Source organism: Lithobates pipiens, unplaced genomic scaffold, assembly GCF_037356315.1.
Source record: "Lithobates pipiens isolate NorthernLeopardFrog02 unplaced genomic scaffold, aLitPip1_a1.2 Scaffold_101, whole genome shotgun sequence".
NCBI classification, from domain to species: Eukaryota; Metazoa; Chordata; class Amphibia; order Anura; family Ranidae; genus Lithobates; species Lithobates pipiens.
This window is the reverse complement of record NW_027507688.1, coordinates 261,514-326,860: the sequence shown is the minus strand read 5'-3', so window position 1 is coordinate 326,860 and position 65,347 is coordinate 261,514. Positions and strand designations below refer to the sequence as shown.

The 65,347-nt window shown below is 48.2% G+C and overlaps 1 protein-coding gene and 1 non-coding gene across 2 annotated transcripts; both read left to right on the top strand.

The window, feature by feature from the left end:
• Positions 1-22,954: 22,954 nt before the first annotated feature.
• LOC143958036 (TOG array regulator of axonemal microtubules protein 2-like) lies at positions 22,955-49,211 on the top strand. Its single transcript, XM_077467485.1, has 11 exons — positions 22,955-23,017; positions 24,358-24,486; positions 25,907-26,016; positions 26,190-26,429; positions 35,760-35,918; positions 36,656-36,773; positions 37,120-37,226; positions 39,312-39,522; positions 41,456-41,672; positions 44,547-44,633; positions 48,611-49,211. The coding sequence occupies exons 1-11, from the start codon at positions 22,955-22,957 to the stop codon at positions 48,862-48,864; spliced, it is 1,695 nt and encodes a 564-aa protein (XP_077323611.1). The 3' UTR covers positions 48,865-49,211.
• TRNAG-UCC (transfer RNA glycine (anticodon UCC)) lies at positions 29,299-29,370 on the top strand. The gene has a single exon. It is a non-coding gene; the product is annotated as a tRNA-Gly (tRNA).
• Positions 49,212-65,347: the final 16,136 nt, after the last annotated feature.

Here is a 65,347-nt window from a genome sequence, read left to right as displayed (position 1 = left end):
CTATATTCATCATTCCTGGCGTTATAGCCGGTAACCTTTATTGGGGTTTTTTTCCTTTTCTTGCAAACACTCCTCTCACATTTTTTGGGATGAATAAATTCTCATTGACTTCAATGGAGTAGAGTATGTAGCAACCTCATGACCTCCAAGGGCATATGAGGAACCTCAGGCCAACATTTCACCTCTGCATTTAGTTCTCAATGGAGTAATATATGTTGCAACGCCATGACCCCCAAAGACATATAAGGACCCTCAGGCTAGCATTTCACCTCCTAGGTTTAGTCTTCAGTGGAGTAGTGTATGTTGCAGCACCATAACCCCCAAGGACATACGATGAACCTCAAATGCGGGGCAGGCCAGTATTTCACCCCCAGACCTAGTCCTCAATGGAGTAGTGTATGTAGCAATTCCATGACCCCCAAAGATATGTGAAGAACCTCAGACCAGCTTTTTACCCCCAGGTCTAGTCCTCAATGGAGTAGTGTGTGTGTGTTGCCACCCCATGACCCCCAAATACTTATGAGGAACCTCAAATGCTGGTCAGGCCAGCATTTCAACCCCAGATCTAGTTTTCAATGGAGTAGTGTATGTAGCAATTCCATGACCTCCAAAGATATGTGAAGAACCTCAGACCAGCTTTTTACCCCCAGGTCTAGTCCTCAATGGAGTAGTGTGTGTGTTGCCACCCCATAACCCCCAAATACATATGAGGAACCTCAAATGCAGGTCAGGCCAGCATTTCAACCCTAGGTCTAGTACTCAATGGAGTAGTGTATGTTGCTACCCCATGAACTCCAAAGACATATGAAGAACCTCAGACCAGCATTTCACCCCCAGGACTAGTCCTTAATGGAGTAGTGTATGTTGCTACCCCATGACCCCCAAAGGTATATTACGAACCTCAGGTGCGGGGCAGGTTAGCATTCACGCCAAGGTCTAGTCCTCAGCAGGAGTGAAGCGGTGTGAACAGACGGTCAGTTTTTAGACCAAATAAAGAGTTCATTAGGTTTCACCCAATACTCCCGAAGGAGAGGGCTGGGGCATAGGACACCCATGGACTTGGCATTTCACCTCTACATTTAGTTCTCAATATAGTATTATATGTTGCAACGCCATGACCCCCAAAGACATATAAGGAACCTCAGGCTAGCATTTCACCTCCTAGGTTTAGTCTTCAGTGGAGTAGTGTATGTTGCAGCACCATAACCCCCAAAGACATACGAGGAACCTCAAATGCAGGTCAGGCCAGTATTTCACCCCCAGGCCTAGTCCTCAATGAAGTAGTGTATGTAGCAATTCCATGACCTCCAAAGATAAGTGAAGAACATCAGACCAGCTTTTTACCCCCAGGTCTAGTCCTCAATGGAGTAGTGTGTGTGTTGCCACCCCATGACCCCAAAGACATATGAGGAACCTCAAATGCAGGTCAGGCCAGTATTTCACCCCCAGACCTAGTTCTCAATGGAGTAGTGTATGTAGCAATTCCATGACCTCCAAAGATAAGTGAAGAACATCAGACCAGCTTTTCACCCCCAGGACTAGTCCTTAATGGAGTAGTGTATGTTGCTACCCCATGACCCCCAAAGTTATATTAGGAACCTCAGGTGCGGGGCAGGTTAGCATTCACGCCAAGATCTAGTCCTCAGTAGGAGTGAAGCGGTGTGAACAGATGGTCAGTTTTTAGACCAAATAAGGAGTTTATTAGATTTCACCCAACACTCCCGAAGGAGAGGGCTGGGGCATAGGACACCCATGGACTTAACTGTCACCAGGAGAGTGGCAAAAAGTACTTACAGCCTTCACAGATTGAGAACCTTTAAGTCAACCCAACATTCTGTGAAATTAGATACTAAATAGTTCAGTGACCGCCTCCTAGGGGAGAGACCACCACACTGCAGTCAGGGGCAAAGCGTCTGTCCAGTTTCTCAGATACCCGGATTGAAGTTGAGTTCTTCCATGGTGCTTTTACCCCTCACTTACCTCACCAAGTCCCAATCCTTGGCCTCTATCCAAACAAATGGTCACTCTACCCAGGCAGCGGGCCTAAGAGGTCCAGTCAGCCATCTACATCCTCCCACCCTCCATGATTAGTGCAGCCCCCCACACCATTCTCGGGGGCACTACCCAGCAGCAGGCAGAAGCAAACGAATACCAGAGAGTTCCAAGAACGACGAACTATCAATCTAGCTCTGGCTGACTACAGCCTAGTAACTCTAATTCTAAATCGATGTTCCTGCTCAGGGCGGGGGGCTGCATTTAGATGACAGTTCAGAGGCTGCGTTTGGATTTTGCGTTGCATTTCTTTGCATGCAGTGGGTCCAATTGAGGGGAATTTGGATTGCAGGCAAAGCAAGTCCAACAAAGCCTTTCCTTGCTGACCACTGCGGCCTGCATTGGGACGCATGCATTTGTGCAGCTCTGCGTTAGAATGGAGAAGGTTGCGTTTGACTTGAACTCTTCTTCTGCTGTCAGACAGCGTGATGTAGTCGGGGGCGGGGAGAGACGCATTTTTTGGAATGTCGGTCACATGACTGCAGATTAGCGGCAAAGAATGGAGAGAAAAGCGTGAACTCTCAGCTTTCCCTACAAACAGGAAATCTTTATTGACCATCATTTTTACATTACAGACAATCTGTGGCTTCTGCAACCATTCGCCAGCCGCATCCGCTTCCTCAGCGGCCGCGCCATGAGTGACGTGACCGAACGATTGTCAGGTAACTCACCTCAACGCAGGAAGTAGATTGACTGGAAGGCTTAAAGGGGAACCAATGAGGATGGAGACATGGGAGATGCCGTGGCTTTAGAGTTCCATGTTCCATCATTTTATAGCAAGAAAGGGAAAAGTAAGAACCTTTGTCAGAGTTTTGGTTGTCCGTCTCTGTCAGGGCGACTTCCAGAGACGTGAAGATCGCTGCGTTCCGAATCGGAAACGTTTTTCATTATTTCATGAACCCGAATTTCCAAATTACAAGAGAAACAAATTTAAACTGATCCAAAATAATGAAACAAAATTCAGCCGAAATTCAAATAGAAAATGAATTAAAATTTTTATTTGAAAAAAAGAAAGAATAAAATAGAGAAAAAAAAGAATAGAACAGATTAGAAAAGAATAGAATAGAAAAAGCAATAGAATAGCATCAGAATAATAGAATAAAAAAAAAAATAGATAGACTATAATCACCTTCCGAAATTTGAATTTTGAATAGAAAAGAATATAATAGAATAAAATAGAAAGAAAGATAATACAGTCTTTCAAATTTAGAATAGAATAAATTCGAATGCCGATTCAAATTTTCCAAATTCGATCAAACTGAATTCAATTCAACAGAATTCGGAAAATTTAAATCGAAAAGTGAATAAACTAAACAAATTCCAAAAATGAGTGAAGCAAATTTATCAAATTTAACTAGATTCAATTATTTAACAAAACAAAACAAAACAATTTTTTTCATTCTGCACATGTCTATTGATTTCTCCTCACTTCCTGTGACGCCTCTAATCAGGACAGGAAGTGAAGAGAAACCTCTGCAATGGAGACACAGCCAACAATAAAAACCTGCCAGAGGTTCCAACTTTTCTCCACTCTATCCAGATCTTCTCCAGCACCGCGCAGTATTCCAAAGAATTCTCACACAGTCATTTATGGATCGCATGTTTTCATTTTAATGCCTAACAAACATACAACACCATCATACAATACAAACACACAACACCATCATACAATACAAACACACAACACCATCATACAATACAAACACACAACACCATCATACAATACAATGGAGCCCCCTTCTACTCCATAGCTCTGGGAGGCACTGCTTAGCATCAGCAGGGGTGTAACCACAAATTATGGAGCCTCTTTCTACTCCAGGGCTTTGGGGGCACTGCTTAGCATCAGCAGGGGTGTAACCACAAATTATGGAGCCTCCTTCTACTCCATGGCTCTGGGGGGGACTGCTTAGCATCAGCAGGGGTGTAACCACAAATTATGGAGCCTCCTTCTACTCCAGGGCTTTGGGGGCACTGCTTAGCATCAGCAGGGGTATAACCACAAATTAGGGAGCCTCCTTCTTCTCCATGGCTCTGGGGGACACTGCTTAGCATCAGCAGGGGTGGGGCCAGGGGATGTAATTACAAATAATGGGACTCTCTCCTACTCCAAGGATCTAGGGGCACTGCTTAACATCAGCGGGGGTGGAGCCAAGGGTATATAACTATGAAGTATGGGGCCTCGCCTAATCCCGGGCTCTGGTAGGACTGCTCAGCATCAGCAGGGGTTTAACTAGAAATTATGAAGGCCCCTTCTACTTCAGGGATCTTTGAGACACTGCTTAACATCAGCAGGGGTGGGGCCTGCGGTGTGTAACTATGAATTATGAGGCCCCTTCTACTCCTGGTCCAGGGCTCTGAGGGCACTGCTTAGCATCAGCAGGAGAGTGACTAGGGGCATAACTACAAATTACCGGGCCCCCTTTTACCCCAGGTGCCACTTGGGCCACTCTGGCTGTTGGTTATGCCACTGGGTGGAGCTTAATCTCTTCCTGGGCAGAATTCTTCATCTAGAATTCAGGGGGTTCAGCGTGGGATGGGACTGATTTGAAGACTAACACTGGTACTTTCATGGTCTACAAGGTGAGGCACATAGTGCTGTTGCTCTAACAAAAATTTTAGGCCACGTCTGATGGCATTTGCAAGAAGCCCCTGAAGGTAAATACTGTATTATGTGGCGGGTTCTCACCGCATTATTATTATTATTTCTATAATGAACCCCTCAACATTTCTCCATTGCCCCCCCCCAGGTCTGGTATCCTCTGTCTACCCCCGGAAGCCGCAGGCCGTGGAGCGTCACGTTTTGCCCGTTTTGTGGTTCTTCCTGAGTAATATAACCGGAAACGGAGTGCTGCCCGGCCGAAACGGCAACTTCAAGGACGTCATCACCAAACTTACCAATAACTTACACCGAGTGATGGGGCGGAGCCTGGAGGAGTACGCCTCTGGACAGTCCCAACACACCACCAAAATGCTGGCCGACATTCTGGGGACCAATAAATAAATACCGACCCCCGATCCACGGTGCCGGGCCCGGCACTTACAGCAGAGGAGGCGGAGCACGGTGATGTCATGGGGGCGGAGCCTGCATTCTCTGTATTTAGTGTAAATTCTGTATTTAAGATTAAAAACTATTATAATAGAAGAAGAAGAAGAACTGATTCTTTCTATAGATTGGGAATTTATTAATATGGGATGTGATGCATCTCCGATATATAACTGAATGGTAGCAAAACGCTTGCCCCGACTTAGTTGGGGTAGGCGGAACACTTTGGTGGGGGTGGGTCAGCCAGAACTCTTGACCTTTGACCTCTGGGGGACACCTGCTGACCTTTGGGGGAGGTCCCTATTCCAATCCCTGACTCCTAACCTTGTTCTTCTAGGGGAAACCCTAACCCCCCAACCCTAAGTCCTAACCCTAACCCCAACTAACCTTTGACATATGAACTTTAACCCTAACTCTAAGTGTATCTCCACTTTATGACTCCCCCACCCTAAAACCCCTACCTTTCCCAGATCCCGTTCGGTTTCACTATCCTAGTGACAGGACTGCTGTTAGAAATCACGGGGGCCCCATACAGCCTACCTGACAGGGCCCCCTCCCCGCGGCCGGAAGCGACTGAGGACAGTGATTTATCAGCCTCTTTCTCTGGAGCCTCAGCTGCACAGGTGAATGAAGAGGAAGCACTCTGAGGCTTCCTGCTCATTCACAAACTGAAGCATAGTAAACAGTTTACTATAATTTAGTGATGAATGGAGTGCAGCCAGAGGGAGGGAGAGGAGGAGAAGCCGGAGGCACTGCGGGGGAAAGCGGCACACAGGGGGTGCCGGACAGCAGATGGAAGGGGCTCATGTGCAAGAACCAATCCCTCTGGAGTGCAACTGGAGGGAGCGAGAAGAGGAGAAGGCAGCAGCGCTGCGGGGGTAAGGGGCACAAAGGGGGGGCCGAACTGCAGATAGAAGGGGTGCATGTGCAAGAACCAATCCCCCTGGAGTGCAGCCAGAGAGAGGGAGAAGAGGAGAAGCTGGCAGCACTGCAGCGGTAAGGGGCACAAAAGGGGGGGCCGGACTGCAGATGGAAGGGGTGCATGTGCTAGAACCAATCCCCCTGGAGTGCAGCCGGAGGGAGCGAGAAAAGGAGGAGCCAGCAGCGCTGCGGGGGTAAGGGGCACAAACGGGGGGCATACTGCCAATGGAAGGGGGGCATGTGCAAGAACCAATCCCCCTGGAGTGCAGCCGGAGGGAGCAAGAAGAGGAGGAGCCAGCAGCACTGCAGGGGTAAGGGGCACAGAGGGGGGGGGCGTACTGCCAATGGAAGGGGGGCATGTGCAAGAACCAATCCCCCTGGAGTGCAGCCGGAGGGAGCGAGAAGAGGAGGAGCCAATTTAAGATATTATTCAATGATCTGACACCATTGTAGAGTCTGTCCACATAGCAGCCCATCCTGATGGTAGGTATATATACTGTATATATTGATATGGATATTATATTTTACTATATACTGTAGTTATTAATACAACATGTGAAGTTCTGAAATGAAGACAATCCTATTCCTGAGCTTTCTGTATATTAATTTATAGTCAATATCTGAACAATATGCTGGAATACCCCCATTAAACCCTGATGGAGCTCATGTATGTATATACTGTATTATTGGAATTAGCATTAAATTGTATTTTTATATGTTGTTCTTGTCTTTTTTTTTTTTTTTTTTTTATAATTCCAAACAATTTGAACTAATTATAAAAAGGTTGAGTTAATCAGATGAGTCAGAGGAATGACTGATCTCCCCCCTTCTCCTTCCCTCCCTGCCCGCTCTCTTCATAGAGGTTTAGGGAGTTTCAATTAGAGAGAGAGAGTCTGAAGGCAAACAGCTTCTGGTTGTTCTTTATAAATGCTCTGTGACACCACTATTGTGTGTGCGTTGGCTATTAATTGCTTACTTGTAAAATGAAGAATATGGTAAGTAAATTAAGATATATATATTTTTTTTTTTTACCATTAGCAAATCAGTATAAAGACGTATAATTCATACAGAAGTAATACAAAGCAGTGTGCAAGAAAAAAAAAATCATACATATGAAATAAAACCATTACAGTGAGGTACTAAAGTGAGATATAATCACATTACATCGCATATACAAAAAACAAGTGTTGCGCTAAACATACATTTTGCTCATAAAGTGTTAGAAAAAGTACAATTGTGAAAAAACTCAAAAGACACAAATCCGTGAAATTGCAGATGAATCCAGAAGAGCCCCACCTCGTGCAGATACCTCCCCCACAAGCAGCATAGCCTCTTACCAGAGGGCCTGGACCCTTTATTACAGAGGCTTGATGTAATGGTCTTTGTCGGGGTAGTCAGCTGGAGATGTGTCCTCAGATCAAAGTAAGAATTTTCATTGGATAATCGTGGGGCTCCATTCACCCCATGACCTCAATGACGGGTTCCATGGCTTGAATCCAGAACTGCTCAGCTCTTGGCTGGATTGAGGCTTTTCAAGGTCTGAGCAGCAGTAGGGATTGGCGGAGCCGGAAGAGTCTTGTAGAGGGGAGAATTATCGTTTTATCTCTGGAGTTGATCCCTTTTTAATGCCAATATTCTGTTTGCTTTGTTAGCAGCAGCTTGGCATTGCTGAGCATATCGTCTACTAGGACCCCCAGGTCCTTCTCTATCCTAGATCCCCCCAGAGGTTCCCCTCCCCCCAGTCTATAGATTGCATTCAGATTTTTGCCGCCCAAATGCATTATTTTATATTTTTCTACATTGAACCTCATTTGCCATGTAGTTGCCCCTCCCCCCATTCATTTGTTCAGATCTTCTTGCAAGGTTTCCACTTCCTGCAGAGAAGTTATTGCCCTGCTTAGCTTAGTATTGTCCGCAAATAGAGAGATTGAACTGTTTCCCCCATACCCATCCTCCAGGTCATTTATGTACAAATTAAATAGGATTGGTCCCAGCACAGAACCCTGGGGGACCCCACTACCCACCCCCGACCATTCCTAGTACACCCCATTTATCACCACCCTCTGAACTCGCCCTTGTAGCCAGCTTTCAATCCATGTACTCACCCTTTGGGAGTTATCCAGCCAGGCTTCAGGGGGACAGGAAAGGCCGACAGATCTGACATTTGTAATAAAGAATATTTCTACAAATGGCGCCCTCAATGTGACACTTCAGGGGCCACTTTAATGTAATCGGTGAGCTTAGCCCATGGGCGTCCGCAGCAGGGGGCAAGGGGGGTCAAGTGCCCCCCCCCGGAATCCCCAAGGTGTTGCAGCAGCGTCTGCCGTAGCCACCGCCATGCTGCCTTTTTTTCACTGAGTCCGGTGGCAGCTGCATCCTCCGCCCTCTCCTATGGATCACAGCGCTGGCTGGCTCTGTGTTCGGCGGCCGCGCTGTAACATGCCCCCCCCCAAGACCAGCTCGTGTGATAGTAGAGAGAATCAACGTTCCACCTATCACATGAGCCGGTCTGAGGGGGCGGGGCCATGTTACAGAGCGGCCGCCAAACACAGAGCCAGCCAGTGCTGTGATCCATAGGAGGAGATGCTGCAGGTACAGCCCGCCCTGTGTGCCACAGTGCCTGGATAGGAGGATCGAAGGGGTGGGGGGGGCTGCAGGGCCCCCCCTGCTGATTCTCCTATCCAACTTATTTTACTGTCTCCAGTTCACCTTGTGCTCCCTGCCCCCCCCCCGCCCCAGTGCTCTTCTCCACCACCACACTCTCCTTCTCCCCCCCCAGTGCTCTTCTCCACCACCACACTCTCCTGCCCCCTCCTGCTCTCCTCCACCACCACACTCTCCTCCCCCCCGACAGTTCTCTCCTCCCCTGTTATTGCTGCCCCCCTGCTCTCCAGCTCTCCCCATCCTTCTCTAGCCACCATCCCAGTGCTCCACCCCAGTGCTCTCCCCCGTGTTCCCCCCAGTCCTCTCTCCTCCGTGCTCTGCCCCCGTTCTCCCCCCCGTGCTCTCCCCCCAGTGCTCTCCACTCCCCCCAATGCTCTCCCCCCTGCCCCCCCGTTGCCCTCCACTCCCCCTGTTCTTTCTCCCCCCTTTTCTTTCTCCCCCCTTTTCTTTCTCCCCCCTTTTCTTTCTCCCCCCTTTTCTTTCTCCCCCCGTGCTCTCCGCTCTCCCTCCTGTTCTTCCCCGCCACCAGTGCTCTTCAGCTCTCCCCATCACTCTCCAGCCTCCACCGCAGTGCTCTCCAGCCCCCTATTCTCCCCACCCCTGTTCTTTCTGCCCCCCCCCTGGTGCTCTCCACCCCCCTAGTGCTCTCTACCCTCCGTGCTCTCCACCCCTGTTCTTTTTGGCTCCCCCCAGCACTCTCCACTCCCCACCCCTGTACTCTCCAGTCCCCCTGCATTTTGCCCCCACCCATGTGCTCTCCAACCCTACGACGAGAACAGACCCTGCCTGCTGCTGGCCATCATGGATATCCTGCTGGCATGCAAGGTACCGTACCGAGCATCAACACACCTTCCCATAGACAGGGACTTCAGACTGGGACATGGGGCACAGGAGGGGCTGCAATGATGGGCACAGTGAGACTGCATTCACGGCACAGTAAAGCTGCATTTGATGGACACAGTGATGCTGCATTTTTGGGCACAGTGAGGCTGCATTGTTGGGCACAGTGAGGCTGCATTGGTGGGCACAGTGAGGCTGCATTGGTGGGCACAGTGAGGCTGCATTGTTGGGCACAGTGAGGCTGCATTGTTGGGCACAGTGAGGCTGCATTGTTGGGCACAGTGAGGCTGCATGTAAGGGGGGAGTGAATACGATAATGTAAGGGACACTGATATAAAGGGTTTCCTCCTTATATATATATTTTTTTCACGGTGAATAAAGTTCGCTTTATTGATACTTGACACACAGGTTACAATCCAGAAAAAACAGCGTTAAAACATACAGCAAGAAAAGGAATAGGAATACAGTATATTCCACGTGGAAAACAAGATGTTTTGTACAAACTTCTCCGACATTAACCAGGTGAGGCCAGTGGACACCCAGATACCGCAGAACAGTCAATGTAACAAGGTAGCCACGGTACCCCCATCAGACCCTGCAAGGGGGGAATGGGGGGGAGAAGGAAGGGGGGGGGCAGGTAGGAAAGGGGAAGGCAAAGGGAGAAGGGGAACAAGAGTAGGAGCATGACAAGGGAAAGAGAAGGGGGAAGGAAGGGGGGAAGGGAGGGAGACCATCCCCTATGGACCCAGCAGTAGCAGTAGCAGTTCTGATTTCTATATACCCTCTCTATCTCCTCCCTTCCAGGGCAAACATATCAAATTTCTTAGGACACTTCCTGCTTATATATGTCATTATGTATAACTGTAGGGCCTTATTAATGATGTCATCCCACAAAGCCACCGACGGGGGGGAAGCAGAAGTCCAGCGAAGGAGAATGGCCTTCTTGGCATAATAAAGCAAAAACGCTACCAGGAGTCTGAAGTAGTGAGACGGCTGGTCCTCCTCCTGAATGCCAAGAAGAGCCAGCTCCGGGGACCGGGGGAAGGACAAGCCAAGACGCTCATGAATGATGTCAAACACGTCAGTCCAGAAGCCGGCCACAGCCGGGCAGCTCCAGAACATATGGAAGAACGTTCCCATATCCGTTTTGCACCTGGTACAGGCAGGGTCTCTTTGCTGGTACAGTCTGTGCAGCCGCTGTGGGGTATAATAAACTCTATGTAGAAACTTGGTCTGAATTACTTTATCCCTAGATGAAATCACCAGGCCTAGGCTATCCTCAAAGCAGTCATTCCAATCCTCTCTCGCCAGGGTAGGAATATCCCTCTTCCAGGCCTCCCACAATTTCTCCATCTTAGGAGAGTCCACACAAATTAGCGAGATGTATAAGGACGAGAGAGGCTTGGAGAGCTGGTCCTGGGTCAATAGCTCCTCCATGGGGTCCATAGAGGGGCACGTGACTTCTGGCAGCTGCGCCCTGGCTGCATGTCACAGTTGGTGGTAGCGGAAGTACATCCACCCGGGCAATTTAAATTTGGTGGCGAGTTCCCCATACGACCCCAATCTTCCATCTATGATAATGTCTCCTACCGTCTTCACCCCGTAGCGCACCCACACTATCGGGTCAGGTACAGTCCGAAAATACGGGAACACAGGGTTCTCCCACAGCGGCTGCCGGGGAGACCAGACCCCTGGCCTAATAAACCGTCTCCTAGCCAACCCCCACACCCTAAGTGTCGTCCTAGTCGGCAGTGGAAGCCCAGGGCGTGCGCCAGGCCCTCTGTACACTAAATCGCCAAGGTTGTCCAAAGAACCCACTCCAGCTGCCTCAATGCAGACCGCAGCGTTTGTCCTAGAACGGGCAAACCACCAACGGACCGACACGAGGATCGCTGCCCAGTAATAGACCCTAAAGTTGGGTAGGGCCAGCCCTCCACAACGCACGGGTAGACACAGAGTGGATCGTGCAAGTCTAGGGGTGAAGCCCACCCAAATAAATGACCCAACACAACTATCTAGATCAGCAAAAAATACACCCGGGATCAAAACGGGGGAGTTCCTGAATAGATAGATGAATTTGGGGAGGAACACCATTTTCAACAGGTTGATGCGACCCAACAAATTCAGGGGAAGCTTCCCCCAGGAGGCACATCTAGCCTTCACCTGAAGGAGGGCAGGCTTCAAGTTAAGGTCGTAATTGGTCGACCGGTCACTGCCCACCACCACTCCGAGATACTTAAATTCATTGACCCACTGGAGTTGGGTATCCACTGTAGCCGCTCTCGACCCCGGGTCCAGAGGAAACAGGACACATTTGGTCCAGTTTATTCTGACCCCAGAAAAACGACCAAACTCGTTAAAAATTTCCAGAGCCGCTCGTAATTAGGAGTCCGCGTCCTTCAAGTAGAGCAGGGCATCATCGGCGTAGAGCGACACCTTCTCCTCAAGGGAGCCAATTCTCAACCCCTCCACCCTCGAGGACGCTCACAGGGCTACCGCCAGAGGCTCCAGCGCCAGCGCAAATAACGAGGGAGAAAGGGGGCAGCCCTGACGGGGACCCCTCTCCAACTGAAACCCCTCCGATAGCCTACCATTAATCCGCAACCGAGCTCTGGGTCGCCTATAAAGCAGCTGCAGCCAACTCAGGTAATGGGAACCATACCCATATCTGTGCAATACCGCCATAGGTATCCCCATTCCACTAAGTCAAATGCCTTTTCGGCATCCAGTGAGGCAATGACCCTGGTCCCAGCATTATCATGGGGGATAGACAAATTAAGAAACAGATGCCGTACATTAATGTCGGTGCCCTTACCAGGCATAAACCCCGTCTGGTCAACATGGACAAGCTCCTCCAGGACCTGCGCCAGCCGATTCGCCAACACCTTTGCCAGCAATTTGGCGTTGACATTAATCAAGGTTATTGGACGGTAGGACGCACAGTCCTCGAGATCCTTACCTGGCTTGGGCACCAACACAATAATCGCCTCTGACATGGAATAGGGGAGCAACCCCCTCTCCAGAGACTGGGCAAAGATACTAGCTTAGGGGCGACCATCTCCTGATAAATGGAATAAAATTCCACGGTAATACCATCCGCCCCCCGGGGACTTCCTTGCATGCATTTGGGCCATTGCCACCTGAACCTCCTCCAACGATATGTCCCGCTCCAGGTGGTCCACTGCCCCCCGGGACAGGGTAAGAAGTTCCACCCCATCCAGGAAGGCCAGCAGCGCCGAGTCATTGTAGTCTACCCTAGTGGAATATAAGGCGCTATAATAGCACACAAACCTAGACAGGATCTCTTCCAGGTCCGGGATAGGGGTCCCCCCCTTGTCTCTGACCCTGCCAATATGGGCGCTGGTAGAATGTCCCCGGGCTAACCACGAGAGCAGCCTCCCATTTTTATCCCTATACTCAAAGATTTTCTGAGCAGTGCCCAGCATAGAATTCTTAGTCATGTCTACCCTGTGCAGCTCGACCGCCCTAAGTGCCATCTGCCATTCCTGATAGCTAGGGGGGGTGGGGTCCGCCACGTGTCTACTCTCCTTTTCTCTCAACGACCCCTCTAATTCCTCCAGCAACTGCACAGACCGTTTGCGACACCTGACAATTCGGGAAATGTATTCACCCCTCAGCCAGCCCTTGAACGCATCCCAGACCACCAGGGGTTTGGTAGAGTCCGCATTATCCAACCAGTAGTGACACAGGGCCTCCGGCATATCCTCCTGAACCCCAATGTCCGCTATCCAATACCCCGACAGCCTCCACAGTCCCCTCCACAAGGGGAGCCCAAGGGACACCCCAAGGAGGAGGGGAGCGTGATTAGACACCCCCCTAGGCAGAATCCGCACGTTCGCCACTCGCTGCAGCATACCCTGCGAAACATCCCCCAGGTCTATACAGGAGAAGGTGTAAAACGTGGAGGAATGGCAAGTAAACTCTCTGCCCGAGGGGTGAAAGTGGCACCAGACATCCATCAACCCAAAAGTATCGGCCCAACGTGTCAGACCCGGCGCCTCACGGGAGGACCGGTGGAGCCTATCCAGCTCTGAGCACGGGGCCATGTTATAATCCCCTATCAACAGAACATTCTCTACGCCATACCTTATAACTAAGTTCATAATGACAAACAAAAGGTCAGTATCCGCAGGGGGAGGCAGGTATATACCCACCAGGACATAGTCCACATTTGCGATGGTAGCATGCAGAACAACAAACCTACCCAGGGCCGTCTTTAATGTTGATTGGGCCCTGGGCAAACATTTTCTTGGGGCCCCCAACTGCTATTAGACATATAACAAATAGCAGCAAGACCCAAATCAGTTTACTGCAGCAGATCAGGCAGCAATTGCAATTGGTTGCCAGAGGATACAGCATATTAATACCGATCACTGACTGGTTGCTAGAGGTTACAACACATAATTTCTGCTTCCACATTCATTGCTAGAGGTTACTGCACATCATTACTGCTCACTGAGAAACGTAAGACAGGAGATGACCAGAGACTGCGGATCTAATACAGGAGATGACCAGAGACCGCGGATCTAATACAGGAGATGACCAGAGACTACAGATCTAATACAGGAGATGACCAGAGACTGCGGATCTAATACAGGAGATGACCAGAGACTGCGGATCTAATACAGGAGATGACCAGAGACTGCGGATCTAATACAGGAGATGACCAGACACTGCGGATCTAATACAGGAGATGACCAGAGACTGCGGATCTAATACAGGAGATGACCAGAGACTGCGGATCTAATACAGGAGATGACCAGAGACTGCGGATCTAATACAAGAGATGACCAGAGAGTGAAAATCTAATACAGGAGATGACCAGACACTGCAGATCTAATACAGGAGATGACCAGAGACTGCGGATCTAATACAGGAGATGACCAGAGACTGCGGATCTAATACAGGAGATGACCAGAGACTGCGGATCTAATTCAGGAGATGACCAGAGACTGCGGATCTAATACAGGAGATGACCAGAGACTGCGGATCTAATACAGGAAATGATCAGAGACTGCGGATCTAATACAGGAGATGACCAGAGACTGCGGATCTAATTCAGGAGATGACCAGAGACTGCGGATCTAATACAGGAGATGACCAGAGACTGCGGATCTAATACAGGAGATGACCAGAGACTGCGGATCTAATACAGGAGATGACCAGAGACTGCGGATCTAATACAAGAGATGACCAGAGACTGAAAATCGAATACAGGAGATGATCAGAGACTGCGGATCTAATACAGGAGATGACCAGAGACTGCGGATCTAATACAGGAGATGACCAGAGACTGCAGATCTAATACAGGAGATGACCAGAGACTGCCGATCTAATACAGGAGATGACCAGAGACTGCCGATCTAATACAGGAGATGACCAGAGACTGCCGATCTAATACAGGAGATGACCAGAGACTGCCGATCTAATAGAGGAGATGACCAGAGACTGCGGATCTAATAGAGGAGATGATCAGAGACTGCGGATCTAATATAGGAGATGACCAGAGACTGCGGATCTAATGCAAGAGATGACCAGAGACTGCGGATCTAATACAGGAGATGACCAGAGACTGCTGATCTAATACAGGAGATGACCAGAGACTGCGGATCTAATACAGGAGATGACCAGAGACTGCTGATCTAATACAGGAGATGACCAGAGACTGCCGATCTAATACAGGAGATGACCAGAGACTGCGGATCTAATACAGGAGATGACCAGAGACTGCGGATCTAATACAGGAGATGACCAGAGACTGCGGATCTAATACAGGAGATGACCAGAGACTGCAGATCTAATACAGGAGATGACCAGAGACTGCCGATCTAATACAGGAGATGACCAGAGACTGCCGATCTAATACAGGAGATGACCAGAGACTGCCGATCTAATAGAGGAGATGACCAGAGACTGCGGATCTAATAGAGGAGATGATCAGAGACTGCGGATCTAATATAGGAGATGACCAGAGACTGCGGATCTAATGCAAGAGATGACCAGAGACTGCGGATCTAATACAGGAGATGACCAGAGACTGCTGATCTAATACAGGAGATGACCAGAGACTGCGGATCTAATACAGGAGATGACCAGAGACTGCTGATCTAATACAGGAGATGACCAGAGACTGCGGATCTAATACAGGAGATGACCAGAGACTGCGGATCTAATAGAGGAGATGATCAGAGACTGCGGATCTAATATAGGAGATGACCAGAGACTGCGGATCTAATACAGGAGATGACCAGAGACTGCGGATCTAATAGAGGAGATGATCAGAGACTACGGATCTAATACAGGAGATGACCAGAGACTGCAGATCTAATACAGGAGATGACCAGAGACTGCGGATCTAATACAGGAGATGACCAGAGACTGCGGATCTAATACAGGAGATGATCAGAGACTGCAGATCTAATACAGGAGATGACCAGAGACTGCGGATCTAATACAGGAGATGACCAGAGACTGCAGATCTAATACAGGAGATGACCAGAGACTGCGGATCTAATACAGGAGATGACCAGAGACTGCGGATCTAATACAGGAGATGACCAGAGACTGCGGATCTAATACAAAAAACATCCCTTGTGACAGTAATAGGTGGTGACAGGTACTCTTTATGGAGGGACCCCTCCTTTACACTTCAAAGTATTCAGATCGCCAAAAACGGCGATTCTGAATACCGTATATATTTTTAAAACTGGCGCCATTGGCAGCCGAGTAAAAGGGAAGGATATAGTCTCACAGCCCCCTCCCCCTTGATGAAAACAGCCAATAGAGTGACAGTATGAGATGAATATATGACCACAACAGATGTATTGCAATGTAAAGAGATGTAGATTCTCTAGGCTATATGGGCCTGGAACACGGCCGCCAGAGTCACTCCCAATACAAAGTGAAGATGAATTATCTCTTATATAACACAAATGTATTACCAGTGGAAAGATTTTCATGAGATTGTTGAAAAGGGGCGGAGCATGAGCGGCCATTAAATGATGCCCCCCCTTGGAAAAAGTTCTGCGGACGCCCATGACTTAGCCCATAATAAGGCTGGAGCGGTCACTGTAACCATGGAAACCAAATGTAAGCTGTGGTGAAAAACTGGGATTTCCTATGGCTGCATTCTGTAAACACTTTTCTCTAAAACTGAATCTAGAAATCTCTGATCTAGAACTGGAATTTCTATTCTGGGCGGAGCCGGCGAGATTTCTGCATTAAAAGCCCTCTACAGCTCCGGCCCTCGAGGGCCGCCTATGGACAAGGTGTTGGAGGGGGCAGAATGATCCCATCATACCTCCATGGCTGCCGTCCTCCACCTAGAGGAATCCTATGGGAGTGGGCGGAGCTTGGCCCCCACGGACTGGAGTTCTGCACATCTCATTATGGAGAGTCCATCCGGATTGGATGTAGGCGCCATAACTGGGAGGAGTTATAATCAGCAGCCGTCCTCTCCCCTCCTCCACCTAATGACAGCTAATAGATGATCAATAAAGTCCCAGTACACAGATGGTGACCATAGCAACAGTCCCCGCCCACCCCCTGTGTCTGCAGAGCTCTCATTGGCTGCTGCAGATTACAGTTTTTTTTATAATAAATCCTGAGAGCTAACAGTTTAGACTGACCTTATTAGCATAATAACAGCCCCCCGCTAACAGTTTTACCGTATTTACCATAATATACCGACCTTGTTTTACCTCCCAAAGTGATGTCACAAGATATAAACCACTTGTCTTGGTAAACATGTCCCGCCTATTAGGGTGAATACAACTAACGGCTAACGGCTGACGGTCATATAAAAGGGCTGCAGCAGAGGGCTGGGCATCATTTGTACCGGAGCAATCCTGAAGGTAAGTTCACCTTTTCTCCTCTCCTGAGACCCGGGACAGATTTCCACCCAACATACCCAGAATGACCCCACATCACAAATTTCCCACAATCCCCCGCTTCTCATGTATTCAATGTATTCATCCATTTACAAAATATATCAAAATATTTTTTTTTTTTTAAATAAATTTGATAAGAAAAAAAATCCCTCCAGATCTCATTATTGATCATCGTTATTGGAGCTCATTGATATTACAGAGAGGATTTTATATGTTAAATATCAGATTGATCAGAGTTTCCATAACATGATTGATATTTATAAAAATTATATATTATATATATATATATATATATATATATATAAAATAAAAAAAAAAAATATATATATATATATATATATATATATAAATAATAAAAAAAATATATATATATATATATATATATATATATATATATATATCCCTGCTTCTCATTTATTCATCCATTTACAAAAATATATCAAAATAATTTTTTTTTTTTATAAATTTGATAAGAAAAAAAATCCCTCCAGATCTCATTATTGATCATCGTTATTGGAGTATTGGAGCTCATTGATATTACAGACAGGATTTTATATGTTAAATATCAGATTGATCAGAGTCACCATAACATGATTGATATTTATAAAAGTTATATTTATATATATATATATATATATATATATATATATATATATATATATATATCCCTGCTTCTCATTTATTCATCCATTTACAAAAATATATCAAAATATTTTTTTTTTTTTTTTTTAATAAATTTGATAAGAAAAAAAATCCCTCCAGATCTCATTATTGATCATCGTTATTGGAGCTTGTTGATATTACAGAGAGGATTTTATATGTTAAATATCAGATTGATCAGAGTCTCCATAACATGATTGATATTTATAAAAATTATATATATATTAAAATATATATATATATATATATATATATATATATATTTCCCACAATTCCCTGATTCTCATGTATTCATACATTTACAAAAATATATCAAAATAATATATATATATTTTTTTATAAATTTGATAAGAAAAAAAATCCTTCCAGATCTTTCATTATTGATCATGGTTTTTGGAGCTCATTGATATTACAGAGAGGATTTTATATGTTAAATATCAGATTGATCAGAGTTTCCATAACATGATTGATATTTATAAAAATTATATATATATATATATATATATATATATATATATATATATATATATATAAAATATATATATATATATATATATATATATATATATATATATATATTTCCCACAATTCCCTGCTTCTCATTTATTCATCCATTTACAAAAATATATCAAAATAATTAAAAAAAATAACTGATGGGAAATAAAATCCCTCCAGACTTATGATTATTGATCATTTTTATTGGAGCTCATTGATATTACAGAGATTGATAAGTCTCCATAACATGATAGATATTATATATATATACATATGTATATTTATTAAAAAATGTTCTATCTAATATTTCATACATAGATGTAATAGATTGATTATGTATATATTATATACAGTCACAGGTCACAAAGCTCCCACACAATGGGGGGGTGGGGTGATCTTTGTTATCAGTCATGTGATTTCAGTTACAAACCCCCCTGAATGGGGTCTGTCAGTGGCAGTTTATTTTTAGCTGATCCCAATGATATTTGAAAATGGCAGCCAGCCAGGCCCGGATTGGCCATAGGGCACACCGGACAATTGCCCGGTGGGCCGGGGCCGCCGGGCTGCAAGTCCATGGAGGGCACAAGGCTCTTTGAGCCCGCGCCCCTCATGCAGTCTCTCCGTGGTAGCTCGGCTCAGCCCATCGGTGGCGGGGGACGTACACAAAGGGGGGGTGGAGCTAGATGAGAAGCCTTCGGCCTCTCCGCGGCTGCTCGCATAGGTCAGCCATCCGTACCAGGGGGCGTGACTGCAAAGGGGGAGGAGCCAGAGCAGACGCCTGCCGCTGAGTCCTGAAAACTTGAAGCCAGATAACAGTAAATGTGAGTTCCGCCCGTGCTCTGCGCTCACCCCCCTGTAACCAGGATAGGAGGAGCGGTGGGGGGTGGCTGCATATAGAACAATCATTCTCTCCATCTTCCTCCTGCAGTATCGGAATGCCTGCGAGAGGGAGAGGAGAAGCAGGAGACTGCAGGAGGAAGATGGAGAGAATGATTGTTCTATATGCAGCCGCCCCCCACCGCTCCTCCTATCCTGGTTATTTCTGCTGCCCCCCCGGGCTCCCCACACCACCCATGCTCTTTGCCTCCTCATGCTCTCTGCCACCCCCAGTGCTTTCCACCTCCCCCTGCTCTCTGCCGCCCTCCCTGTGCTCTCCGCCACCCCCCTACTCTCCGCCACCCCCCATGCTCTTTGCCCCCCCACGTGCTCTTTGCCACCCCCCATGCTCTTTGCCACTCCCTGTGCTCTCTGCCACCCCCCCCGTGCTCTCTGCCACCCCCCCATGCTCTCCGCCACCCACCTCATGCTCTCCACCAACCCCCATGCTCTTTTCCACTCCCCGTGCTCTTTTCCACTCCCCGTGCTCTTTGCCACTCCCCGTGCTCTTTGCCACTCCCCGTGCTCTCTGCCACCCCCCTTCTTCTCTCCGCCACCCCCGTGCTCTCTGCCGCCCTCCCTGTGCTCTCTGCCGCCCTCCCTGTGCTCTCTGCCGCCCTCCATGCTCTCCGCCACCCCCCATGCTCTCCACAACCCCCCATAATCTCTGCCGCCCTCCCTGTGCTCTCTGCCACCCCAGCATGCTCTCCACCACCCCCGCATGCTCTCCACCACCCCCACATGCTCTCTGCCACCCCCCATGCTCTCCGCCACCCTCCATGCTCTGCGCTCACCCCCCTGTGCTGTTCATATCCCCCCATGCTCTCCGCTTCCCCCTCATGCTGTTTGCTTTCCCCTGTGCTCTCCACCTTCCCCAGGTGCTCTTCACATCCCCCCATGCTCTCCACCTTCCCTTCGTGCTCTCCCATGCCCTCCCTGTGCTCGCCACCCCCATATGTTCTTCAAATGCCCCATGCTCCCCGCCGCCCTCCCTGTGCTCTCCACTTCCCCCATGCTCTCCGCCGCCCTCCCTGTGCTCTCCACCAGCCCCCCTGTGCTCTCCACCTCCCCCATGCTCTCCACCACCCTCCCTGTGCTCTCCACCTCCCCCCATGCTCTCCACCACCCTTCCTGTGCTCTCCACCTCCCCCCATGCTCTCCACCACCCTCCCTGTGCTCTCCACCTCCCCCATGCTCTCCACCACCCTCCCTGTGCTCTCCACCTCCCCCCATGCTCCCCACCACCCTCCCTGTGCTCTCCACCTCCCCCCATGCTCTCCACCACCCTCCCTGTGCTCTCAACCTCCCCCCATGCTCCCCACCACCCTCCCTGTGCTCTCCACCTCCCCCCATGCTCCCCACCACCCTCCCTGTGCTCTCCACCTCCCCCCATGCTCTCTGCTGCCTCTTGTGTTCTTCTCTTCCTCCCTATGCTCTCGTCCCACCCCATGTTCTCAAGGTTCTTCCCTGTGTTCTCCATCCCCCCATGCTCTTTCCTGGTCTCACCTCACTTCACCCCCCCCCCACACACACACCTCTGCTGGGTTCCCCTCTCACAGGGGATCTGTCAGGGTGAAGAGTGGGGAAGGGGTCGGTTAACATGTCATGGGCTGCTCAATCCAAAATGCCTGGGCCTATTTTTTGTCCCAGTCTGGGCCTGCAGCCAGCTGTGTAATATGAAGGTCCTCAGCCTTGTGTTAGAGCTTTGTGAATGAAGCCTCTCTGGTTCAGTTGCCCCGGGGGATGTGTACATCCGATTTGTACCCGTCTGCACTGACTTAGAGGATCCCATTATTTCCGGTTATACGTCCGCCCCGTTACATAAGCCCATTTCCAGCTGAACTCTCACCCGGCAGTTTCCCTTGACAACGACATCACCCACAATTCTCTATAGGGGGCACTCTGAGAGCCTTTACATTCCATCAGTTTAGAGTTATCTGTGAATGGCGGCCCCAGAACGATCAATGTCATTGGGGTGAGTGCGCCCCATCCCTAATATGTGCACCCCACACCCGCGCTTAAATTGTAGCCCCACCCCCTATTAGTCTCACTGTTATTTAGCACCTTCAAAATGTTCCTCATTGAAATAATCCGCAACTCTTTATAAGAATTTCGGGGGGGGGGGGGGGGGTGTTGATGGAACCTCAGTTGGTGATAATTACTGCCATCTGTGATTTGGTTGGTAGACTTTCCCTCACTTCTTTTCCTTCTGAGAGGACAGGAAGTGCAGGAAACTTTCCCAGGCAGGTCACAGAAAACAAGGAAAACCTCAGAAAAGTTTGAGCCCCGCCCCCAACTCCATCCAAATCTAAAAGAAAATGTTTTGGAGTGAAGTTTTGCTTTACATTCTGAACGTCTACTTACCCTTTCTTTTTTATTTTTATAGGTTCAAAGTGATTTAGTGATGTATTACAAAACTAAAAATATGACGTCGGAATTAGACGAATGGAGAAGAGTGGAGGAGGATTGGGAATTTATAAGGGAGACAGAAAGACAACTGAAGGAGAGGCGAGAGTTCCTGAACAGAGCTAAAGACATGGTGGCGGAAATTAAGAGAATGGCGGAGGATGAATGGAAGAAATTCCGCGCTCTGAAGGCACTCTCCAGAGGAGAAGCCGAGATGGAGGAGAAGAAATATGAGGAGAGTAAGGTGGAGGAGCAGACAGGCGGGGAGCTGAAGAAAGCAGAGGAGAGAAGACTTTTCCAGAAAGCCTATACACTGAAGGCATACTGGGAGAAGGAAAGAAAGATGCTTACAGCAGAAAGAAAAGGAGAGCTTCTGCAGAAAGTTCGGGCAAGAAAAGCCCAGATAGAGGAGAGTAAGGTGGAGGAGCAGACAGACCTGCAGCTGAAGAAAGAGGAGAGAAGACTTTTCCAGAAAGCCTATACACTGAAGGCATACTGGGAGAAAGAAGGAAAGCAGCTGACAACAGAAAGAAAACGAGAGCTTCTGCAGAAAGTTCGGGCAAGAAAAGTCCAGATGGAGGAGAGTAAGGTGGAGGAGCAGACAGACCTGCAGCTGAAGAAAGAGGAGAGAAGACTTTTCCAGAAAGCCTATACACTGAAGGCATACTGGGAGAAAGAAGGAAAGCAGCTGACAACAGAAAGAAAACGAGAGCTTCTGCAGAAAGTTCGGGCAAGAAAAGCCCAGATGGAGGAGAGTAAGGTGGAGGAGCAGACAGACCTGCAGCTGAAGAAAGAGGAGAGAAGACTTTTCCAGAAAGCCTATACACTGAAGGCATACTGGGAGAAGGAAGGAAAGCAGCTGACAACAGAAAGAAAACGAGAGCTTCTGCAGAAAGTTCGGGCAAGAAAAGCCCAGATGGAGGAGGGTAAGGTGGAGGAGCAGACAGACCTGCAGCTGAAGAAAGAGGAGAGAAGACTTTTCCAGAAAGCCCATGCACTGAAGGCATACTGGGAGAAAGAAGGAAAGCAGCTGACAACAGGAAGGAAAAGAGAACTCCTAGAGAAAGTGTGGGCAAGAAAAGCCGCGATGGACAATCAAAGATACGGGGATCAATGGGAAGTCGGCCCTGATGAAGGCAGAGACAGACAGGTAAGTACATGTTCTTGCATATAGAATATATAAAGTGAAGGGGGGACATTGCCTTCATGGAGGATTACACATCAGTAGGAGGATATTATGCTGGTTGGGTATAAAATATCCGTATGTTATAGACACGCCCAGATATAGGCAACAGAGATTGTTGGGGGACCTTCTCATGTCCCTCATATGGAAATCCATAGAAGTGATCAGTAGGCAGAGCTCCTCCAATGATCAGATAGATTAGATCTAGAGCAGATATAACCATACAGGAAGGCAATGAATGGACTATATAGAAGGTGATCCTTCCTTCATTGTTGGATAGTGGAGGAATGAGCGGCAGGAAGGCTCCGTACCTAAAGACAATATATCCGAGTGAAATATAGGAAAGTTATCGCGTCTGCAAAATAGGGAATAGATTTATAGCATTTTTATTATTGTTTTTTTTTTTTTTTACCGGTTATGGCGGCGATCTGCCATTTTTATCGGGACTGCGACATTACGACACATCGAACACTTTTGACACATTTTTTAAACCATTGACAATTATACAGCGATCAGTGCTATAAAAACGCACTGATTACTGTGTAAATGTCACTGGCAGTGAAGGGGTTAACACTAGGGGGCAATCAAGGGGTTAACTGTGTTCCCTACTGTGTGTTCTAACTGTGGGGGGAGGGGACTGACTATAGTAGATGACAGATCGTGGTTCCAAGCTATTAGGACTCATGATCTGCCTCTCCTCTCCTCACAGAACAGGGATTTGTGTGTTTTACCCGTTTGGACGCTATTTATGTCGTTCCATGGTGTGCTGGCAAATATCTTCCCTTTACACACAGACATCCCTGTTCTGCCTCTCGTGCCAACGATCTTGTGCGGTCATCGCGTCTGCCGGTCTTGAGCATTGGCACCCCCGTGCAATGCAGCGGGCACACGCATGCCTGCTATCCCGTTTAAAGGAGGCGATGTACAGTGACGACGGCTCGCGGGATCGTGCCGACCTGCCGCAGTATAATGACGGTGGCTGGTTGGCAAGTGGACCAAAATCAGTAACAGTTTGTTCCAGAGGAAGGCAAAAAAAAACTGCGGTCAGGGATGGGGGGGCAGTTTTGTCTCATAAAGATAGATTCCTTGGTGACCTCACACAGGCAGTTGTCGCAATTCCCTGGATCAAACTATTTCCTCTTCAGCTTAATCAGTCAAGCAATGGGAGAAATGCAGAAACTTCTACCAACCAATCAGAAATCATCTATTGCTTCACCTGCTTTGAACTGAAGGATGTTATATGATAGATCTGTTTTATGTCATCCTGGAGCTTCTATGATAATCAATATGACTTTTTTTTACTTTAGTTTTGGATTGAGTCTGAGATGCCCGCTGTCCTACCATCAGAACCCGCCGACATAATATTAGACCTCGAAGATGCCTTTAATGTTGAATCTGGTCTGAGCAGAAGCAGGAATCGTCCCCGCCTGGATGAAGTAAGTATCCTCTATCCTTCTTACATGGCTGAAAAGACTCACCTCTGTCTGGTTCAGTGTTTAACCACTTCAGCCCTGGAAAATTTGGCTGCTCAATGACCAGGCCATTTTTTGCGATTCGGCACTGCGTTGCTTTAACTGACAACTGCGTGCTCGTGCGACGTTGCACCCAAACAAAATTGACATTCTTTTTTCCCCACAAATAGAGCTTTGTTTTGGTGGTATTTGACCACGCCTGCGGTTTTTATTTTTTGCGCTATAAGCAAAAAAAGAAAGACAATTTTGAAAAAAAAAAAAACAATATTTTGTACTTTTTGCTATAATAAATATTCCCCATTTTTGGTAAGAAAAGCAAATTTTTCCTCAGTTTAGGCCGATATGAATTCTTCTACATATTTTTGGTATTAAAAATCGCAATAAGCGTATATTGATTGGTTTGCGCAAAAGTTATCGCGTCTGCAAAATAGGGGATAGATTTATAGCATTTTTATTATTGTTGTTTTTTTTTGACCGATAATGGCAACGATCTGGGATTTTTATCGGGACTGCGACATTACGACGGACACATCGGACACTTTTGACACATTTTTGAAACCATTGACAATTATACAGCGATCAGTGCTATAAAAATGCACTGATTACTGTGTAAATGTCACTGGCAGGGAAGGGGTTAACACTAGGGGGCAATCAAGGGGTTAACTGTGTTCCCTAGTGTGTGTTCTAACTGTGGGGGGAGGGGACTGACTATAGTAGATGACAGATCGTGGTTCCAAGCTATTAGGGACTCACGATCTGCCTCTCCTCTCCTCACAAAACAGGGATTTGAGTGTTTTACCCGTTTGGACGCTATTTATGTCGTTCCATGGTGTGCTGGCAAATATCTTCCCTTAATACACACAGACACATCCCTGTTCTGCCTCTCGTGCCCACGATCTTGTGCGGTCATCGCGTCTGTCGGCCACGAGCATTGCCACCCCCCTGCAATGCAGCAGGCACGCGCATGCCTGATATCCAGTTTAAAGGAGCCGACGTACAGTGACGACGGCTCGCGGGATCGTGCCGGCCTGCCGCAGTATAATGACGGCGGCTGGTTGGCAAGTGGACCAAAAACAGTAACAGTTTGTTTCAGAGGAAGGCAAAAAAAAAACTGCGGTCAGGGATCGGGGGGCAGTTTTGTCTCATAAAGACAGACAGATTCCTCGGTGACCTCACACAGGCAGTTGTCGCAATTCCCTGGATCAAACTATTTCCTCTTCAGCTTAATCAGTCAAGCAATGGGAGAAATGCAGAAACTTCTACCAACCAATCAGAAATCATCTATTGCTTTACCTGCTTTGAACTGAAGGATGTTATATGATAGATCTGTTTTATGTCATCCTGGAGCTTCTATGATAATGAATATGACTTTTTTTTACTTTAGTTTTGGATTGAGTCTGAGATCCCCGCTGTCCTACCATCAGAACCCGCCGACATAATGATACACCTCGATGATGAGGAATTCCATACAAGCAGCAGATCTACAATCAACACGTAAGTTTCTTCATTGGAATTTCCTTTGTACAATGTGACATCACCAATGATGGGGCACTGATCTTTAGATCTGGAGGATAATCTGTAGTGATAGTAAAATTGGAAAAACAGGGTCATGGGAGGGATTTTTGCTACTCTTAATGGAAAGGTTATATTGTATTCTTTGCACAAAGCTCATCTAAGATTCCCCTAATGGTAAATGAATTATGTAAAGTGTTGGTGTCCATGGTAACCAAACTGCAATTATCATTCAGTTGGTTTCCCGATTTCTCTAAACTGATTTGGGATCCAGATGATCATTTGATGTTCTGGATTATTGGACGAGGCCAATCACTAATGACTGGAGATGACAAGTCCCATGAGCCCATGATACGAATTCCAGTCACTGGAAGAGAAATGTCTGGTGGGGAAAAGTGAGAAGAGCCTCTTGGTTAGATGATGATGATTAGTGGTGAAATATGTAACTACCAGCAGCTCACTTTATGAAGAAATAACAAGAGAGCCAGGTCTGCCACCTATGCAGTAGGACCATATAATGTCCTTCCATCCAGCCATTAATGGCATTGCAGATTATGCTGAAGATCCAGATACTAATGTATTCCCCTAGGTGTATATTTGGGTGTGGGGTTAGGAGTGCCGAGTACAAACAGTGTTATTATGTCCTGGGGATTCATTGTACATGTTTTTTAGTTAAGTTGTATACGGCCAAGAAGCCTAGTTTAAGGATAAAATGGCTACATTGTCATGTTCCTTCTAGCCGTATGAGGAGCTATCTCTTTTTCCCTGGAAACACAGACTAGACCCCCGCATGGGCAATATTCAGCCATGTCCATGGAGGGTTCCTTATTTTCTGGCCAGAAGGTGGCAGAGGAAAGGGGGAGGCAAGACTCCAATACACCACCAAGGCAGCGGCCATGCTTGCTTCCTTCTTGGCCCGGCACATCAGTCCAGGCTCACAAATGATCTCTCCCAGTCCTTCTAATGACATTTTACAACATCTCATAACTTTAGTAGCAAATGATTTACCTTCCAATTTCTCTTACAGGAGTGAAGAACAAGCTATGGTCACTGAGGATGCATACCCAACTTCATCCCGGCCTGACACAACCACACAACAGACTCACAATGCTGGACTATTCATAAACTTTCTGAGATCCATCCCGATTATCGGGAATATGGCCGGACCATAATAGTAAGTATCCTTTCCTGTAGTTACATAGTTATCTAGGATAAAGTCCCCTGTCTATGAAGTATGATCTCCCATACACGGGGGCAGTTGTGGATTAGAGGAGGGAGAACAAAACCTTTTGGTATCTGGAGGACATTTTAGAGGGGACCAAATCTCAGTTCATATGGAATTTTCCAAAGTTGCAGATCTTTGATGAATGTTCCTTTCCTAGTGTTATGAGGAAGGTGGGGGAGGGGGGGGGGTGCTTTTTCCAGGGGGAAGAATAGTGATTAGGAAAGGTTTTCCGGCTTGCTTGGCAGTGGTTGGTCAGCCCAGTTGGGACATCCCATTAAGTGTTCCTCTAACTTCCCTCAGGGATCCCAGTAAAGTAATGTTCTCCTCTATGGCATTTGTTCTCCTCCAGTACCTAAGATGACTTGGCTCATGGCACTAGCTAAACATATAGAGAGGGTTCCTCTACCCAACACCAAAACCTCCGCCAAGTATCTGGCCAGCTGCTTCTGTGGAGAAGACCACCTTATATAAATGGACATTTGGGGAATTGGCATAAACTGATCAGTACTAGAAAACTGAGGGACGTCTTTAATGTAGATGGAAGGCCATAGTCGTATGTAACATTCTGTAATATCTCTTCTTTTTCTCTTTCCACAGAGCTAGTCCAGTCAAGTGGCCCATTGAACCACCGAATCAGCTCACTGAGGGCTCCATTCAAAGCAGAAGAACCAAAATGCAATGCAGGCCCATTAGGGGCACCAGGGCGCCGCCCCCTCTCTCCTCTCCACCCCCTATATGTATCGTGCTGCAATTCACCTGCTGCCTGACCCACCACTAAGATGGGGTAAGTGGCAGGCATGCAGCGGGCGGGTGTCCTCCCAGATCAGTCCGCACCACTGACCGGGGGGTCTAGGAGGTGGCTGTGTGTCTGTGCTGCTGGCCGTGCATGCCGGAGGGGGTGATTGGTTGGGAAAGTGCACTGGTGGGGGGGAGGGTGTTAGATAAGTCTGCTGGTGGGGGGGAGGGTGTTAGATAAGTCCGCTGGTGGGGGGGAGGGTGTTAGATCAGTCCGCTGGTGGGGGGGAGGGTGTTAGATAAGTCCGCTGGTGGGGGGGAAGGTGTTATATAAGTCCGCTGGTGGGGAGGAGGGTGTTAGATCAGTCCGCTGGTGGGGGGGAGGGTGTTAGATAAGTCCGCTGGTGGGGGGGAGGGTGTTAGATAAGTAGGCTGGTGGGGGGAGGGTGTTAGATAAGTCCGCTGGTGGGGGGGAGGGTGTTAGATAAGTCCGCTGGTGGGGGGAGGGTGTTAGATAAGCCCGCTGGAGGGGGGGAGGGAGTTAGATAACTTCGCTGGTGGGGGGGGGGGGGTGTTAGATAAGTAGGCTGGTGGGGGGGAGGGAGTTAGATAAGTCCGCTGGTGGGGGGGAGGGTATTAGATAAGCCCGCTGGAGGGGGGGAGGGAGTTAGATAACTTCGCTGGTGGGGGGGTGTTAGATAAGTAGGCTGGTGGGGGGGAGGGTGTTAGATAAGTCCGCTGGTGGGGGGGGGTGCCCTGCCCCCCGGCCCAGCCCGCCCCTGTTGGGGGAGGTGCATGCTCACCCCCTCTTTCCTGGCCTGCCAGGCTGGGTGCACGGATGGGGGTCTGGTATAGATTTTGGAGGTCATTTTGTTTGCATGGAGTTCCCCCTTTACAGGTGAGTAGAAATTTTTCGAATGTTGTTGAAGTTGTGCTGTGTGAACGGGAAGACACAACAAATATAAAGCAGTATTGTCAGTGGACTGTCTCCACCATCTATTAGGAGCAAGCCTTCCATTCCCAGGTGAGGTGTCCTGTCCCCGCCCCTTCAGGGTTCAGGTTGAAGATGCGGAGGAGGAGCGAGGGAGGAGGAGGAGGAGGGGAACTTCCCTTTTTAGGTGAAGTTCCACATTAAGATGGGGCAGCACAGAGGCTTAGCGGTGAGCCTTGCAGCACTGGGGTCCTCGGTTCAAGACCTGACCAGGACACCATCTGCCTGGAGTTTGCATGTTCTCCCTGTGCTTGCGTGGGTTTTCCCCGGGTACTCCGGTTTCCCCCCACACAACAAAAACATGCAACTTTTTGTGTTGGTGGTGCAGTGGTGAGCACAGCTGCTTTCCAAGCAGACGACCCGGGTTCGATTCCCGGCCAACATAATCGCCAAGATTCTCCCCAGAGACTGGAATTATATGTGGAGTGCAGATTAGCGATGGGATAAAATGTAAAGGAATGAAGTGAATGTCGTGGGTTTGTATGGATTTTATTACACACCTTAGAATAGATTTCTTGCAGGTAGGTGTGATTGTTCTGTATTCTCAGTGTCAGCCAGTAGGTGGAGCACTCGGCTACCTTTCAGGTATTTTCTAGGCTCTTCTTCACAACTTTGCTGAAGAAAGGCCGGCTATGTAATATATACAGTGGGGGAAAAAACACCTACCAACCAACAATACCCCTCCCCCCACAGACTGGCTCCACTAGGTGCTCATGTGGTACACAGATTAGTCCTGTCAATGTAAGAAGGTTCTCCTAACGACAACTCGTTATGTGTATAGAAGACGCCTGTCCACAGAATCCCTTCCCTCCAATCCTCACCATCATGGGGAAGAGCAAAGATCTGTCAGAGGACGTCGGGGAGAAGATTGGAGACCTGCACAAGGCTGGAATGGGCTACAAGACCATCAGCAAGAAGCTTGGTGAGAGGAGACGAGTGCTGGAGAGATTATTCACAAATGGAAGAAATACAAAATAACCATCAATCGCCCTCAATCTGGAGCTCCATGGAAGATTTCACCTTCATGGGGTAAGGATGGTCATGAGAAAAGTGAGGGATCCGCCCAGAACTACACAGGGGGGAGCTTGTGAATAGGGATGAGCCGAACACCCCCCTGTTCGGTTCGCACCAGAACCTGTGAACAGACCTAAACTTCGTGTGAACTTTAGAACCCTATTAAAGTCTATGGGACTCCAACGTTCACAATCTAAAGTGCTAATTTTAAAAGCTAATATGCAGGTTACTGTCCTAAAAAGTGTTTGGGGACCCGGGTCCTGCCCCAGGGGACATGGATCAATGCAAAAAAAGTTTTAAAAACGGCCGTTTTTTCAGGAGCAATGATTTTAATAATGATTAAAGTGAAACAATAAAAGTGTAATATTCCTTTAAATTTCGTACCTGGGGGGTGTCTATAGTATGCCTGTGAAGGGGCGCATGTTTCCCGTGCTTAGAACTGTCCCTGCACAAAGTGTCATTTCTGCAGGAAAAAAAATCTTTTAAAATCACTTGCGGCTATATTGTCGGCTCCTGTAATACAGAGAACATTCAATGAGTGTTCTCTGTATTAGCCGACAATTCATTCATTCATTGATAAAAAAAAAAAAAAGCGCGGGGGTTCCCCTAAATTCAATTACCAGGCCCTTCAGGTCTGACATGGATATTAAGGGGAACCCCGTGTCAAATTTAAAAAAAAATTGACGTGGGGGTCCCCCTAAATATCCATACCAGACCCTTTGGTTCCAGTGACCCCAATTTTGGAGTTATAATTGCTGAGAGTGACCCCAATGTTGGGGGTTATAATTGTTACCAGTGCCCCCAATGTTGGAGTTTTAATTGCTGCCAGTGACCCCAATGTTGTTGGTAATTATTGGTGCCAGTGACCCGAATGTTGGGGGTTATAATTACTACCAGGGACCCCAATGTTGGGGGTTATAATTACTACCAGGGACCCAAATGTTGGGGGTTATAATTGCTGCCAGTGGCCTCAATGTTGTTGGTAATTATTGGTGCCAGTGACCCCAATGTTGGGGGTTATAATTACTACCAGGGACCCCAATGTTGGGGGTTATAATTACTACCAGGGACCCAAATGTTGGGGGTTATAATTGCTGCCAGTGACCCCAATGTTGTTGGTAATTATTGGTGCCAGTGACCCGAATGTTGGGGGTTATAATTACTACCAGGGACCCCAATGTTGGGGGTTATAATTACTACCAGGGACCCAAATGTTGGGGGTTATAATTGCTGCCAGTGGCCTCAATGTTGTGAGATAAAATTGCTACCACTGACCCCACTGTTGGGGATTATAATTTCTTCCAGAGACCCCAATGTTGGGGGTTATAATTGCTGCCAGTGATCCCAATGTTGGGGGTTATAATTGCCACTAGTGACCCCAATGTTGGGGGTTAAAATTGCTGCCAGTGACCCCAATGTTGGAGGTTACAATTGCTGTCAGTGACCCCAATGTTGGGGGTTATTATTGCTGACAGTGACCCCAATGTTGGGGGTTATTATTGCTGACAGTGACCCCAATGTTGGGGGTTGTAATTGCTGCCAGTGAACCCAATTTTGGGGGTTATAATTGCTGCCAGTGACCCCAATGTTGGGGGTTATAATTGCTACCAGTGACCCCAATGTTGTTGGTAATTATTGGTGCCAGTGACCCGAATGTTGGGGGTTATAATTGCTACCAGTGACCCCAAAATTGGTGGTTATAATTACTTTGTGACCCCAATGTTGAGGGTTGTAATTGCTGCCAGTGACCCCAATGTTGGGGGTTATAATTTCTACCAGTAACCTCAATGTTGGGGGTTGTAATTGCTGTCAGTGACCCCAATATTGGGGGTTATAATTACTGTCATGGGGGGTCCAATCCGGTGGGTGTACAGTAGCTGAAAAAAGTAAGTACACCCCTCAGTAATGTAATTATCACCGGGGGGGGGGGGTATTTTTAACCACTTGAGACCCGTGCTATAGCCGAATGACGGCTACAGCGCGGATCTCCTTTGCCAGGTCTACGTCTATTGACGTCGTCCCGTGCACGAGGGGCGCGCGCGGCACGCTCTGTGATCGGCGAGTCTATGAGACTCGCCTGATCACTGATCCGAGCAAGGGGTCGATCCCGACCCCTTATCACGTGATCAGCTGTCAGCCAATGACAGCTGATCATGTGATATAACGGAGACGGTAATCGGCTATTATTCCTGCGAGGAGAAAAAAAAAGAGCCGATCACCGGCGGCCGTGATCGGGACAGTGCCCACCTGCCCCCTCATCACTGAACATAATAAAAAAATAAGTGCCCCCCCGTCAGTGCCACCCTGCAGTGCCCACAGTGCCACCCAGCAGTGCCCACAACCTGCCTCAACAAAGGTGCTGCACCCCAGTGCCACATATCCGTGCCCATCAGTGTCATCTACCAGTGCCCATCAGTGCTCAGCAGGGCCGCCCATCAGTCTCATCTATCAGTGGTACCTATCAGTGCCCCTTAGTGCCACCCATCCGTGCCATCTTATCTGTGCCCATCTGTGCCGCCTTATCTGTGCCCATCGGTGCCGCCTTAACTATGCCTATCAGTGCCCACTAGTGCCGCCTCATCAGCGCACTTCAATGAATGAGAAAAATTACCTGTTTGCAAAATTTTATAACAAACTATTAAACATGATGTATTTTTTTTTTTTTGCATTTTTTTTGTTTGTTTAGCAAAAAATAAATCTCCCAGCTGTAATTAAATACCACCAAAAGAAAGCTCTATTTGTGGGAAAAAAAATGATAAAAATTTCATTTGGGTACAGTGTTGTATGACCGCGTAATTGTCATTCAAAGTGCATCAGCGCTGAAAGCTGAAAATTGGTCTGGGCAGGAGGGGGGTTTAAGTGCCCAGTAAGCAAGTGGTTAAGTAAATAACAAGGTAGATTGATTTCCAATATTTCATCATAGAATTTGATCAGTGATTGTTTATCATCGTCATGGTGATGGGAATAATTGGTGTCAGTCCCCCCATGATGTGTGGGGTTCCGTGCTCCGGATTTCTGTGGGGGGGGTATTGGTTGGTGACCTGAGTGGGGGGTCCTAGCAATACAGACATCCATCTGTGGACTTATAACCCCCAACATTGAGGTCACGGGTGAAAATTGCTACCAATAGGGAATCTAATAAAGGGGGTCCGACCTGCTACTAGCAAGGAGGAAATAATAAAGTGGCCGGTGAGTGTACAGTATATGCAGTATGTGACAAAAGTAAGTACACCCCCTCAGTGACATTTCTTCTCTCTTTTCATGTGACAACACTGAAGAAATGACACTTGTCTACAATGTAAAGTAGTGAGTGTACAGCTTGTATAACAGTGTAAATTTCCTGTCCCCTCAAAATAACTCAACACACAGCCATTCATGTCTAAACTGCTGGCAACAAAAATCAGTACACCCTTAAGTGAAAATCTCCAGATTAGGCCCAAAGTGTCAATAGACGGCACACACATCCAGTGGCGGCAAATGTAAACAGTGTGACGTCCATCACAGGAGGTGGGACTTCGTTACTGCGGCCTCCCGGCCCGAGAAATTCAAATCCAGCTCCATGACACAGCGGGAAATCGCCGCTCTAAACGACCCAGACACTGGTAGGCTGCCTCTGATGGGCGCTGATATTTAAGTAAGGCTGCAGACACGATGCAAGAGAAGGTCAATAGACTGAGGACACGATGCAAGAGACGGTCAGAGACTGAGGACACGATGCAAGAGACGGTCAGAGACTGAGGACACGATGCATGAGACGGTCAGAGACTGAGGACATGATGCAAGAGACGGTCAGAGACTGAGGACACGATGCAAGAGACAGAGACTGAGGACACGATGCAAGAGACGGTCAGAGACTGAGGACACGATGCAAGAGACAGAGACTGAGGACACGATGCAAGAGACGGTCAGAGAGGACACGATGCAAGAGACGATCAATAGACTGAGGACACGATGCAAGAGACGGTCAGAGACTGAGGACACGATGCAAGAGACAGAGACTGAGGACACGATGCAAGAGACGGTCAGAGAGGACACGATGCAAGAGACGGTCAATAGACTGAGGACACGATGCAAGAGACGGTCAATAGACTGAGGACACGATGCAAGAGACGGTCAATAGACTGAGGACACGATGCAAGAGACGGTCAGAGACTGAGGACACGATGCAAGAGACGGTCAATAGACTGAGGACACGATGCAAGAGACGGTCAATAGACTGAGGACACGATGCAAGAGACGGTCAATAGACTGAGGACACGATGCAAGAGACGGTCAATAGACTGAGGACACGATGCAAGAGACGGTCAATAGACTGAGGACACGATGCAAGAGACGGTCAATAGACTGAGGACACGATGCAAGAGACGGTCAATAGACTGAGGACACGATGCAAGAGACGGTCAATAGACTGAGGACACGATACAAGAGACGGTCAGAGAGGACACGATGCAAGAGACGGTCAGAGAGGACACGATACAAGAGACGGTCAGAGAGGACACGATACAAGAGACGGTCAGAGACTGCAGACTGCATTTTTCCAGAGCTTTTCTTGCAGTAAAAAGGTGCCAATAATGGGCAACAATAATCTCATATTAATTAATATCCTCAATTTAATAAGTCAAATATAATACAATTGTATATAAAAATAAAGGTTTTCGGTTTTCCACTAAGTGCATCCTGCATTTTCGGTTTCAGCACCCCTAATTTTTCTGAATTATGGAGTGTCCAGAATCAGAGCCCGTCGGTGTCGATCGGACGAGGATCTGTTTCTGGCCACTTACAGGACACGGTGTCCCCGCACATGAAAATAAAACACACATCTAGAAAAGGTGACACAAGAGATAATTATTTTATTACACGACTACTGAGAGATTCTACATCACTTCCATTAAACAAACTGCATTTCAATATATAGAATTTTTCTCTTTTATTTTTTTATTTTTTTGCTGATAGAAATCCACACTGCGGCACACCCGGGAGATGGCGAGGGGGGCGGGGGCAGGTGGGAGGAGCCTGGCTCACCCGCTAACCCCCCCAGCTGCTCTATGAGGCGCTAACCAGCGCAAGCTCCCGCAAAACACTGGACCCTGAAAATGCGGCATTACAAGCTGATCCGTATGATAAGAGGCTGCTGAAAGGAGAACAAAGAAGGAATATCGATCGACACATTTATTGTTCCTAAGTGAACAAATAGATTTTACTAGATCACATCCCCGCTTCTGCTCCCTTACCAGGGCTTCAATTACCATCAATAGAGGGGCCCAGGAGGTGGAAGCAGAAGAGGGACTTTTTTTTTTTTCATTTCTGGGGCGTAGGTGGATAAAGTCAGTGCTGCTGTTCTGCTACACCCCTTTGTAGGCGAGGTTGGGGGGCCTCATCAGGAAGGATATATGGAGCCCCATGATTTCTAAGTGGCCTTGCCTACATATACTTACCTTTCTGGCAGCTTGTTTCTTGAGAAGCCAATAAGTGGCAGAACAAGCCTTTTTTTGCACATGTTGTCCCTGTCGGTATCTTTTAATGTGAACAAAATAGGTCCACTTGGAGGTGTAACTCTAGCATTGCAGTATAAGGATGCTGAGAGCCTGGGGGGGGGGGATTGGCGTTCCAAAAGAGCCATTTACATGAGGAGCCCGGGCACACTGGCAAAGCTGTGCCCATTAAATGTTGCCATCTCTTGGGGCACCATAGAGGTATAAGGAGACGTTGATGCCCATTGTGGTCTCCTGAGGTTGTAATTTGTGCCGTTCTCCTCCACAGTCACCGAAACAGCGCAGTGAGGAAATGTACGGCCAAACATCTGCTCAGGGTGATGGAGCTCCTGGGGGCCCAGAAACTTCTGTGTGGAACCAGAGAAAGTACAGACACCTTCCTCCGCACCCTCGTCAGACTGGTTCAGGATGGACAGCAGGACACCAGGTACTTTCATACAGATGTCACCCTCCCACCCATGCCATTTGATGGACTTTGACTTATTATGGGATTATTTTATAGCTCCCTTCCTTGGAGGGGCCCCTTTTCCTCTGCCCAGGGCAACTCACACATGCCATCAGGGCCGCCGATAAGGGGTACCACCAGGCCTCCTGTAGGGGGCCCAGGAACACAGGAGGGCCCAGAGAATTGGCACGGAGGGCTAGAAGGACAAGTACAGAACGATGCACTGTGTCTGTGTCTCTCCCTTCAGCAGCGAAAAGCTGTTTTCTCTCCTCTCCCTCCTGCCAGCTTTTAGCTGCTGGAGGGAGAGACACAGACACAGTGCATCGTTCTGTAATTGTCCTCCCACCATCCCACCGTACTGACCCCCCTCCCTGTGCTGACCACATCTGATTCCCCCATGTACCTCCCCTCCTCCCCCTGCAGACCGCCCCCCCGAATCCAAAGAAAATTCAAAGGGTGTGGGGCCAGGGACACTGGATGTCCTCCTCTTAGGAAATGAGGCAGGGTTTATCTGACTTTCTGCAGCTTTTAATGCCCATTGTGAGAAGCTCACAGTGTGCAGTGACATCAGAGTAAGACATTCCAGTCCATGAGAGCCACTACAACTGTGCAAGACTGAAGGGGGGGGGGGGGCGGAGGGAGGATTTAAGTGACCACCTCCCCCACCTACAGTCCTGAGTGTATTCCACACATTGTAATAATGATCACCCGTATTGCAGGTTTTACGGACGTCGGATGTTCAGCCTGGTCATGGCTCATCCCAAGTTCGAGGTGCAGATGGAACGTTTGATCCCATCACATGAGCTCCGCGACCTCATCGCCACCGTGAAGCAGAAAGTATGTGAGCTGTGTGATGTGCCTCATATGCCTCATATTTCAGGTTTTACACCAGGGGTCTCCAAATGTTCTAAAAACAAAGTGCCAGCTTACTGCCCTTCAAATGTGAAGGGGGCCGGACTGTGGCCAATGGGTACAGAAAATGCCCCGGCATCGGAGGGAGTAATCAATGGCACAGGCTTGGTGGTCAGCGGGAGTAAAATAATCATTGGTGTCAGTGAGAGAATTTGTTTCCCATCTCTGGTATCATTGGGAGGGATAGTGCCCACATCCGGCCCACGGGCCGCAGTTTGGAGATCCTTGTTTTACACAAACTTTATAATACATGATATGATGATTATTCCAGGAGCTGAGTGACAGCATCTCCGAGATCCCGTCCGCTAGAAGCCAGCGTCCTCCTCAGAAGAATAGCGCCACCGTGATGGCCCAGGATGTCCAGCAACCAGAGGAAAGGTAAAGTGTGTGTGTGTGTGTATATACATATATATACAGTGCCTTGCGAAAGTATTCGGCCCCCTTGAACTTTTCAACCTTTTGCCACATTTCAGGCTTCAAACATAAAGATATAAAATTTTAATTTTTTGTGAAGAATCACCAACAAGTGGGACACAATTGTGAAGTGGAACGAAATCTATTAGATATTTTAAACTTTTTTAGCAAATAAAAAACTGAAAAGTGGGGCGTGCAAAATTATTCGGCCCCTTTACTTTCAGTGCAGCAAACTCACTCCAGAAGTTCAGCGAGGATCTCTGAATGATCCAATGTTGTCCTAAATGACTGATGGTGATAAATACAATCCACCTGTGTGTAATCAAGTCTCTGTATAAATGCACCTGCTCTGTGATAGTCTCAGGGTTCTGTTGAAAGCGCAGAGAGCATCATGAAGACCAAGGAACACACCAGGCAGGTCCGTAATACTGTTGTGGAGAAGTTTAAAGCCGGATTTGGATACAAAAAGATTTCCCAAGCTTTAAACATCCCAAGGAGCACTGTGCAAGCGATCATTTTGAAATGGAAGGAGTATCAGACCACTGCAAATCTACCAAGACCTGGCCGTCCCTCTAAACTTTCAGCTCAGACAAGGAGAAGACTGATCAGAGATGCAGCCAAGAGGCCCATGATCACTCTGGATGAACTGCAGAGAACTACAGCTGAGGTGGGAGAGTCTGTCCATAGGACAACAATCAGTCGTACACTGCACAAATCTGCCCTTTATGGAAGAGTGGCAAGAAGAAAGCCATTTCTCAAAAATATCCATAAAAAGTCTCGTCTAAAGTTTGCCACAAGCCACCTGGGAGACGCACCAAACATGTGGAAGAAGGTGCTCTGGTCACATGAAACCAAAATCCAACTTTTTGCCCACAATGCAAAACGATATGTTTGGCATAAAAGCAACACAGCTCATCACCCTCAACACACCATCCCCACTGTCACACATGGTGGTGGCAGCATCATGGTTTGGGCCTGCTTTTCTTCAGCAGGGACAGGGAAGATGGTTAAAATTGAGGGGAAGATGGATGCAGCCAAATACAGGACCATTCTGGATGAAAACCTGTTGGAGTCTGCAAAAGACCTGAAACTGGGACGGAGATTTATCTTCCAACAAGACAATGATCCCAAACATACAGCAAAATCTACAAAGGAATGGTTCACAAATAAACGTATCCAGGTGTTAGAATGGCCAAGTCCAAAGTCCAGACCTGAATCCAATTGAGAATCTGTGGAAAGAGCTGAAAACTGCTGTTCACAAACGTTCTCCATCTAACCTCACTGAGCTCCAGCTGTTTTGCAAGGAAGAATGGGCAAGAATTTCAGTCTCTCGATGTGCAAAAACTGATAGAGACACCCCAAGCGACTTGCAGCTGTAATCGCAGCAAAAGGTGGCTCTACAAAGTATTAACACAAAGGGGCCGAATAATTTTGCACGCTCCACTTTTCATTTTTTTATTAGTTAAAAAAGTTTCAAAAATCCAATAGATTTCGTTCCACTTCACAATTGTGTCCCACTTGTTGGTGATTCTTCACAAAAAATAAACATTTTATATCTTTATGTTTGAAGCCTGAAATGTGGCAAAAGGTTGAAAAGTTCAAGGGGGCCGAATACTTTCGCAAGGCACTGTGTATATATATATATATTTATAGCAGGGAGGAGATTCCCTTGGACACTGCAAAGTTGCTCCATCTTTATAATGGGGGCCTTGGTGTGCAGCCTGCATTGTCCCTGGAGGGAACGTCATGGACAGCTATGGACAGCCATGGACAGCTATGGACAGCTATGGACAGCTATGGACAGCTATGGACAGCCATGGACAGCCATGGACAGCCATGGACAGCTATGGACAGCCATGGACAGCTATGGACAGCCATGGACAGCCATGGACAGCTATGGACAGCCATGGACAGCCATGGACAGCTATGGACAGCCATGGACAGCTATGGACAGCCATGGACAGCTATGACATATGAGAACTTGTCCTCTCTCTGGATCCTGAGGATCAGTTTGGAATAAATAAAACATATTATTTTTTTTTTCTGTAGCATTACCAGACCTGCAGATGTGGAAGCAGAAGCACAGGAATCCCCGGTCCCTGGAAGGCCGCCGGTCCGGGCAGCGGAAGTGACGGAGCAACTGAAGGAGCTCAGCAAACTTCTCTCCGCTAAGGAATATCAAAGCAAAATGGAGGGAGTGACGCTTCCCCTGGAGCGCTGCAAGAACAACGTGAGGTTTGTCACCTCCAACATCACTCCAGTAAGTGGAGAAGCAGAAAAAAAGAACGATTTAGAAATAACGATCAATGAGATAAGAGGCTTCTGATCAGTTTAGTTCTGCAGGAGAAACATTATTGGCATCTTGTTATACATTGTAGATCATTTGTTATCCTGTATACACTTACCTCCGTAACCTCTGCTATTGTGGAGCACCCTGCTCTGTAACCTACCTACTCAATAAGCCTTTATTTTATAAAAAAAGAAACATTGTTTCCTGTGACTATAGTTGTGTAATTACTCATTCCTATTCACTTTGCTGAAGAATCTGTTGTAGCATGACCACCAATGAGGTCTGTAGTGACCAATCACATTCCAATCCGGCTCTTCTGTAATCTTCAAGACATTTCGTATCTTCTCCAAGCCGCTCCATTCAAGAATCTCAGCAATGAAAACTTGGCAGAGGAATCCAACCTTTCCCTAATCTATCCAAATAAAAAAGAATAGATTTGGCTGGAGTTATACTGGAATGCCCCGTCCACACCATCGCACTTCCCCACAACAAAACCGCGGCTCCAACTTGTCTTGTATACACACGGCCAGGGACGGACTGACAACTCATGGGGCCCCCGGGCAATAGGAGAAGATTATGGGGCCCCCGGGCAATAGGAGAAGATTATGGGGCCCCGGGCAATAGGAGAAGATTATGGGGCCACACAGTATACACACACATACAGTATATACACACAGACACACAATATACACACACAGAATACACATACACACACACACTGAAAAGGTACTGGAGAGGCGGGGCAGCTATAATCTTGGGATTTAAAAAAAACACAGATTTTTACATACTGTCGCTGGTTTTATTAAGGCTGGCAACTCTGATGGGGCCCCTTAGTGGCATGGGTCCTTGGGCAGAGCCCGAGTGCCCGAATGGTCAGTCCGCCCCTGCACACGGCACACAAATGTCGGCCAACAATTCCGAACGTAGTGGCGTACAAGATGTACGACGAGCTGATAAAAAAGAAGTTCTATAGTCATGTGATCTCGCCATTACCAACGCTAGTTTTACAAGACCTGGCGCTTCCGGCTCATACTTGATTCCGGGCGTGCGTGAACTTTTGTGCGTCAGACTTGTGCACACACGATCGGAAATTCCCACAACAAAGTTTTGTTGGTGGAAAATTTGAGAACCTGCTAGCCAACATTTGTTGACAGAAAAAGTCCAACAACAAATGTCCGATGGAGCGTACACACGGTCCGACTTTCAGCCAACAAGCTCACATCCAACATTTCCCATCGGAAAATCCAACCGTGTGTACGAGGCATAAGCCCTTCCCTCATGAAGGCCAAATCCTGCCCCTTGTCAAATGCCAGCACTTTAGTGGGCAGTAGAGCCTCTGGGGCAAGTACTTATCCTCAGCAGGGGGTGGGGCTTATTCTCTTCTTGGGCAGAAGTCCTGGTCTAGGATCCAAGGGATTCTTCAGGGACCGATTTGAAGACCAACACAGGTACCTTTACCATTTATACGAAGCTGCTAAAAACCGCTCTGACCCAAAAGAGGTATATGGATGTGGAGGCTGAAAGGGTTAATGTTTTCACCCAAGATTCTCACAACTTTCACCCAAGGTTCAAATATTTCCCACATAGGATTCCATTAGAGACATGAGTGAATCTTACGTGAAAGTCTTGGGAATTTTAAGAGACAACCTTGACAAATAGACCCCTAGTATGGGGAAGGTGAATTTCCAAGGGTAATGGGGACGCTATAATGGAAGACTCCTATAGAAGGTGTGTAGGAGGAACGTCACAAGCTGATCACTGGGAGATTATAGGTGGCTGTGGAAATGTTTAGTAAATGAACTTTGTTCCAAATTCTCATAACTTCATGAAACCGATTCATATTATACAGGATCCTCGCCAACAACCGTCATTTTATTACATCTTATTTTTATTATATTCACAGATATTTGATGCCTTTAACCCGAGGATGCAGGATGCCAACAAGAAGGTCAATCAGTACGCTCTGGAGTCTGCGGTGGTCATGATCCCGATTCTGAAGGACAGTCTGCACCATGTGTTAGTCCCTATGGTGACCGTCGTCACGGACAACCTGAACTCCAAGCACACCGGTATCTACACGGCCGCAGTGACCGTCCTGGACACACTCATTAAAAATATAGGTAAATCATTGCTGACTGTATCCGGTACTCTTCCTTCCCGATAAAGAGGACCGTCCTCCTCCATCCTATATTCATCATTCCTGGCGTTATAGCCGGTAACCTTTATTGGGGTTTTTTCCTTTTCTTGCAAACACTCTTCTCACATTTTTTGGGATGAATAAATTCTCATTGACTTCAATGGAGTAGAGTATGTAGCAACCTCATGACCTCCAAGGGTATATGAGGAACCTCAGGCCAACATTTCACCTCTGCATTTAGTTCTCAATGGAGTAGTATATGTTGTAACCCCATGACCCCCAAAGACATATAAGGAACCTCAGGCTAGCATTTCACCTCCTAGGTTTAGTCTTCAGTGGAGTAGTGTATGTTGCAGCACCATAACCCCCAAGGACATACGATGAACCTCAAATGCGGGGCAGGCCAGTATTTCACCCCCAGACCTAGTCCTCAATGGAGTAGTGTATGTAGCAATTCCATGACCCCCAAAGATATGTGAAGAACCTCAGACCAGCTATTTACCCCCAGGTCTAGTCCTCAATGGAGTAGTGTGTGTGTTGCCACCCCATGACCCCCAAATACATATGAGGAACCTCAAATGCTGGTCAGGCCAGTATTTCACCCCCAGATCTAGTTCTCAATGGAGTAGTGTATGTAGCAATTCCATGACCCCCAAAGATATGTGAAGAACCTCAGACCAGCTATTTACCCCCAGGTCTAGTCCTCAATGGAGTAGTGTGTGTGTTGCCACCCCATGACCCCCAAATACATATGAGGAACCTCAAATGCTGGTCAGGCCAGTATTTCACCCCCAGATCTAGTTCTCAATGGAGTAGTGTATGTAGCAATTCCATGACCCCCAAAGATATGTGAAGAACCTCAGACCAGCTATTTACCCCCAGGTCTAGTCCTCAATGGAGTAGTGTGTGTGTTGCCACCCCATGACCCCCAAATACATATGAGGAACCTCAAATGCTGGTCAGGCCAGCATTTCAACCCTAGGTCTAGTACTCAATGGAGTAGTGTATGTTGCTACCCCATGAACTCCAAAGACATATGAAGAACCTCAGACCAGCATTTCACCCCCAGGACTAGTCCTTAATGGAGTAGTGTATGTTGCTACCCCATGACCCCCAAAGGTATATTAGGAACCTCAGGTGCAGGGCAGGTTAGCATTCACGCCAAGGTCTAGTCCTCAGCAGGAGTGAAGCAGTGTGAACAGACGGTCAGTTTTTAGACCAAATAAAGAGTTCATTACGTTTCACCCAATACTCCCGAAGGAGAGGGCTGGGGCATAGGACACCCATGGACTTGGCATTTCACCTCTACATTTAGTTCTCAATATAGTATTATATGTTGCAACGCCATGACCCCCAAAGACATATAAGGAACCTCAGGCTAGCATTTCACCTCCTAGGTTTAGTCTTCAGTGGAGTAGTGTATGTTGCAGCACCATAACCCCCAAAGACATATGAGGAACCTCAAATGCAGGGCAGGCCAGTATTTCACCCCCAGGCCTAGTCCTCAATGAAGTAGTGTATGTAGCAATTCCATGACCTCCAAAGATAAGTGAAGAACATCAGACCAGCTTTTTACCCCCAGGTCTAGTCCTCAATGGAGTAGTGTGTGTGTTGCCACCCCATGACCCCCAAAGACATATGAGGAACCTCAAATGCAGGTCAGGCCAGTATTTCACCCCCAGACCTAGACCTCAATGGAGTAGTGTATGTAGCAATTCCATGACCTCCAAAGATAAGTGAAGAACATCAGACCAGCTTTTCAGCCCCAGGACTAGTCCTTAATGGAGTAGTGTATGTTGCTACCCCATGACCCCCAAAGTTATATTAGGAACCTCAGGTGCGGGGCAGGTTAGCATTCACACCAAGGTCTAGTCCTCAGTAGGAGTGAAGCGGTGTGAACAGATGGTCAGTTTTTAGACCAAATAAGGAGTTTATTGGATTTCACCCAATACTGCCGAAGGAGAGGGCTGGGGTATAGGACACCCATGGACTTAACTGTCACCAGGAGAGTGGCAAAAAGTACTTACAGCCTTCACAGATTGAGAACCTTTAAGTCAACCCAACATTCTGTGAAATTAGATACTAAATAGTTCAGTGACCGCCTCCTAGGGGAGAGACCACCACACTGCAGTCAGGGGCAAAGCGTCTGTCCAGTTTCTCAGATACCCGGATTGAAGTTGAGTTCTTCCATGGTGCTTTTACCCCTCACTTACCTCACCAAGTCCCAATCCTTGGCCTCTATCCAAACAAATGGTCACTCTACCCAGGCAGCGGGCCTAAGAGGTCCAGTCAGCCATCTACATCCTCCCACACTCCATGATTAGTGCCGCCCCCCACACCATTCTCGGGGGCACTACCCAGCAGCAGGCAGAAGCAAACGAATACCAGAGAGTTCCAAGAACGACGAACTATCAATCTAGCTCTGGCTGACTACAGCCTAGTAACTCTAATTCTAAATCGATGTTCCTGCTCAGGGCGGGGGGGGGGGCTGCATTTAGATGACAGTTCAGAGGCTGCGTTTGGATTTTGCGTTGCATTTCTTTGCATGCAGTGGCTCCAATTGAGGGGAATTTGGATTGCAGGCAAAGCAAGTCCAACAAAGCCTTTCCTTGCCGACCACTGCGGCCTGCATTGGGACGCATGCATTTGTGCAGCGCTGCGTTAGAATGGAGAAGGTTGCGTTTGACTTGAACTCTTCTTCTGCTGTCAGACAGCGTGATGTAGTCGGGGGCGGGGAGAGACGCAGATTAGCGGGGAGAGACTGCAGATTAGCGGCAAAGAAAGGAGAGAAAAGCGTGAACTCTCAGCTTTCCCTACAAACAGGAAATCTTTATTGACCATCATTTTTACATTACAGACAATCTGTGGCTTCTGCAACCATTCGCCAGCCGCATCCGCTTCCTCAGCGGCCGCGCCATGAGTGACGTGACCGAACGATTGTCAGGTAACTCGCCTCAACGCAGGAAGTAGATTGACTGGAAGGCTTAAAGGGGAACCAATGAGGATGGAGACATGGGAGATGCCGTGGCTTTAGAGTTCCATGTTCCATCATTTTATAGCAAGAAAGGGAAAAGTAAGAACCTTTGTCAGAGTTTTGGTTGTCCGTCTCTGTCAGGGCGACTTCCAGAGACGTGAAGATCGCTGCGTTCTGAATCGGACACGTTTTTCATTATTTGATGAACCCGAATTTCCAAATTACAATAGAAACAAATTTAAACTGATCCGAAATAATGAAACAAAATTCAGCCGAAATTCAAATAGAAAATTAATAAAAAATTTTATTTGAAAACAAGAAAGAATAAAATAGAGAAAAAACAAAAACAAATAGACTATAATCACCTTCCGAAATTTGAATTTTGAATAGAAAAGAATATAATAGAATAAAATAGAAAGAAAGATAATACAGTCTTTCAAATTTAGAATAGAATAAATTCGAGTGCTGATTCAAATTTTCCAAATTCAACCAAATTGAATTCAATTCAACAGAATTCGGAAAATTTAAATCGAAAAGTCAATAAACTAAACAAATTCCGAAAATGAGTGAAGCGAATTTTAGCAAATTTAACTAGATTCAATTATTTAACAAAACAATTGTTTTTCATTCTGCACATGTCTAGTGATTTCTCCTCACTTCCTGTGACGCCTCTAATCAGGACAGGAAGTGAAGGGAAACCTCTGCAATGGAGACACAGCCAACAATAAAAACCTGCCAGAGGTTCCGACTTTTCTCCACTCTATCCAGATCTTCTCCAGTACTGCACAGTATTCCAAAGAATTCTCACACAGTCATTTATGGATCGCATGTTTTCATTTTAATGCCTAACAAACATACAACACCATCATACAATACAAACACACAACACCATCATACAATACAAACATACAACACCATCATACAATACAAACACACAACACCATCATACAATACAAACACACAACACCATCATACAATACAAACACACAACACCATCATACAATACAAACACACAACACCACCATACAATACAAACACACAACACCACCATACAATACAAACACACAACACCACCATACAATACAAACACACAACACCACCATACAATACAAACACACAACACCATCATACAATACAAACACACAACACCATCATACAATACAAACACACAACACCATCATACAATACAAACATACAACACCATCATACAATACAAACATACAACACCATCATACAATACAAACACACAACACCATCATACAATACAAACATACAACACCATCATACAATACAAACACACAACACCATCATACAATACAAACACACAACACCACCATACAATACAAACACACAACACCACCATACAATACAAACACACAACACCACCATACAATACAAACACACAACACCATCATACAATACAAACACACAACACCATCATACAATACAAACACACAACACCATCATACAATACAAACACACAACACCATCATACAATACAAACACACAACACCATCATACAATACAAACACACAACACCATCATACAATACAAACACACAACACCATCATACAATACAAACATACAACACCATCATACAATACAAACACACAACACCATCATACAATACAAACATACAACACCATCATACAATACAAACACACAACACCATCATACAATACAAACACTCAACACCATCATACAATACAAACATACAATACAAACACACAACACCATCATACAATACAAACACACAACACCATCATACAATACAAACATACAATACAATCATATGATACAAACACAAAATACAAATACATGATACAAACAAACAATACAATCATATGACACAATCACACGATACAAACGCACATAGTATACTTTATTTATGGGGAGCCTGACCTCCCCAACATGTTTATAGGGGAAGAACACAACCATCTGGTTCCTGTAAGTCTTTGTGTCGGTCGGCACACGGCTCCTCGGCTGTTCTGCCTCAAATGTCGCTTTGTGTAGAAGACAAACCTCCTATGACCCAGTCTGTGTGTACAGTGTTGCAATTTGCTGACTCAACAAGATCCACAGCCAGTCTTAGCTCACCAAGAAGACTCAGAGTAAAATCCATGGTGGATCCCTTTTCAGAGGGGGGTGGAGCAACGGCTTCCAAATAGGCCGTGAATCTCCCCAGCGGGCACACGCCACAGAAAAAAGCTGATCGGGATTTCCTTCTCTAAGTTTTGGTTAGACATACACTTTAAGCCCCACCCCCTGCAGTGCTAAACCCCGCCCATCACTAAACTGTCATATACCAGCACTTCAATGGGCAGTAGAGGCTCTGGGGGGCAACGGTTAACATCAGCAGGGGTGGGGCCAGGGGTGTAACTATGAATTATGGGGCTCCTTCTACTCCAGGGCTCTGTGGGGCACTGCCTAGCATCAGCAGGGGTGAACCAAGGAATATTGGGGCCCCTTCTATGCCGGGCTCAGGGGACACTGCTTACCATCAGCAGGGGTGTAACTACAAATTATAGAGCCCCCTTCTAGTCCAGGGCTCTGGGGGCACTGCCTAACATCAGTAAGGATGGGGCCAGAGGTGTAATTACAAATAATCCAAAGATCTGAGGGCACTGGTGGAGCCAGGGGTGCAACTATGAATTCTGGGGCTTCTTTTTCTAAAGGGATCTGAGGGGCACTGCTTAGCATCAGCAGGGGTGTAACCACAAATTATGGAGCCTCCTACTCCACGGCTTCGGGGGCACTTCTTAGCATCAGCAAGGGTGTAACCACAAATTAGGGAGCCCCCTTCTACTCCATGGCTCTGGGGGGCACTGCTTAGCATCAGCAGGGGTGTAACCACAAATTATGGAGCCCCCTTCTACTTCACGGCTCTGGGAGGCACTGCTTAGCATCAGCAGGGGTGTAACCACAAATTAGGGAGCCCCCTTCTACTCCATGGCTCTGGGGGGCACTGCTTAGCATCAGCAGGGGTGTAACCACAAATTATGGAGCCTCCTTCTACTCCAGGGCTTTGGGGGCACTGCTTAGCATCAGCAGGGGTGTAACCACAAATTATGGAGCCTCCTTCTACTCCATGGCTCTGGGGGGCACTGCTTAGCATCAGCAGGGGTGTAACCACAAATTAGGGAGCCCCCTTCTACTCCATGGCTCTGGGGGGCACTGCTTAGCATCAGCAGGGGTATAACCACAAATTAGGGAGCCACCTTCTTCTCCATGGCTCGGGGGGCACTGCTTAGCATCAGCAGGGGTGGGGCCAGGGGATGTAATTACAAATAATGGGACTCTCTCCTACTCCAAGGATCTAGGGGCACTGCTTAACATCAGCGGGGGTGGAGCCAAGGGTATATAACTATGAAGTATGGGGCCTCGCCTAATCCCGGGCTCTGGTAGGACTGCTCAGCATCAGCAGGGGTTTAACTAGAAATTATGAAGGCCCCTTCTACTTCAGGGATCTTTGAGACACTGCTTAACATCAGCAGGGGTGGGGCCTGCGGTGTGTAACTATGAATTATGAGGCCCCTTCTACTCCTGGTCCAGGGCTCTGAGGGCACTGCTTAGCATCGGCAGAAGGGCGACTAGGGGCATAACTACAAATTACGGGGCCCCCTTTTACCCCAGGTGCCACATGGGCCACTCTGGCTGTTGGTTATGCCACTGGGTGGAGCTTAATCTCTTCCTGGGCAGAATTCTTCATCTAGAATTCAGGGGGTTCAGCGGGGGCTGGGACTGATTTGAAGACTAACACTGGTACTTTCATAGCCTACAAGGTGAGGCACATAGTGCTGTTGCTCTAACAAAAATTTTAGGCCACGTCTGATGGCATTTACAAGACGCCCCTGAAGGCGAATACTGTATTATGTGGCGGGTTCTCACCGCATTATTATTATTATTTCTATAATGAACCCCTCAACATTTCTCCATTGTCCCCCCAGGTCTTGTATCCTCTGTCTACCCCCGGAAACCGCAGGCCGTGGAGCGCCACGTTTTGCCCGTTTTGTGGTTCTTCCTGAGTAATATAACCGGGAACGGAGTGCTGCCCGGCCGAAACGGTAACTTCAAGGACGTCATCACCAAACTTACCAATAACTTACACCGAGTGATGGGGCGGAGCCTGGAGGAGTACGCCTCTGGACAGTCCCAACACGCCACCAAAATGCTGGCCGACATTCTGGGCACCAATAAATAAATACCGACCCCCGATCCACGGTGCCGGAGGAGGCGGAGCACGGTGATGTAATGGGGGCGGAACCTGCGTTCTCTGTATTTAGTGTAAATTCTGTATTTAAGATTAAAAACTATTATAATAGAAGAAGAAGAAGAACTGATTCTTTCTATAGATTGGGAATTTATTAATACGGGATGTGATGCATCTCCGATATATATAACTGAATGGTAGCCTGTTAAAGAGGACCTGTCATGCAAAAGTTCACTATCCTAGTGACGGTACTGCTGTTAGAAATCACGGGGCCCCATACAGCACAGAACCAATCCCCCTGGAGTGCAGCCGGAGGGAGCGAGAAGAGGAGGAGCCAATTTAAGATATCATTCAATGATCTGACACCATTGTAGAGTCTGTCCACATAGCAGCCCATCCTGATGGTAGAGATATATATATATATATATATATATATATATATATATATATTGATATGGATATTATATTTTACTATATACTGTAGTTATTAATACAACATGTGAAGTTCTGAAATGAAGACAATCCTATTCCTGAGCTTTCTGTATATTAATTTATAGTCAATATCTGAACAATATGCTGGAATACCCCCATTAAACCCTGATGGAGCTCATGTATGTATATACTGTATTATTGGAATTAGCATTAAATTGTATTTTTATATGTTGTTCTTGTCTTTTTTTTTTTTTTTATAATTCCAAACAATTTGAACTAATTATAAAAAGGTTGAGTTAATCAGATGAGTCAGAGGAATGACTGATCTCCCCCCTTCTCCTTCCCTCCCTGCCCGCTCTCTTCATAGAGGTTTAGGGAGTTTCAATTAGAGAGAGAAAGTCTGAAGGCAAACAGCTTCTGGTTGTTCTTTATAAATGCTCTGTGACACCACTATTGTGTGTGCGTTGGCTATTAATTGCTTACTTGTAAAATGAAGAATATGGTAAGTAAATTAAGATATATATTTTTTTTTTTTTACCATTAGCAAATCAGTATAAAGACGTATAATTCATACAGAAGTAATACAAAGCAGTGTGCAAAAAAAAAATCATACATATGAAATAAAACCATTACAGTGAGATACTAAAGTGAGATATAATCACATTACATCGCATATACAAAAAACAAGTGTTGTGCTAAACATACATTTTGCTCATAAAGTGTTAGAAAAAGTCCAATTGTGAAAAAACTCAAAAAACACAAATCCGTGAAATTGCAGATGAATCCAGAAGAGCCCCACCTCGTGCAGATACCTCCCCCACAAGCAGCATAGCCTCTTACCAGAGGGCCTGGACCCTTTATTACAGAGGCTTGATGTAATGGTCTTTGCCGGGGTAGTCAGCTGGAGATGTGTCCTCAGATCAAAGTAAGAATTTTCATTGGACAATCGTGGGGCTCCATTCACCCCATGACCTCAATGACGGGTTCCATGGCTTGAATCCAGAACTGCTCAGCTCTTGGCTGGATTGAGGCTTTTCAAGGTCTGAGCAGCAGTAGGGATTGGCGGAGCCGGAAGAGTCTTGTAGAGGGGAGAATCATCGTTTTATCTCTGGAGTTGATCCCTTTTTAATGCCAATATTCTGTTTGCTTTGTTAGCAGCAGCTTGGCATTGCTGAGCCCATCATCTACTAGGACCCCCAGGTCCTCCTCCATCCTACATCCCCCCAGTGGTTCCCCTCCCCCAGTCTATAGATTGCATTCAGATTTTTGCCGCCCAAATGCATTATTTTATATTTTTCTACATTGAACCTCATTTGCCATGTAGTTGCCCCTCCCCCCATTCATTTGTTCAGATCTTCTTGCAAGGTTTCCACTTCCTGCGGAGAAGTTATTGCCCTGCTTAGCTTAGTATTGTCCGCAAATAGAGAGATTGAACTGTTTCCCCCATACCCATCCTCCAGGTCATTTATATACAAATTAAATAGGATTGGTCCCAGCACAGAACCCTGGGGGATCCCACTACCCACCCCTGACCATTCCGAGTACACCCCATTTATCACCACCCTCTGAACTCGCCCTTGTAGCCAGCTTTCAATCCATGTACTCACCCTATGGGAGTTATCCAGCCAGGCTTCAGGGGGACAGGAAAGGCTGACAGATCTGACATTTGTAATAAAGAATATTTCTACAAATGGCGCCCTCTATGTGACACTTCAGGGGCCACTTTAATGTAATCGGTAAGCTTAGCCCATGGGCGTCCGCAGCAGGGGGCAAGGGGAGTCAAGTGCCCCCCCTGGAATCCCCAAGGTGTTGCAGCAGCCAGCAGCGTCTGCCGCCGCCGCCGCCATGCTGCCTTTTTTTCACTGAGTCCACTGGCGGCTGCATCCTCCGCCCTCTCCTATGGATCACAGCGCTGGCTGGCTGGCTCTGTGTTCGGCGGCCGCGCTGTAACATGGCCCCCCCCAAGACCAGCTCATGTGATAGTAGAGAGAATCAACGTTCCACCTATCACATGAGCCGGTCTGAGGGGGCGGGGCCATGTTACAGAGCGGCCGCCGAACACAGAGCCAGCCAGTGCTGTGATCCATAGGAGGAGATACTGCAGGTACAGCCCGCCTTGTGTGCCACAGTGCCTGGATAGGAGGATCGAAGGGGTGGGGGGGGGGGCGATTCTCCTATCCAACTTATTTTACTGTCTCCAGTTCACCTTGTGCTCCCTGCCCCCCCCCCCAGTGCTCTTCTCCACCACCACACTCTCCTGCCCCCCCCCACAGTTCTCTCCTCCCCTGTTCTTGCTGCCCGCCCTGCTCTCCAGCTCTCCCCATCCTTCTCTAGCCACCATCCCAGTGCTCTCCCCCCATGTTCCCCCCCAGTCCTATCTCCTCCGTGCTCTTCCCCCATTCTCCTCCCCAGTGCTCTCCCCCCTGTTTTTCCCCCCCGTGCTCTCCCCCTGTTCTTCCCCCCCCGTGCTCTCCCCCTGTTCTCCCCCCCCCAGTGCTCTCCCCCCAATGCTCTCCCCCTGCCCCCACCAGTGCCCTCCACTCCCCCCTGTTCTTTCTCCCCCTTTTCTTTCTCCCCCCCGTGCTCTCCACTCCCCCCCCAGTGCTCTCCACTCCCCCAGTGCTCCCCCCCGTGCTCTCCCTCCTGTTCTTGCCCGCCACCAGTGCTCTTCAGCTCTCCCCATCACTCTCCAGCCCCCACCCCAGTGCTCTCCAGCCCCCCATTCTCCCCACCCCTGTTCTTTCTGCCCCCCCTGGTGCTCTCCACCCCCCCAGTGCTCTCTACCCTCCGTGCTCTCCACCCCTGTTCTTTTTGGCTCCCCCCAGAACTCTCCACTCCCCACCCCTGTACTCTCCACTCCCCCTGCATTTTGCCCCCACCCATGTGCTCTCCAACCCTACCAGTGCTCTCCACCCCCCATAGTGCTCTCCAGTCCCCCGTGCTTTCCACCCCTGTTTTTTCTGGCCCCCACTGGTGCTCTCCACTCCCCCCTGCTCTTTCTACCCCCCCAGTACTCTCCAGCCCCCATGCTCTCCACCTCGGTTTTTCTACCCCCCCCCCCCAGTGCTCTTCACCGCCCCACACTCTTAGCCCCCCCAGTGCTCTCAGCCTACCGTGCTCTCTACCCCTGTTCTTATTGGCCCCCCCAGTGCTCTCAAGTTCCCCCCCAGCGCTCTCTGCTCCCCACCCCTGTGATCTCCACTCCCCCTCGCTCTTTGCCCCCACCCATGTGTTCTCCAACCCTGCCAGTACTCTCTGCCCCCCCTTCTCTCCGACTCCCACCCAGTGCTCTCCACTTCCCCAGAACCAGAGCGCAGGCTGACTGGGGCCGGAAAATGAGGACGGCTGAAGGTGCAGGTGGCCAGGGACCACTCTATCTCACAGCAAACAGATCCTCTGGAAGGAGCACCGTCCCCATCCAAAACGAGAACAGACCCTGCCTGCTGCTGTCCATCATGGATATCCTGATGGCATGCAAGGTACCGTACCGAGCATCAACAACACCCCTTCCCACAGACAGGGACTGCAGACTGGGACATGGGGCACAGGAGGGTCTGCAATGATGGGCACAGTTGAGACTGCATTCACGGCACAGTAAAGCTGCATTTGATGGGCACAGTGAGGCGGCATTGTTGGGCACAGTGAGGCGGCATTGTTGGGCACAGTGAGGCGGCATTGTTGGGCACAGTGAGGCGGCATTGTTGGGCACAGTGAGGCTGCATTGATGGGCACAGTGAGGCTGCATTGATGGGCACAGTGAGGCTGCATTGATGGGCACAGTGAGACTGCATTGATGGGCACAGTGAGGCTGCATGTAAGGGTGGAGTGAATACGATAATGTAAGGGACACTGATATAAAGGGTTTCCTCCTTATATATTTTTTTTTTTTCACGGTGAATAAAGTTCGCTTTATTGATACTTGACACACAGGTTACAATCCAGAAAAAACAGAGTTAAAACATACAGCAAGAAAAGGAATAGGAATATAGTATATTCCACGTGCAATACAAGATTTTTTGTACAAACTTCTCTGACATTAACCAGGTGAGGCCAGTGGACACCCAGATACCGCAGAACAGTCAATGTAACAAGGTAGCCACTGTACCCCCCATCAGACCCTGCAAGGGGGGAAGGGGGGGGAGAAGGGAGGGGGGGCAGGTAGGAAAGGGGAAGGCAAAGGGAGAAGGGGAACAAGAGTAGGAGCATGACAAGGGAAAGAAAAGGGAGAAGGGGGAAGGAAGGGGGGAAGGGAGGGAGACCATCCCCTACGGACCCAGCAGTAGCAGTTCTGATTTCTATATACCCTCTCTATCTCCTCCCGTCCAGGGCAACCATATCAAATTTCTTAGGACACTTCCTGCTTATATATGTCATTATGTATAACGGTAGGGCCTTATTAATGATGTCATCCCACAAAGCCACCGAAGGGGGGGAAGCAGAAGTCCAGCGAAGGAGAATGGCCTTCTTGGCATAATAAAGCAAAAACGCTACCAGGAGTCTGGAGTAGTGAGACAGCTGGTCCTCCTCCTGAATGCCAAGAAGAGCCAGCTCTGGGGACCGGGGTAAGGACAAGCCAAGACGCTCATGAATGGTGTCAAACACGTCAGTCCAGAAGCCGGCCACAGCCGGGCAGCTCCAGAACATATGGAAGAACGTTCCCATATCCGTTTTGCACCTGGTACAGGCAGGGTCTCTTTGCTGGTACAGTCTGTGCAGCCGCTGTGGGGTATAATAAAATCTATGTAGAAACTTGGTCTGAATTACTTTATCCCTAGATAAAATCACCAGGCCTAGGCTATCCTCAAAGCAGTCATTCCAATCCTCTCTCGCCAGGGTAGGAATATCCCTCTTCCAGGCCTCCCACAATTTCTCCATCTTAGGAGAGTCTCCACACAAATTAGCGAGATGTATAAGGACGAGAGAGGCTTGGAGTGCTGGTCCTGGGTCAATAGCTCCTCCATGGGGTCCATAGAGAGGCACGTGACTTCTGGCAGATGCGCCCTGGCTGCATGTTGCAGTTGGTGGTAGCGGAAGTACATCCACCCGGGCAATTTAAATTTGGTGGCGAGTTCCCCATACGACCCCAATCTTCCATCTATGATAATGTCTCCTACCGTCTTCACCCCGTAGCGCACCCACACTATCGGGTCAGGTACAGTCCGAAAATGCGGGAACACAGGGTTCTCCCACAGGGGCTGCCGGGGAGACCAGACCCCTGGCCTAATAAACCGTCTCCTAGCCAACCCCCTACACCCTAAGTGTCGTCCTAGTCGGCAGTGGAAGCCCAGGGTGTGCGCCAGGTCCTCTGTACACTAAATTGCCAAGGTTGTCCAAAGAACCCACTCCAGCTGCCTCAATGCAGACCGCAGCGTTTGTCCTAGAACGGGCAAACCACCAACGGACCGACACGAGGATCGCTGCCCAGTAATAGACCCTAAAGTTGGGTAGGGCCAGCCCTCCACAACGCACGGGTAGACACAGAGTGGATCGTGCAAGTCTAGGGTGGAGCCCCCCCAAATAAATGACCCAACACAACTATCTAGATCAGCAAAAAATACACCCGGGATCAAAACGGGGGAGTTCCTGAATAGATAGATGAATTTGGGGAGGAACACCATTTTCAACAGGTTGATGCGACCCAACAAATTCAGGGGAAGCTTCCCCCAGGAGGCACATCTAGCCTTCAGCTGAAGGAGGGCAGGCTTCAAGTTAAGGTCGTAATAGGTCGACGGGTCACTGCCCACCACCACTCCGAGATACTTAAATTCATTGACCCACTGGAGTTGGGTATCCGCTGCAGCCGCTCTCGACCCCAAGTCCAGAGGAAACAGGACAGATTTGGTCCAGTTTATTCTGACCCCAGAAAAACGACCAAACTCGTTAAAAATTTCCAGAGCCGCTCGTAATGAGGAGTCCGCGTCCTTCAAGTAGAGCAGGGCATCATCGGCGTAGAGCGACACCTTCTCCTCAAGGGAGCCAATTCTCAACCCCTCCACCCTCGAGGACGCTCACAGGGCTACCGCCAGAGGCTCCAGCGCCAGCGCAAATAATGAGGGAGAAAGGGGGCAGCCCTGACGGGGACCCCTCTCCAACTGAAACCCTTCCGATAGCCTACCATTAATCCGCAACCGAGCTCTGGGTCGCCTATAAAGCAGCTGCAGCCAACTCAGGTAATGGGAACCAAACCCATATGTGTGCAATACCGCCATAGGTATCCCCATTCCACTGAGTCAAATGCCTTTTCGGCATCCAGTGAGGCAATGACCCTGGTCCCAGCATTATCATGGGGGATAGACAAATTAAGAAACAGATGCCGTACATTAATGTCGGTGCCCTTACCAGGCATAAACCCCGTCTGGTCAACATGGACAAGCTCCTCCAGGACCTGCGCCAGCCGATTCGCCAACACCTTTGCCAGCAATTTGGCGTTGACATTAATCAAGGTTATTGGACGGTAGGACGCACAGTCCTCGGGATCCTTACCTGGCTTGGGCACCAACACAATAATCGCCTCTGACATGGAATAGGGGAGCAACCCCCTCTCCAGAGACTGGGCAAAGATACTAGCTTAGGGGCGACCATCTCCTGATAAATGGAATAAAATTCCACGGTAATACCATCCGCCCCTCGGGGACTTCCCTGCCTGCATTTGGGCCATTGCCACCTGAACCTCCTCCAATGATATGTCCCGCTCCAGGTGGTCCACTGCCCCCCAGGACAGGGTAGGAAGTTCCACCCCGTCCAGGAAGGCCAGCAGCGCCGAGTCATTGTAGTCTACCCTAGTGGAATATAAGGCGCTATAATAGCACACAAACCTAGACAGGATCTCTTCCAGGTCCGGGATAGGGGTCCCCCCTCGTCTCTGACCCTGCCAATATGGGCGCTGGTAGAATGTCCCCGGGCTAACCACGAGAGCAGCCTCCCATTTTTATCCCTATACTCAAAGATTTTCTGAGCAGTGCCCAGCATAGAATTCTTAGTCATGTCTATCCTGTGCAGATCGACCGCCCTAAGTGCCATCTGCCATTCCTGATAGCTAGGGGGGGGGGGGGGGGTGGGGTCCGCCACGTGTCTACTCTCCTTTTCTCTCAACAACCCCTCTAATTCCTCCAGCAACTGCACAGACCGTTTGCGACACCTGACAATTCGGGAAATGTATTCACCCCTCAGCCAGCCCTTGAACGCATCCCAGACCACCAGGGGTTCGGTAGAGTCCGCATTATCCAACCAGTAGTGACACAGGGCCTCCGGCATATCCTCCTGAACCCCAATATCCGCTATCCAATACCCCGACAGCCTCCACAGTCCCCTCCACAAGGGGAGCCCAAGGGACACCCCAAGGAGGAGGGGAGCGTGATTAGACACCCCCCTAGGCAGAATCCGCACGTTCGCCACTCGCTGCAGAATAGCCTGCGAAACATACCCCAGGTCTATACGGGAGAAGGTGCGAAACGTGGAGGAATGGCAAGTAAACTCTCTGCCCGAGGGGTGAAAGTGGCGCCAGACATCCATCAACCCAAAAGTATCAGCCCAACGTGTCAGACCCGGCGCCTCACGGGAGGACCGGTGGAGCCTATCCAGCTCTGAGCACGGGGCCATGTTATAATCCCCTATCAACAGAACATTCTCTACGCCATACCTTATAACTAAGTTCATAATGACAAACAAAAGGTCAGTATCCGCAGGGGGAGGCAGGTATATACCCACCAGGACATAGTCCACATTTGCGATGGTAGCATGCAGAACAACAAACCTACCCAGGGCCGTCTTTAATGTTGATTGGGCCCTGGGCAAACATTTTCTTGGGGCCCCCAACTGCTATTAGACATATAACAAATAGCAGCAAGACCCAAATCAGTTTACTGCAGCAGATCAGGCAGCAATTGCAATTGGTTGCCAGAGGATACAGCATATTAATACCGATCACTGACTGGTTGCTAGAGGTTACAACGCATAATTTCTGCTTCCACATTCATTGCTAGAGGTTACTGCACATCATTACTGCTCACTGAGAAACGTAAGACAGGAGATGACCAGAGACTGCGGATCTAATACAGGAGATGACCAGAGACTGCGGATCTAATACAGGAGATGACCAGAGACTGCGGATCTAATACAGGAGATGACCAGAGACTGCGGATCTAATACAAGAGATGACCAGAGACTGCGGATCTAATACAGGAGATGACCAGAGACTACAGATCTAATACAGGAGATGACCAGAGACTGCGGATCTAATACAGGAGATGACCAGAGACTGCGGATCTAATACAGGAGATGACCAGAGACTGCGGATCTAATACAGGAGATGACCAGACACTGCGGATCTAATACAGGAGATGACCAGAGACTGCGGATCTAATACAGGAGATGACCAGAGACTGCGGATCTAATACAGGAGATGACCAGAGACTGCGGATCTAATACAGGAGATGACCAGAGACTGCGGATCTAATACAAGAGATGACCAGAGAGTGAAAATCTAATACAGGAGATGACCAGACACTGCAGATCTAATACAGGAGATGACCAGAGACTGCGGATCTAATACAGGAGATGACCAGAGACTGCGGATCTAATACAGGAGATGACCAGAGACTGCGGATCTAATACAGGAGATGATCAGAGACTGCGGATCTAATACAGGAGATGACCAGAGACTGCGGATCTAATACAGGAGATGACCAGAGACTGCGGATCTAATACAGGAGATGACCAGAGACTGCGAATCTAATACAGGAGATGACCAGAGACTGCGGATCTAATACAGGAGATGACCAGAGACTGCGGATCTAATACAGGAGATGACCAGAGACTGCGGATCTAATAGAGGAGATGACCAGAGACTGCGGATCTAATACAGGAGATGACCAGAGACTGCGGATCTAATAGAGGAGATGACCAGAGACTGCGGATCTAATACAGGAGATGACCAGAGACTGCGGATCTAATGCAAGAGATGACCAGAGACTGCGGATCTAATAGAGGAGATGATCAGAGACTGCGGATCTAATATAGGAGATGACCAGAGACTGCAGATCTAATGCAAGAGATGACCAGAGACTGCGGATCTAATACAGGAGATGATCAGAGACTGCGGATCTAATACAGGAGATGATCAGAGACTGCGGATCTAATACAGGAGATGACCAGAGACTGTGGATCTAATACAAGAGATGACCAGAGACTGCGGATCTAATACAGGAGATGACCAGAGACTGCCGATCTAATACAGGAGATGACCAGAGACTGCGGATCTAATACAGGAGATGATCAGAGACTGCGGATCTATTACAGGAGATGACCAGAGACTGCAGATCTAATACAGGAGATGACCAGAGACTGCAGATCTAATACAGGAGATGACCAGAGACTGCAGATCTAATACAGGAGATGACCAGAGACTGCGGATCTAATACAGGAGATGACCAGAGACTGCAGATCTAATACAGGAGATGACCAGAGACTGCGGATCTAATACAGGAGATGACCAGAGACTGCGGATCTAATACAGGAGATGACCAGAGACTGCAGATCTAATACAGGAGATGACCAGAGACTGCGGATCTAATACAGGAGATGACCAGAGACTGCAGATCTAATACAGGAGATGACCAGAGACTGCAGATCTAATACAGGAGATGACCAGAGACTGCGGATCTAATACAGGAGATGACCACAGACTGCGGATCTAATACAGGAGATGATCAGAGACTGCAGATCTAATACAGGAGATGACCAGAGACTGCGGATCTAATACAGGAGATGACCAGAGACTGCAGATCTAATACAGGAGATGACCAGAGACTGCGGATCTAATACAAAAAACATCCCTTGTGACAGTAATAGGTGGTGACAGGTACTCTTTATGGAGGGACCCCTCCTTTACACTTCAAAGTATTCAGATCGCCAAAAACGGCGATTCTGAATACCGTATATATTTTTAAAACCGGCGCCATTGGCAGCCGAGTAAAAGGGAAGGATATAGTCTCACAGCCCCCTCCCCCTTGATGAAAACAGCCAATAGAGTGACAGTATGAGATGAATATATGACCACAACAGATGTATTGCAATGTAAAGAGATGTAGATTCTCTAGGCTATATGGGCCTGGAACACGGCCGCCAGAGTCACTCCCAATACAAAGTGAAGATGAATTATCTCTTATATAACACAAATGTATTACCAGTGGAAAGATTTTCATGAGATTGCTGAAAAGGGGCGGAGCATGAGCGGCCTTAAAATGATGCCCCCCCCCTTGGAAAAAGTTCTGCGGACGCCCATGACTTAGCCCATAATAAGGCTGGAGCGGTCACTGTAACCATGGAAACCAAATGTAAGCTGTGGTGAAAAACTGGGATTTCCTATGGCTGCATTCTGTAAACACTTTTCTCTAAAACGGAATCTAGAAATCTCTGATCTAGAACTGGAATTTCTATTCTGGGCGGAGCCGGCGAGATTTCTGCATTAAAAGCCCTCTACAGCTCCGGCCCTCGAGGGCCGCCTATGGACAAGGTGTTGGAGGGGACAGAATGATCTCACCGTACCTCCATGGCTGCCGTCCTCCACCTAGAGGAATCCTATGGGAGTGGGCGGAGCCTGGCCCTCGAGGGCCGCCTATGGACAAGGTGTTGGAGGGGACAGAATGATCTCACCGTACCTCCATGGCTGCCGTCCTCCACCTAGAGGAATCCTATGGGAGTGGGCGGAGCCTGGCCCTCGAGGGCCGCCTATGGACAAGGTGTTGGAGGGGACAGAATGATCTCACCGTACCTCCATGGCTGCCGTCCTCCACCTAGAGGAATCCTATGGGAGTGGGCGGAGCTTGGCCCCCACGGACTGGAGTTCTGCACATCTCATTATGGAGAGTCCATCCGGATTGGATGTAGGCGCCATAACTGGGAGGAGTTATAATCCGCAGCCGTCCTCTCCCCTCCTCCACCTAATGACAGCTAATAGATGATCAATAAAGTCCCAGTACACAGATGGTGACCATAGCAACAGTCCCCGCCCACCCCCTGTGTCTGCAGAGCTCTCATTGGCTGCTGCAGATTACAGTTTTTTTTATAATAAATCCTGAGAGCTAACAGTTTAGACTGACCTTATTAGCATAATAACAGCCCCCCGCTAACAGTATATATATATATATTTCCCACAATTCCCTGCTTCTCATTTATTCATCCATTTACAAAAATATATCAAAATAATTAAAAAAAATAACTGATGGGAAATAAAATCCCTCCAGACTTATGATTATTGATCATTTTTATTGGAGCTCATTGATATTACAGAGATTGATAAGTCTCCATAACATGATAGATATTATATATATACATATGTATATTTATTAAAAAATGTTCTATCTAATATTTCATACATAGATGTAATAGATTGATTATGTATATATTATATACAGTCACAGGTCACAAAGCTCCCACACAATGGGGGGGTGGGGTGATCTTTGTTATCAGTCATGTGATTTCAGTTACAAACCCCCCTGAATGGGGTCTGTCAGTGGCAGTTTATTTTTAGCTGATCCCAATGATATTTGAAAATGGCAGCCAGCCAGGCCCGGATTGGCCATAGGGCACACCGGACAATTGCCCGGTGGGCCGGTGCCGCCGGGCTGCAAGTCCATGCAGGGCACAAGGCTCTTTGAGCCCGCGCCCCTCATGCAGTCTCTCCGTGGTAGCTCGGCTCAGCCCATCGGTGGCGGGGGACGTACACAAAGGGGGGGTGGAGCTAGATGAGAAGCCTTCGGCCTCTCCGCGGCTGCTTGTATAGGTCAGCCATCCGTACCAGGGGGCGTGACTGCAAAGGGGGAGGAGCCAGAGCAGACGCCTGCCGTTGAGTCCTGAAAACTTGAAGCCAGATAACAGTAAACGTGAGTTCCGCCCGTGCTCTGCGCTCACCCCCCTGTAACCAGGATAGGAGGAGCGGTGGGGGGCGGCTGCATATAGAACAATCATTCTCTCCATCTTCCTCCTGCAGTATTGGAATGCCTGTGAGAGGGAGAGGAGAAGCAGGAGACTGCAGAAGGAAGATGGAGAGAATGATTGTTCTATATGCAGCCGCCCCCACCGCTCCTCCTATCCTGGTTATTTCTGCTGCCCCTCCCGGCTCCCCACACCACCCATGCTCTTTGCCTCCTCATGCTCTCTGCCACCCCCAGTGCTTTCCACCTCCCCCCTGCTCTCTGCCGCCCTCCCTGTGCTCTCCGCCACCCCCCTGCTCTCTGCCACCCCCCATGCTCTTTGCCCCCCCACGTGCTCTTTGCCAACCCCCGTGCTCTCCGCCACCCACCCCGTGCTTTCCGCCACCCACCCCATGCTCTCCGCCACCCACCCCATGCTCTTTTCCACCCCCCATGCTCTTTTCCACTCCCCGTGCTCTTTGCCACTCCCCGTGCTCTTTGCCACTTCCCGTGCTCTCTGCCAACCCCCTTCTTCTCTCGGCCCCCCCCCCTGTGCTCTCTGCCGCCCTCCCCGTGCTCTCTGCCGCCCTCCCTGTGCTCTCTGCTGCCCTCAGTGCTCTCCGCCACCCCCATGCTCTCCACAACCCCCCATGCTCTCTGCCGCCCTCCCTGTGCTCTCTGCCACCCCAGCATGCTCTCCACCACCCCCGCATGCTCTCTGCCACCCCCCCATGCTCTCCGCCACCCTCCATGCTCTGCGCTCACCCCCCTGTGCTGTTCATATCCCCCCATGCTCTCCGCTTCCCCCTCATGCTGTTTGCTTTCCCCTGTGCTCTCCACCTTCCCCAGGTGCTCTTCACATCCCCCCATGTTCTCCACCTTCCCTTTGTGCTCTCCCACGCCCTCCCTGTGCTCGCTACCCCCATAGGTACTTCAAATCCACCATGCTCCCCGCCGCCCTCCCTGTGCTCTCCACTTCCCCCATGCTCTCCGCCGCCCTCCCTGTGCTCTCCACCAGCCCCCCTGTGCTCTCCACCTCCCCCATGCTCTCCACCACCCTCCCTGTGCTCTCCACCTCCCCCCCATGCTCCCCACCACCCTCCCTGTGCTCTCCACCTCCCCCCATGCTCTCCACCACCCTCCCTGTGCTCTCCACCTCCCCCATGCTCTCCACCACCCTCCCTGTGCTCTCCACCTCCCCCCATGCTCCCCACCACCCTCCCTGTGCTCTCCACCTCCCCCCATGCTCTCCACCACCCTCCCTGTGCACTCCACCTCCCCCCATGCTCCCCACCACCCTCCCTGTGCTCTCCACCTCCCCCCATGCTCTCCACCACCCTCCCTGTGCTCTCCACCTCCCCCCATGCTCCCCACCACCCTCCCTGTGCTCTCCACCTCCCCCCATGCTCTCTGCTGCCTCTTGTGTTCTTCTCTTCGTCCCTATGCTCTCGTCCCACCCCATGTTCTCAAGGTTCTTCCCTGTGTTCTCCATCCCCCCATGCTCTTTCCTGGTCTCACCTCACCTCGCCCCCCCCCACACACACACACACACACACCTCTGCTGGGTTCCCCTCTCACAGGGGATCTGTCAGGGTGAAGAGTGGGGAAGGGGTCGGTTAACATGTCATGGGCTGCTCAATCCAAAATGCCTGGGCCTATTTTTTGTCCCAGTCTGGGCCTGCAGCCAGCTGTGTAATATGAAGGTCCTCAGCCTTGTGTTAGAGCTTTGTGAATGAAGCCTCTCTGATTCAGTTGCCCGGGGGATGTGTACATCCGATTTGTACCCGTCTGCACTGACTTAGAGGATCCCATTATTTCCGGTTATACGTCCGCCCCGTTACATAAGCCCATTTCCAGCTGAACTCTCACCCGGCAGTTTCCCTTGACAACGACATCACCCACAATTCTCCATAGGGGGCACTCTGAGAGCCTTTACATTCCATCAGTTTAGAGTTATCTGTGAATGGCGGCCCCAGAACGATCAATGTCATTGGGGTGTGTGCGCCCCATCCCTAATATGTGCACCCCACACCCGCGCTTAAATTGTAGCCCCGCCCCCTATTAGTCTCACTGTTATTTAGCACCTTCAAAATGTTCCTCATTGAAATAATCTGCAACTCTTTATAAGAATTTCGGGGGGGGGGGGGATGGAACCTCAGTTGGTGATAATTACTGGCATCTGTGATGTGGTTGGTAGACTTTCCCTCACTTCTTTTCCTTCTGAGAGGACAGGAAGTGCGGGAAACTTTCCCAGGCAGGTCACAGAAAACAAGGAAAACCTCAGAAAAGTTTGAGCCCCGCCCCCAACTCCATACAAATCTAAAAGAAAATGTTTTGGAGTGAAGTTTTGCTTTACAATCTGAACGTCTACTTACCCTTTCTTTTTTCTTTTTATAGGTTCAAAGTGATTGAGTGATGTATTACAAAACTAAAAATATGATGTCGGAATTAGACGAATGGAGAAGAGTGGAGGAGGATTGGGATTTTATAAGGGTGACCGAAAGACAAGTGAACGAGAGGAGAGAGTTTCTAAACAGAGCTAAAGACATGGTGGCGGAAATTAAGAGAATGGCGGAGGATGAATGGAAGAAATTCCGCGCTCTGAAGGCACTCTCCAGAGGAGAAGCCGAGATGGAGGAGAAGAAATATGAGGAGGGTAAGGTGGAGGAGCAGACAGGCGGGGAGCTGAAGAAAGCAGAGGAGAGAAGACTTTTCCAGAAAGCCTATACACTGAAGGCATACTGGGAGAAGGAAAGAAAGATGCTTACAGCAGAAAGAAAAAGAGAGCTTCTGCAGAAAGTTCGGGCAAGAAAAGCCCAGATAGAGGAGAGTAAGGTGGAGGAGCAGACAGACCTGCAGCTGAAGAAAGAGGAGAGAAGACTTTTCCAGAAAGCCTATACACTGAAGGCATACTGGGAGAAAGAAGGAAAGCAGCTGACAACAGAAAGAAAACGAGAGCTTCTGCAGAAAGTTCGGGCAAGAAAAGCCCAGATGGAGGAGAGTAAGGTGGAGGAGCAGACAGACCTGCAGCTGAAGAAAGAGGAGAGAAGACTTTTCCAGAAAGCCTATACACTGAAGGCATACTGGGAGAAAGAAGGAAAGCAGCTGACAACAGAAAGAAAACGAGAGCTTCTGCAGAAAGTTCGGGCAAGAAAAGCCCAGATGGAGGAGAGTAAGGTGGAGGAGCAGACAGACCTGCAGCTGAAGAAAGAGGAGAGAAGACTTTTCCAGAAAGCCTATACACTGAAGGCATACTGGGAGAAGGAAGGAAAGCAGCTGACAACAGAAAGAAAACGAGAGCTTCTGCAGAAAGTTCGGGCAAGAAAAGCCCAGATGGAGGAGGGTAAGGTGGAGGAGCAGACAGACCTGCAGCTGAAGAAAGAGGAGAGAAGACTTTTCCAGAAAGCCCATGCACTGAAGGCATACTGGGAGAAAGAAGGAAAGCAGCTGACAACAGGAAGGAAAAGAGAACTCCTAGAGAAAGTGCGGGCAAGAAAAGCCGCGATGGACAATCAAAGATACGGGGATCAATGGGAAGTCGGCCCTGATGAAGGCAGAGACGGACAGGTAAGTACACGTTCTTGCATATAGAATATATGAAGTGAAGGGGGGACATTGCCTTCATGGAGGATTACACATCAGTAGGAGGATATTATGCTGGTTGGATATAAAATATCCGTATGTTATAGACACGCCCAGATATAGGCAACAGAGATTGTTGGGGGACCTTCTCATGTCCCTCATATGGAAATCCATAGAAGTGATCAGTAGGCAGAGCTCCTCCAATGATCAGATAGATTAGATCTAGAGCAGATATAACCATACAGGAAGGCAATGAATGGACTATATAGAAGGTGATCCTTCCTTCATTGTTGGATAGTGGAGGAATGAGCGGCAGGGAGGCTCTGTACCTAAAGACAATATATCCGAGTGAAATATAGGAAAGTTATCGCGTCTGCAAAATAGGGAATAGATTTATAGCATTTTTATTATTGTTTTTTTTTTTTTTTTACCGGTTATGGCGGCGATCTGCCATTTTTATCGGGACTGCGACATTACGACACATCGAACACTTTTGACACATTTTTTAAACCATTGACAATTATACAGCGATCAGTGCTATAAAAACG

Coding starts and splice junctions, on each gene's coding strand:
- LOC143958036 (XM_077467485.1), top strand. CDS start 22,955: ATGGACAATCAAAGATACGGGGATCAATGGGAAGTCGGCCCTGATGAA. Junction 37,227..39,311: donor GTCCAGCAACCAGAGGAAAG/GTAAAGTGTGTG, acceptor TTTTTTCTGTAG/CATTACCAGACCTGCAGATG. Junction 39,523..41,455: donor TCACCTCCAACATCACTCCA/GTAAGTGGAGAA, acceptor TTATATTCACAG/ATATTTGATGCCTTTAACCC.